This window comes from Bos grunniens, chromosome 15 (assembly GCF_055505025.1).
Source record: "Bos grunniens cultivar Pamir isolate PY7600 chromosome 15, Bosgru_T2T1.0, whole genome shotgun sequence".
NCBI lineage: Eukaryota > Metazoa > Chordata > Mammalia > Artiodactyla > Bovidae > Bos > Bos grunniens.
This window is the reverse complement of record NC_141179.1, coordinates 78981413-79053501: the sequence shown is the minus strand read 5'-3', so window position 1 is coordinate 79053501 and position 72089 is coordinate 78981413. Positions and strand designations below refer to the sequence as shown.

At 37.8% G+C, this 72089-nt stretch overlaps 4 protein-coding genes and 2 pseudogenes across 4 annotated transcripts; 2 read left to right on the top strand and 4 right to left on the bottom strand.

Annotated features, from left to right (window-relative positions):
• Positions 1-6818: 6818 nt before the first annotated feature.
• On the top strand, positions 6819-7751 carry LOC147358604 (olfactory receptor 4P4-like). Its single transcript, XM_086342074.1, has one exon. The coding sequence runs from the start codon at positions 6819-6821 to the stop codon at positions 7749-7751; it is 933 nt and encodes a 310-aa protein (XP_086198200.1).
• Positions 7752-17548: 9797 nt separating this feature from the next.
• LOC147358603 (olfactory receptor 4P4-like) lies at positions 17549-18627 on the top strand (annotated as a pseudogene).
• A 7715-nt stretch (positions 18628-26342) lies between these two features.
• LOC147358602 (olfactory receptor 4P4-like) lies at positions 26343-27281 on the bottom strand. Its single transcript, XM_086342073.1, has one exon. It carries the CDS (start codon positions 27279-27281, stop codon positions 26343-26345), a length of 939 nt encoding a protein of 312 aa, XP_086198199.1.
• A 12001-nt stretch (positions 27282-39282) lies between these two features.
• Positions 39283-40196, bottom strand: LOC147358601 (olfactory receptor 4C11-like; annotated as a pseudogene).
• Positions 40197-47775: 7579 nt separating this feature from the next.
• On the bottom strand, positions 47776-48815 carry LOC147358600 (olfactory receptor 4C15-like). The gene is given in 2 exon segments (XM_086342071.1): positions 47776-48599; positions 48602-48815. Coding segments are annotated over 2 exon segments (1038 nt in total).
• Positions 48816-65237: 16422 nt separating this feature from the next.
• On the bottom strand, positions 65238-66182 carry LOC147358599 (olfactory receptor 4C6-like). Its single transcript, XM_086342070.1, has one exon. It carries the CDS (start codon positions 66165-66167, stop codon positions 65238-65240), a length of 930 nt encoding a protein of 309 aa, XP_086198196.1. The 5' UTR covers positions 66168-66182.
• Positions 66183-72089: the final 5907 nt, after the last annotated feature.

The following is a 72089-nucleotide window of genomic DNA, read 5'->3' as shown; positions in this document are numbered from 1 at the left end:
CAGCTACTGGGGCTCAGCAGATAGCGCCTTTGGGACATGCTGAGGAGTAGCCTTTCCAGAGTCCCTCAATTGTGCCCCCTGCCACCTGCCTGTTCGCGGAAGGTTCGAGGAACCAAGAAACAAGAGATTGTAAAGGTCCCTCCAGCCACAAGAGCGAGGACCTCTTACCTTAACTGGAGGTCTTCTGGAATCTGACTGGGCCACGTGAGCTTTCTGCTGAGTTTGTTTTTCACTGTCCCAGTTTCCAGCACGATGGGCCTTCCCCTGCACTGGGTTTCTTTGCCTTCCGCTTCTAGCTCCAGAGCTTCACTGGGTTGGGCTCCTGCTGTGCTTGGCCTCTTCCCCTCGGAGGTTGTTTCAGCCAGGTTAAGCCCGAGTCATGGCACCATAAATGTCACTCGAGTGTGTGTTCCTTGGTTCTTTGTCTCGTCACAACAAAGATTTGGAGCAACGGACATTAAAGCCCTGGGCGCATCACAGCTCTCGTGTCTTGGACAAACCGTGTTATAGCTCTTAAGTAAATCAGTGTTACAGCTCTATTTTATTTAGAAGATAGCAGGAGAGAGAGAGTGAGAGTGAGAGAGAGAGAGAAAGAGCACATGCACGTGAGAGAGAGTCTGTGAGAAAGTGCTTTGGCTCCTCCTTTTATAGGTTTTTTTCCTCCACCTGGGCTTGCCCTATGCAAATTGGGCTTAGCCAGGAGTGCTGTTTGTTCTGCCTGAAGTCTTCACTCTGGTCCTCGGACCTTCCTTTGACCTTCCTTGTCTTTTAGCCACTGCCATTTTGGACTCCTTTTCCCTATTCTACCTACCTAACAGTTGGACTCAAGAAAGAGACTGTAAAAAAAAAAAAAAAGAATTTTGTGAGAAATCAAGATTAAATTGCAATGTAGAAAAAAAGGGATAGGGGACTTCCTTGTTGGTCCGGTGGTTAAGAATCCACCTTGCAACACAGGGAACACGGGTTCAATCCCTCATTGGTAACTAAGATCCCACCTCTGGAGGAGCAACTGACACCCCCCACTGCAGTGAAGAGCCCAGGGAACACAATGAGAGATTCCTGTGCCACAGCTGAGACCTGATACAGCCGAAGTAACTAAGTAATTTAAATAATAATAATAAGGATAGGAGAAACAAACATTGCATGATTTCACTTACATGAAATACAAGAAGAAGATTCACAGAGGCAGAGTATATTAAAGGATATCAGTGGCAGACGGAAAGGAGGATGAGGAGTTATTAATGGGTGCAAAGTTTCTGTTTGGAGTGATGAAAATGTTTTGGAAATATATAGCGATTATGCAATATTGTAAATACAAGCAATGCCACTGAGTTGTGCACTTAAAGTTGTTAAAGTGCCATTTTTTAAAAATGTAAACATTTGAGGAATATGGTCTCTGGAGCGTGAATAAAATGCTGTCAGAGAAGAGGAAATACTGTCTCAAAATGTTACTGAGAAATAAGAAAAACATAAGTAACCACAAAAAGACTTGGTATTAAACTTCCATTACAGGGATGAGGTATATAAGGGAGCTATTTGGGTGAACTGTGGACAGAAAAATCAACAGTGAAAGACATAGAGGACGAAGGGACAACAGACTGTGGTAACTTTTCAAAGTGGTTTTATTACTAATAGACTTATAGGAGATGCATGCTGGAATAGCCAGCACCCTCCACAAACTGAATTGAGGCAGCATCAATGTTTTCCTTTTACCTGCAACTCAGAGTTTCTTTCTCTTTCTTCGCCTCTTCTTTCTTAAGTGTGGGTATTATGAGATTTCTTTTCAGGTCATTAGAGTTTTCTCACAATTGTCCCCATAATAAAACAGAAGCTGATTTGTACTTAGTTTCCAAATACACAGAGGGAAAATATGACTTTGTCGATATAATTATTTTTAGGTCTCTGAATAATGTTCAGAAAAGTTCAGCTTCACTTCGGTCACATTATCCCAAAGGGAATTTCCAAACTGACAGAGATACTACAATAAATGTCTGCAGGTTAAATATCTCCCAGTTAAAGTTGCTTAGAAATCAGATAGGAACCTTGTGTTGTCTTTATTTTAATGTTCACCATAGAATATAATAAAAGTGTTATTTAAAGAGAAATAAAGAATAGTTGTCAACATAAATGATGGCACCATTTTGTTCTCTTAAATATTAAAATAAAACTGGGAAAAGCCTTTTGAATTTGCTTAAGAAAAAAGGTGGACACCTTACCTTAGAGACCAGGTAAGCTCTATTTTCAGATTTCTACAGAATTATTTGTATAATGACACATGTTACTACATAGGCATAGAATTTACTGGTTAATTTACATTATGGTACTGTGAAATATTACATGTAAGTGAGACTTAAGCCAAGTATCTGGTGAGTTGGACATGAGTTAACTTTACTTTAATCAATCCACAATTAATCACTGTTGCTAGATCAATATGTTTATAGAATTTGTTATTTAAATATAATGAACATTTGCCCCTTGGCTAATGTTTTTTAGAAAACTTTAACCACATTTTCATACAGTCAACATTTGAAACTATTGCTCTATCTACCTGGTAATACAGAGCATTTCTTTCATGATTACATATTTTTTGTACAATTCATGTGTGATAACTTACCCTTCCTATGTAAATTGCATTAAGTAATAAAAATGACAGTGATAAACATTTTTTCATAACTTGGGGAATGTTAAAGGGAAGCTAGTAAAGCAGAACTCGGTGACTTATATTTCAGTAAAGGATACAGAAAATCTGTTAAGGAAAAACTCAAGAAGTACAGAGTATGTTAAATCACTCTGCTCTTACTTTCTGTTAATTGCCTGAATGTGCCATATCTGTAGCTTGAGTTTCTCATTCCTGTATTTAAAAACACCACTTATTCTATTACAATTTGGCCAAGACAGGGCTATTAAAATAGGAGGTTAATGAAGATGATCTGAATAAATATTCAGAATAAATGAAAGAGTGGCTAATAGAGCGTGGTCAGATTTAGTTCTGTACATTTTGGAGACCACCCAGGTTGGAGACAACCAAGGTTTTAGGGCAAGTGACTGAGTTTTAATATATAAGACGACTCTTAAGCGTGTAGTCTCCACAGTAAGCCAAGGGAGTGAGAAGTGGGGAAAGGTTACAGGGATGAATTTAGATGACCTTCAAACGATTTTTTCTAATAGAATACTAGCAAAAATCAGAGAGCAATTCTAAGGTGATCTTTCTGAGTCTCTATCATTCTGAAGTAAATTTTGTTATAAACGTTCTGTGTTTTTATGTCTCTTAAATACATGACAAAATAATTATAATGATAATGACATGTAATTAAAATGATTTTTCATTTCATTCTATCAAATATTGAAATAAAATTTATTTATTTGACAAATACATACTGGAACTTAAAATAATCAAAGTATAGAGTGAGGATATAATGGGAAAGCTAACAGAACTAATAATTTAATTCATGATGAGACACAGTGCCATATAATTGATTAAATGAGGAATGTATTGTATAATCAAATCCTTCATAATTCATCATTATCCAGTCACAATCTTACTATGGGAGAACTAGGTAACTAACTTACTAAATGGGAATTTCAATAAAGCCTCCTAGATGATTTTAATCTTTTTTCCACCACAATTCCTGACACCTAGTAATTGATAACTGGTTAATAATTTTCCGCACATCCAAAAGAAATGAGTTTTATTTTCCTTTCCTTAGAGATTAAACAAGTAAGATGGCTCAGAAAGTTTATATAATCTGTTCCAAAGTCAAGTGTTCACTATTCAACATAGATTTGAATGGCATAAATTTTGTTTGGTTTTGTTTTTCATTATGTCCAGGTTAGGGAGAAAATGAGGCACTGGCCCTAACTCTCACCAAGATACGATTGTTTTAGAGAGATAAGCTAAAGCACTTAATAGCAAAAAATATGAAGCAAGGTAGATAGTTCTAAGAACCACAAGACATAGAGTATTTGAGTAACCATGGCATGGTGGGCTGTAGGTAGTGAACTCTACCTGGAAGTTGCAGATTTCACAGTTTAATACACCGTGATAGTACTGAGCAAAGATTGGTTTGAAACTGCTGGTCCAGGTTCACTACTTCAGGGAATCATTAGCGATTCCAGAGAAGAATACTTAAGTTTGAAGTACAGATGATGGAGCCTTCTATATACCTGGACTGGATAAAGGGAATTTAAAATATCAGGCTATAAAGGATCCAGGGAAAAGGAGAGCTGGAGGAGTTGTGTTTCTTTCTGAGACTGGATCAGTTAACCTTAAATGAAATGAGAGACAATAACCTGGAGGGAAGTTGTAAGTTTATTCTAATTTGTTTGGAAAATAATAGTCAGCAACATCCAGCCATTGATTCCTCAAAATTTACATCGGAACCATGGACAAAGAGTTAGGGTCTAGCAGAGATCCTTAAATATATAGTTTAACTCCCGTTGCTTATTGATGCTTAAACTGAAATACAAAAAAGGGATGTGGCATACTCATGCCAACAAGTTAGAAAATAGTACAATGAGATGAAGGAGACAATATTTTGCTTCATTTTCCTAATAGTCCAGTATTTTAAAGAATATCTTCTGTTGATATAATTATTAATTTAAAAAAATATGAATATGATGCTTGTAGACATATAAGTCACACTTTCTTATTTCCCATAGAAATAACTGAAAATAGGGAAAATGCTTTCAAGTTGTTCAGGAATATAGATTATAGTTTTGAGTCATGCATTATACAGCTTTTATATTTTAAAATGCAAATTAATTTATAGGTAATTTTCACATACTCCCTCTCTTTCTAATGGCCTAGACTGAGTGCATTTTCAAGATTAAATTTTTTTTAAATAATTTTCAATTTGCCTGAAATATTCAAGTATTGGTAAGACAAAAGAATCTGCATTTTAAAAGTTTTTGTTTATTTTCTTGGTAATTCATAATCATTTCATTGATTTTCCACTTTTAGTCTGCAAACACACTTACCAAAATGGCATTTACATTGTATTTTTCAAATATGATTTGACCTGCTATCTGATAAAGAATCTCAGAGGTAGGATTCTAGATAAATCATAAGGGAAAAAACACTGAGAAGATATGTTAATTGATCAATTCATGCAGTAAGTCAAATATTAAATAAAGAATAACCTGTGATTGAATATATAACTTATAGTGTTTCCCACCAAATCAGAAGAATATAATTTAGGGGAGAAGTTAGAACAGAGCCCTGCATTCTTTTAAATTATTGGGAATTATTTTAAAAGCCTAAAATGTAGCTGTTAGTTGAATGAGATGGCTTATTTCACTACAAATATTCTCTCTTCACTATTCAGTTGTTACATATTTAAGTGTCATTTTGTGGCCATTGGTGATGACTCTCATACACTAGATAGATTTGCAGATTTTCTCTCCCAAACCCTACTTTATGTACACAGATTCAAATGGCAATTTCACTGAAAATTAAGAATAAGGAGAGGAGCGTTACAGATTTGAAAATAAATTGGGAATATATTGGTTCTGAAGTTTGGAGTAAATGAAATAAAATATTTTAAATACTAAGGTCTTGTGTTTTATATAGTTGAAGTAGAGAATTTTGTTGTGATTTAGTGAAATGATTAATTCTCAGTAGTTCTCCCTAGTCTATGCTTCTTGAACTTCTGCCAATAGAAAGGTATTGGTTTGTTCAAAGGTGTAATAGTTATAAGCATATTATTAGAGCTGGTCTTACATTACTTTACGGCAGTGTTTAGGAGGAGGAGGTAAAAATAACAGGAATGGAAGAGAGAAAAGCCAGCCTGAGTTACTAAGACATGTGATGTAGAAACAGAAAGAAGCAAACATTTTCAGGATGACTGATTATTAGGAAGAGTTGAACAGCTTGAGTACATTGATTAGAAAGAAACCAATTTATGCAAGTGAGTAAGACACTGTATGAGACTAAAATTCTAACCTCAGTTCAACTGAACTTAAAAGCCAATGGGTACTGATAAGTATTATTTAAAAAAACAACAGTGTCACAGTAAGTTGAAAACTAATATTTTTAAACTTGGATAAATAAATTTATAAAATTCTGGTTTAAAAAAAAATAAAAATAAATAAAATTCAAGTGAAACCTACTATTAACCTCAAATGCCTTACTGAATGTAAAAGACAAATATTTTTAAAGTTTGTGATGATACCTTTTGAAAAAATAGAGGTAATTATACTTTGCTTGTTATCCTTTTGACTATAAAATATAATATTCTATCTGTAAATTAATCACATTGGTAAATTAGGTACAACAGATATATAGCTGGTTTTGGCCATGGCTATATACCTCATGATTCCAAATTGGTTGATTTTTTCTATTTATCACATTTCCACCTAGGATAGATGGAAGGAAATTTCTCATATATAACATCCACATATAAGTGCTTTTTATTTTCTCTCAAGGTTTCATTCTTGTGTCTATTTTCTCAATAACAAATAGTGAGAAAAAGAAAAGGATGACTGATTTTTTCTACAGCACCAGTTCTTGAATTCTACCAGGACATAATATCCAGTTATGTTCAATACTACATGCTAATAGAATGGTTGCATAAATATGCTGCATTCTACAGCATATTTATATCAGGTATCAAAGTTGTTTATCAGGAATTAATATTTTCCAGAAAGGGACAAAACGAATGCAAGGAAAGCCTTTCAAAATAAAAATCAAATCTTTTTCTTCAAGTTTTGAATGCTTTCCATTTTAAAATGCCCATGACAAGGAATAATACACATCATCATATTTACATATTTATAAAGATTGATAACTAATTTCAGGTGGCTACAAACTGCTCTGAGTCATGGAAAATAGGAATAACATCACAGAATTTATTCTCCTAGGACTTTCTCAGAAAAAGGAAATTGAAATTCTCTGTTTTTTCCTGTTCTTACTTTGTTATATTGCAATTCTGATTGGAAACCTACTTGTCACGATTTCCATCGCCTCCAGTCAACTTATGAAACAGCCCATGTATTTCTTTCTGAGTTACCTCTCCCTCGCAGACCTTTGTTACACCTCCACTGTGACCCCCAAGTTGATCACTGACTTGCTGGCAGCAAAGAAGACCATATCTTACAACGGCTGCATGACACAGCTCTTCACCATGCACTTGTTTGGGGGCATCGAGGTCTTCATCCTCACAGGAATGGCCTATGACCGCTATGTGGCCATCTGCAAGCCTTTGCACTACACTCTGATCATGACCAGACAGAAGTGTGGGGCCATGATCGCTGCTTCCTGCGCTGGGGCGTTCCTTCATTCCTTTGGTCAGTTCCTCCTGGCCATCTTTTTACCCTACTGTGGCCCCAACGAAATAGATCATTACTTCTGTGATGTGTATCCTTTGCTGAAGCTGGCCTGCACGGATACCACCAGAATTGGTCTCCTCGTCATCGCCAATTCGGGCCTCATGGGCCTGGTGACTTTTGTGGTCTTGTTGATATCCTATGCTGTGATCTTGTACACTGTCAGGTCCCACTCTGTAGAGAATCGCCACAAAGCTCTCTCCACCTGCAGTTCCCACATCACTGTGGTGGTCCTCTTTTTTGCTCCTTTATTCTTCATTTACATTCGACCAGCAACTACTTTACCAGAAGACAAAGTGTTTGCTCTTTTTTATACTATCATTGCTCCCATGCTCAATCCTCTAATCTACACGCTGAGAAACATGGAGATGAAGAATGCCATAAAGAAACTCTGGTGCCATATTGCAGTAAGAAAGGAAATGAACTAAAAGATACCTCTGATTTTCACCACTGAACTTGTCGAATATATGAATTTTCTACACTGAAGACTTTAAAATGTATAATAATTGCCTTATATGCTTTTTTGTTTCATTTTGTTTTAGCAATATATAGATTTAAGTATGAACAAAAGCTTACAACTCCCTGGATTTATCCAGACTCTCTGCTGTGTGCTCTTTTCTAGTTTTCTTGTTTTCTTATTTATATCTCCTCTTCCCCTTTGATCTTTTGGCTGTGTAATCAATTTAGATATTTAGCAGTAGACTATGAAAGGTATCATGTAATACAAATCAACACTGAGAACCCATAGAGCCCATTCTTGTATGTGACTCTATTCAATAAAGCCAATTCTGGGTAGCAATGATTTAAAAGATAATTCCAACATTTTACTTGCATCATTTAAAGAATATTCTAAAAGACCAAATTTGGGGCCTGCAACTATATTTCTTAAAAATATAGCTTTCTACTCTGATAATTTTGTAGCCAGTGGTAATCTGGAGCTTCTCATATGTACAACACCAGTACTCTTACCTAAGTCCCACATCAATCTCTTTTCTTTTGTTCAAAGGAACTGTCTCTCCCAACTCTGTCCATGTAAATGTGAACTGCAACTCTGGCTAATTCTAGCACCTGATAGTATATATTTGTTATGGGCATGTGTTCTGGACCCAGAATTGCTTACTAACTATGAGGACTAGGACATATGCTCAATAAACCATCCATCAAGTGATAATAATAGCCCAGCACACAGTCTAGTGAGGATATGTGCAGGACTGAAACACTGCTTGGTCACACAGTAAGTGCTCAACACATATGAGCTATTTTATTGCCCAGTCTCCTATTATGCTCAGAAATGTAACCATTCTGATAATAACTTTCTTTTGGAGCAGTGAGGGTGTGAGAATGGGGCTCATATTAATGTCATGCTCCTATTACTAGGCTTCCCTGGTGGCTCAGACAGTAAAGAATCCATCTGCAATGTGGGGGATCTGGGTTCAATCCCTGGGTTGGGAAGATCCCTTGGAGGAGCGCGTGACAATCTGTTCCAGTATTCTTGCCTGGAGAATCCCCATGGAGAGAGGTACCCAGCAGGCTACAGTCCAGGGGGTCACAAAGAGTAGGACATGACTGAGTGACTAAGGACAACACAGTGTGCAATGGGCACCTATTACTGGTGAAATTATTTTTTTCTTAGAGTGGGCAAGTGGAGAATATCACTTAAAGTCAATGGTCACATCTTTGGCACTGTTAAAGTTAATGGCAGTTTTTTCAGTAGGAATTGAAAGCCATCCTGGAGCACCTTTGCCCAATGTCAGAAATTACTAGGAGCAAGATCAAGCCACTAGATAAGTGATTAAGAATGGGTAGAATCTCAAAAGTCTTTTAAAAACTTCGTGGATATGATGTACTTGCATGAGAATTTATTTTCAAGTTGTAGAGAGAGCCATGTTAGATAAAAATGAGTTGTCAATGTTGAGGATTCTTAAAATGGGTTCATAATATAAAAAAGAAAAATACCATAGTTCTATTACTCAGTTTAAAATACCCAACAAATAAATCTAAAAATATTATGTGCTAGAAATTCTTATAGAAAGATCCTAACATATTTGCTTGTTGTTGTTTTAAACCTAGTTCTTGACAGCTCTCTGAAAACTCCTGGATAGGGCATGCACAGTATACATGTCAGAGAACATAACAGAGCAGGAAACTGAAAGATCACCTTCTGGTGTGATATAAGCAGGGTCTTTAATAAGAAGACCAGCCCGCCCTCAAAATTTCCCTCTGCTTCAGAAGCCCTATCCTCCAACCAACCAAACTTGTATTATTGAAAAATAAAACTTCAAAAATTAACACAAATGTTTCTGTTTTATATTTATTCTTGAAATAAAATTTGTGAATGTGGATTATTAAAATACTTGGAGTCTGCAGCAACATGAATGGACCAAGAAATTATCTTACTAAGTAAAATAAGTCAGACAGAGAAAAACAAATATCTGCAATCACTTTATGTGGATTCTAAAAGGAAAAAAAATTACACAGATGGACTTATTTACAAAACAGAAAAAGACTCACAGACACAGAAAACAAACTTATGATTACCAAAAGGAAAAGGGGAGGGGAGGGATAAATTGGGAGTTTGGGACTAACAGATACAGGCTACCAAATATAAAATAGATAAACAACAATGATCTATTGTACAGCACAGGAAACGATACTCAATATCTTGTAACAACCTATAATGAAAAGTAATCTGAGATGGAAAATATACATACATATGAACACACATATATATGAATTGAATCACATGACTATATACCCGAAACCAATACAACATTGTAAATAAACTATAGTTTAATAAGATAAGCAAGCAAACACTTCATTGTCAATATCAGTCATTAACCAGGGAATTATGATTTAACTCCTTCACTTTTGCACTGTGATCTCCTCCCTTCTCAGCTTTTCAAGAGCATCAGCCATATTTCTCTCTTCAGTTGGATCATTAATAGCACATATGATATCAAGAAAGAACAGTGAGATTCTTTGTAATTTAGTGAGTGACCTTACTAGTTCTTGCATTCAGGCTATTATCTACCTTTCATTATTTTTGGCTAAGATGTTTTACAACTCAAAATAGAGAAGTTGACTCACACAAAATAATATCAATGTCAACAATGTCTGGCCATAGAAATTCAAACTGTGTCAGGTGAAGTGCAAGTAATGACAGCCCTTTGGATACTTGGCTAGTTTTGCATCAACTTATAAATTCATTTTAGCACTCCTTACTGATGATAAAGATGTGGTGAACTGTTGCCTGAACTGGTGGTAACATCTTACTGGTTTGTACACTAAATATTAGTAATAAATTCAATAGAATCTTTGACGTGTCCATCATTTGCATAAAAATTCAATTATATTTTCTTTTAAAATGTATCCTTTGACAAATGGTAAACTTTAAAGAAACTATAGAAATAGATCCATTCACAGATACCCATTGACTGTTTAAAAAAATTCAATGGTACATGAAAAGATCTTAGAAGCTTTCAGACAAAAAAAAGATTAAGTAAATTTTTTAACGGAGAAGGCAATGGCACCCACTCCAGTACTCTTGCCTGGAAAATCCCATGGATGGAGGAGCCTGGTAGGCTGCAGTCCATGGGGTCGCCAAGAGTCGGACACGAATGAGCGACTTCACTTTCACTTTTCACTTTCATGCATTGGAGAAGGAAGTGGCAACCCACTCCATTATTCTTGCCTGGAGAATCCCAGGGGTGGGGGAGCCTGGTGGGCTGCCGTCTATGGGGTCGCACAGAGTCGGACATGACTGAAGCGACTTAGCAGCAGCAGCAAATTTTTTAAAAGATGAATTCAGTCGTATGATTTCAACTTTTCAACAAATATTATTACTACATTTTCAGGTAAAAAATGGATGAGAAAATACAATCGTCTTATGAAATTACATAAAGTAAAATTTAAGAGGCAACTCCATGGACTGCAGCCCACCATGCTCCTCCATCCATGGGATTTTCCAGGCAAGAGTACTGGAATGGGGTGCTATTGCCTTCTCTGAAGGAATAAATATCTGTATAACATAAAAATGTCCAAGATTTACACTTGACTAAAACTTCTATAGATTCTTGTTTATTTCATTGTCTGTCTCTTTCCTTAGTCTCCAGCCTCACTGAGGAAAAAGGCTGTTTTGTTCACCACTAAATACATTCTCTAGGGCTTCCCTGGTGGCTCTGTGGTAAAGAACCCACCTGCCAATGCAGGAGATGTGAGTTTGATCCCGGGGTCAAGAAGTTCCCCTGGAGAAGGAAACTGAAACCCACTTCAATATTCTTGCTGGAAAATTCCATGGACAGAGGAGTCTGGCAGGCTACATTCTGTGGATTTGCAAAAGAGTGGGACATAACTTAGCGACTAAACAACAAATGCATTCTCCGTAGTATGTTTTGTCCAAGTCAGATCTTTTAGAATTAAGAGATAGTAAATATTTTTATATGAATAAATTTATGAGACCATTTTATTTTTGTTATAGTTCTTTTAAAAATATTTTTTCTGTAATATACATATGGAAAATTCAATCAGAAAAAGTATATCTTTTTAGAAAGGAGTTTGCCTTACAAAGATAAATTGGGAAATTGTCTGCACATCTGCAAGAGAGTCCATGGGGGCATGTGAGCTTCCAAAAAAAAAGCATGGGGTAAAGCATAGGAATCTTTTCCAGGCATCAGCCAGAAATTATAATGCCCTAACAAGCTTTTTTTTGTTTTCTCCCCAGGAAAAATTAATTCTTAAATCCTGGGTCTACTCTCTAAACTTTTAATTCTAGTTGTAGGGTTCTCAATATTTCCCATGGCAGCTCACTTCAGTCTGCCTCAGCTAACTGATTCTGTCCTGTCCTGACAAATAAGTATTATATACTCCATGTCCATAGTCATTATATACTCATTTCCTCGTAGTCTCCATGTCCCAGGTCTGATCTCAGTGGTTTGGATGTTGATGCAATAGGGAAATGCAATTAAGAACTTTGGCATATTTATTTATTAGGTAGAAATTGAGAAATTGAAGCTACAATTTACATCTTTGGTGAAGTATACTGATGGGAAATTTCTATATCTTCAGAGACTGAGACCTTTTCTATATTACACATTTTGTCAGAATTCTCCTTAAATGCCAATTTAACATCAAGAAGAATATATCATGTATCAGATCAGATCAGATCAGATCACTCGCTCAGTCGTGTCCGACTCTTTGCGACCCCATGAATCGCAGCACGCCAGGCCTCCCTGTCCATCACCAACTCCCGGAGTTCACTCAGACTCATGTCCATCGAGTTAGTGATGCCATCCAGCCATTTCATCCTCTGTCATCCCCTTCTCCTCCTGCCCCCAATCCCTCCCAGAGCATCAGAGTCTTTTCCAATGAGTCAACTCTGCGCATGAAGTGGCCAAAGTACTGGAGTTTCAGCTTTAGCATCATTCCTTCCAAAGAAATCCCAGGGCTGATCTCCTTTAGGGGTATATATGTATACAAATCTATGTATATATGTAACTTTTTTATAGAGACAAAGGTAAAATATCACAGACACATTTATTTTTTAGAAATGGAAAAACTGCATGCTAAAAAATAATCTCAAAATTAGTTCAATTTACCAAGTATATCTGTAACAGTGGAACTCACGAGTTCTCTTGTAAAATTTTACGCAATTAGAGATGGATTACTGCATGGAAATGATAACTTTTAAAATTCTGACTTTATCTTAGGTGTGAAGCCTCATAAGAAATCTGTCTGATGAGTTAAGCAGCTGGTAAGTTAAATCCAGTTCCTAATTATAATAGTGACTTTCCTTAAAATGAATATTTAAATCATTCTGATTGTATTTATAATCTAAGCCTTCTAACTAACCTTTGAAAAATTCCAGAAACTTTAAAATGCTATTTTTACTGTTTTGGAAAACCTGGCTTCAACTATCATGAATTGTGATTTGCACATGAGCTCTTAAAATTATCAGTGCCATGTCTCACAGCTATCAAAATATTACTAGATTTACTTGTCTTTTCATATTTCACAAATTTAATCATATTATTAGTCCTTTGGATTCCATTATGGAAAAAAGTTTAATATGAAGAAGAATGCACTGCCCCAGCAGATAAGTGGACAGTATTGCAGTGAAGGAACTGAAGATATATTAAAAAAAAAATAAAATCAAAGCACCAGTATGCTTCTAAGATTATGCAGAAGAAAAAATGTATGATGAAATTTTCAAACAAGCTATTTGAATGGATAATATTTAAGTGGTAGGTTTCTTTTTCCTAAGTTTAGTTGAGATGAAGAAAAATTAGGAGAACATAAACATCTGTCTAGTTTGGATAAGGTTAATTAATTCAAAAGAAAGAAAGAAAAAGGAACTGGCTGAAATAAGCAGTACATTTATGTTCAGAAATGTGGGGAAGTCAGCTCAACCCAGACCAAAGAGAAAGATTTTGCTTAATGATAGGATGTTTCCCCAAAGTGAGAAACCCCAGCCTTCAGGTAAGAAAGAGCAGATTGTTTACGGCAGGGAAACTGTGCTATGTCTTATCCACATTTTATCCCATGTTACAATATTACACATTTTAAATAAGCTATTCAAAATGTATAGTAAGAATAATACAATATACCCATTGATATGACAAATATAATGTCAATGACAATGAATATTTACTAAATGTTTTATCTTAATATATACCAGTTTCTGTCCTAAGCTGTTATATAAGTGAACTCATCATATCTTTACAGCAGATCTCAGAGTTAATTACAGTATTATTCATTTTATAGATGAAGAAGCTGAGGTTATATATTTTATCTGTGATTATGCTCCAAGTGAATTTTGGAGCCAGTATCTCATTCTATGTAGGTCCAGAACTCATAACCTTAATTACTAGAATCTACTACCACTCGAACAGTGTGAGGACCTCCTAAATTTATAACACTATGGGGGTTCCAAGAGGAAGGAGGGGAAACTTACATGTTTTTGAGCATCAAGTTCTATATATGTAACCTTATTTACATTCCACAGTAATCCTGTAAATTAGGCTGCTGCTGCTGCTGGTAAGTCGCTTCAGTCATGTCCAACTCTGTGCGACCCCATAGATGGCAGCCCAGCAGGCTCCCCCGTCCCTGGGATTCTCCAGCAAGAATACTGGAGTAGGTTGCCATTTCCTTATTCAGTGCATGAAAGTGAAAAGTCAAAGTGAAGTCGTTCAGTCGTGCCCAACTCTTAGCGACCTCATGGACTGCAGTCCACCAGGCTCCTCCATCCATGGGATTTTCCAGGCGAGAGTACTGGAGTGGGGTACCATTGCCTTCTCCACTGCATGCTTATTTTAAGGAAGAAGGAAAAAGTATTTAAGGAGGTGAAGACTCTTGCATTTGAGTATCAGAGCTGTGTGCTGAACACGACACTATCTCTGAAGTTTCTGATATTATTATTAATAATATTTCCTATCTTGTTCAGGGAAGGATAGTACAAGATACAATTCCTGAGATGGTGTACTTACATTTTCTCTGGGGCCTTGATGTTATAGTTAGTAATCATGTGTGTGTTATTTGCTCAGTTGTATCTGACTCTTTGTGACCCCATGGACTGTAGCCTACCAGGCTCCTCTGTCCATGGAATTCACCAGGCAAAAATATTTACTGAAATGTGTAGCCATTCCCTTCTCTAGGAGATCTTCCCAACCCAGGGGTTGAACCCTGGTCTCCTTCATGGCAATCAGATTTTTACCATTGGAGCCACCAGGGAAGCTCTTAGTAATTGTTGAGGATAGCCAATAATTATTAAATATATAGTACTTTACAGATATTGTTTTAAGAAATTTCATATTTAGAAACTAATTATTCAAAAATTCACCATATAAAGAAATATTATCTTTACCTTGATTTTACAGAGAAGTAAACTGAGGCACAGGAATTGTAATGAAATTGCCTCTGTATTTGTTACTTTCTATAGTCTCAATATATCAAGCAGAGAAGGGAAGGCAGGACAGAGGTAAACAGATGTCCTCCCCAAATTAATGGAGAATCAGAAGTCACACATTATTGCAATCTGGGGAGATCTTCAGAGATTATCTAATCGCTTTTATTTTATGAATGGGAGCCTGGGATCCTAGGGAATGAACAATTAAGCAACAGAATGGGAGGAATAAACTAGGTATTTTGCCTACTTATATAGTGTATTTACCAGATGATTACCTGAATACAGGTATAACTGCTTCTATTTTAGAGAACTGAAGAGATTCTTTTATATAGTCATGCATATTGTGTGGGTGAATTCTCTAAGAAATTAAGGGAAGAAGTGCTACATCTTGTTTATTGTATTGTGTTGGGGGGAACTATTTTGGAATTAAAGGAGCCCACTTCTCAGTATATTATTTCCAAACTAGGCAACTATAATTACAGTCTGATAAGACGTAACTCAAATAACTTCTGAATGATAATTTATTTTGAAAGGGGAGATAATCTTGCAAGAGAAATGTAGACAAATAGAAAAAGCAGAGCTGTAGATATATTAACCTAGAGATGCTACAAATAAAGTTTAAGAAGTATGAAAGTTTCATGTAATATTTCACATGAAGGAATTATTTCCTCTTAAAAGTCAAAATGGGTTATATGAGTCCACTAATAAAAATGATTTGTTCTTCAGTTTTATTGTGAATTACCTGACTAAAGGATGATGTATTATTCCTTCAAAATTATACCACATTGTTCACTTTCCGTTTTTTTTACTTAATTGATATTTATTTAACATTGACTCTGTGCCAAGCACTGCAAAATCCACCCACACACCCCACGCCAATTTTGTGATTTCATTAGAAACCACTTAATCAAACAAATTTTGTAGTTACCTCTATTTTACATCCTAAATTGGCACATGTGTGGATCACAATAAACTGTGAAAAATTCTGAAAGAGATGGGAATACCAGACCACCTGATCTGCCTCTTGAGAAATTTGTATGCAGGTCAGGAAGCAACAGTTAGAACTGGACATGGAACAACAGACTGGTTCCAAATAGGAAAAGGAGTTCGACAAGGCTGTATATTGTCACCCTGCTTATTTAACTTCTATGCAGAGTACATCATGAGAAACGCTGGACTGGAAGAAACACAAGCTGGAATCAAGATTGCCGGGAGAAATATCAATAACCTCAGATATGCAGATGACACTATCCTTATGGCAGAAAGTGAAGAGGAACTAAAAAGCCTCGTGATGAAAGTGAAAGTAGAAAGTGAAAAAGTTGGATTAAAGCTCACCATTCAGAAAACTAAGATCATGGCATCTGGTCCCATCACTTCATGGGAAATAGATGGGGAAACAGTGGAAACAGTGTCAGACTTTATTTTTCTGGGCTCCAAAATCACTACAGATGGTGACTGTAGCCATGAAATTAAAAGATGCTTACTCCTTGGAAGGAAAGTTATGACCAACCTAGATAGCATATTCAAAAGCAGAGACATTCCTTTGCCAACAAAGGTTCGTCTAGTCAAGGCTATGGTTTTTCCTGTGGTCATGTATGGATGTGAGAGTTGGACTGTGAAGAAGACTGAACTCCAAAGAATTGATGCTTTTCAACTGTGGTGTTGGAGAAGACTCTTGAGAGTCCCTTGGACTGCAAGGAGATCCAACCAGTCCATTCTGAAGGAGATCAGCCCTGGGATTTCTTTGGAAGGAATGATGCTAAAGCTGAAACTCCAGTACTTTGGCCACCTCATGTGCAGAGTTGACTCATTGGAAAAGACTCTGATGCTGGGAGGGATTGGGGGCAAGAGGAGAAGGGGACGACAGAGGATGAGATGGCTGGATGGCATCACTGACTTGATGCACGTGAGTCTGAGTGAACTCCGGGAGTTGGTGATGGACAGGGAGGCCTGGCGTGCTGGGATTCATGGGGTCGCAAAGAGTCGGACACGACTGAGCAACTGATCTGACCTGATCTGATCTGATGTCACCCCACTTAACACTATTAAATTAACTCTTTTTTTTTATTCTTGATAAATATAATTCCTTGCTTCCTCACAAAATAATTCAAATTATGTAAAAACTAGAACTTTGTCTAATTTATCACTGTATTCTTAGCTCTTAGAAGAATATTCAAAAAGAGTTGTATGTATTAAATGAAAATGATTTCAGTGGATCTCAAAATAACTTGTCTTTAAAAGGCATTGGTGCCATTTTAAGTAGATATTAGGTTTCCATTTTCTCATCAGTGATCAGTTTCATTGCTTTTCATTTCAGGTAACTTTCTTGAACATCAGATCATGGAAGATAGAAATAATGTTACTGAATTTATTCTCTTGGGACTTTCTACAGATAAGAAAGTCCAGATCCTCTGCTTTTTATTTTTCTTATTCTGTTACCTGGCTATTTGTTTGGGGAATTTGATCATCGTGATTTCTATTACTTGCAGTCAGCTAATCACCCAGCCCATGTATTTCTTCCTTAACTGCCTTGCACTCTCAGATATCTTCTACACCTCCACTGTGACACCCAAACTCATGACTGACTTACTGATGGAGAAAAATGCCATTCCTACAAAAACTGCATGACACAGCTTTTCAGCACACACTTCTTTGGGGGATTGAGGTCTTCATCCTCACAGGGATGGCCTGTGACCGCTATGTGGCCATCTGCAAACCTCTCCACTACGCCATCACCATGAACAGGCAAAGACATCACTCAATTCTCATGGCATTGGGTGCGGGGGGACTTCTTCATTCTCTTGGTCTCTTTCTCCTTGTGATTGTTTTACCTTTCTGTGGCCCCAATGAAATAGATCACTATTACTGTGATGTATATCCTTTGTTGAAACTAGCCTGCACTGATACACACAAAATTGGCTTTTTTGTCATTGCCAATTCTGGCTTGATGGGACTGGTGCTCTCTGTGGCTCTGACGGCCTCCTACATTTTGATTCTGTATAACGTGCGCACATATTCTGCAGAAAGCCGCCAAAAGCACTTTCCACCTGTAGCTCCCACATCACAGTCATAATCCTCTTTTTTGCACCTGTCATCTTTCTTTACATTAGACCTGCTGCAACATTACCAGAAGGTAAGGTGTTTACGCTCTTCTACACAATTATTGTTGTCATGCTCAACCCGTTTATCTACACACTCAGAAACATGGAGATGAAAAATTCCATAAGAAGAGTTTGGTGCAATAAAAGGTTCTGGGAAGGGAGGCTAATGATTTGAAGGTCATTCATCTTTGACCCCGGAGAAGGCAATGCCACCCCACTCCAGTACTCTTGCCTGGAAAATCCCGTGGGCGGAGGAGCCTGGTGGGCTGCCGTCCATGGGGTCCCACAGAGTCCAACACGACTTAGCAGCAGCAGCAGCAGCATCTTTGAGGCCAGTCTTTGCATCACTCCCTCTGTTGCTGATTCTCTCCTGCTAATGGGAAAATCAATCAATCAGTCAGAATGTGTAAAAGCCAAACCTTCAACAACAGCTTGCCTTCAGTGGTTCCTTCTTTATTTTCCTCTCAATGTGTTTTCCTTGATTTCACTTTTCACTAATATCCCCTTTGTTTAAAAAAAAAAGAAAACAAAACAAAACTTTTTACAGAGTCAAAACACACTGAAAAATATGGAGGGAGAGTGATCCTGCCTGTATTGAAGGCTAAACCTGAGGGAGACTTAGCTCTCAAAATACTTGGCCTCAAAGTATAAAAGGTAATAATATGTTAAAAGGTAAAAGACAGTTAAAGAATCCACCTACTAATGCAGGAGACACGGGTTCCATCCTTGGGCCAGGAAGATCCCCTGGAGAAGGAAATGGCTACCCACTCCAGTGTTTTTGCCTGGGAAAGTGCATGGAGAGAGGAACCTGGTGGGCTACAGCCCATGGGGATGCAAAACAGCTGGGCATGACTCAGCGACTACACAAAAACAAAAAGGTAGTTATAGGAAAACAGGAGCAGTCACATACTGCAAACTCCTTTCAGAACTATATACCTAGCCTCTTACCCTACAACTTTAGGTTTCTTTTAATCAAATACCTAGAGATTTTTTGTGTATTTGTGAACCACTATTTTTTTACTTAAGTGAAGAGAATATATAGATCTAAGTAGAACATAGTGTAAAGTCGAGTCTTATAGTCTACATGGTAAGTCTTATAGTCTGAAAAGCAAGTCACTGTGTGATCTGTTTGTGAAGTGACATTGTAAGTATTGAGGAAAATATACATTTTTACAAACTCATGCTATTTTAACTGGGTTTGACATTAAGTATAAAGGAATATACATTAAGGAATATACATTAAGGAATAAATAAACCACAATTGACTTTGCTGCAAAAAAGAAGAAAATGTGCTTAGATATATCTGACTCTGTGACCACATGGACTGTAGCCCACCAGGCTTCTCTGTTCATGGGGATTCTCCAGGCACAAATATTGGGGTGGGTTGCCATGTTCTCCTCCAGGGGACCTTCCCAACCCAGGGACTGAACCCACATTGCAGTCAGATTCTTTACTGACTGAGCCATCAGGGAAGCCCAAGAATACTGGAGTGGGTAGCCTATCCCTTCTCCAGGGGATCTTCCTGACCCAGGAATCAACCAGGTGTCTCCTGCCTTGCAGGTGGATTCTTTACCAGCTGAGCTACCAGGGAAGTCTAAACTATATATATAGGGTAGAGAGAGAAAAATGGAATTTTTGAACAATTATCTGATGGAATTTAATGGAGTTAAAACTATCTTTGAAGAAGTAAGATTCATTTACCCAACTATCTAATTTGCTGAAGAACTAAACCAGGTGTTCCTCAGTTTTATCTAGTCTGATAATCCCATTCCACTCTATTTTCTGCTTTGTCTACTATAAATGCATGCTGCAGTCCATGGTGTCACAAAGAGTCAGACACAACTGAGCAATTGAACTGAACTCAACTGCTATACATGACATTATTGAGGATGAAATATTTGATCCCCATATTTATGATGATTTCCTCCTTGCTGAAAAGCTTTAAATAAAACTTTGAGTGTTGCCATCAATTTTATGGGTTTTGGTTTACCTTACCTGACTATTTAGGGAGCTTCCCAGGTGGTGCTAGTGGTAAAGACCCCAACTACCAATGCAGAAGACATAAGAGGCATGAGTTCAATCCCTGAGTCTGGGAGATACTCTGGAGGAGCTTAGAGCAACCCCCTCCACTATTCTTACCTGGATAATCTCATGGACAGAGGAGCCTGGTGGGCTATAGTTCCTAGGGTCACAAAAAGACACTAACGAAGCAATTTAGCGTGCACACACACACAAACCTGATTACTTAACTCTCTTAACTGTACTCTGCCATTTGATGCTTAGAAAGAATTTTATCTGCTGAGTTTCAATTTACACCTCTGTAACATAACATAGATAATTGGAATAATGTTTCAGAACTAGAATTTATAGGGCTTTATAAGAAAAAATTATCACACATATCTTGTGAAGATTGAAATCATATTGTATTATAATGCTACTTAAACATGAATGGACATAGGCCACAGAAATCTTCTGCTTATGTTTCTAATATAATGAAAAAAGTAAAAGTAAAATATTTATTATAAAATTCTTGTTTCACAGAAATTAATTTGTAGAAATTATTTGAATTGTATTCTAGTGTTATTATTAGAAATAAAATATATATTTCTAATAATATTAGAAATAAGAACAAAGGCAAAACAATTTTGAGCAGTTTCCACTCGAAGAACAATATTATACATTTCCTTTAAGCATCACAATTAGCTTATAAGCTATTTACTAATATCTCTAAACGACAGTTCAGTCAGTTCAGTCACTCAGTCATGTTGGACTCTTTCTGAACCCATGAACTGCAGCATGCCAGTCCTCCCTGTCCATCACCAACTCCCAGAGTTAACCCAAACCCATGTCCATCAAGTTGGTGATGCCATCCAGCCATCTCATCCTCTGTTGTCCCCTTCTCCTCCTGCCCTCAAACTTTCCCAGCATCAGGGTCTTTTCAAATGAGTCAACTCTTCGCATCAGGTGAGCAAAGTTTGAAGTTTGACCTTCAACATCAGTCCTTGCAAAGAACACCCAGGACTGATCTCCTTCAGAATGGACTCGTTGGATCTCCTTGCAGTCCAAGGGACTCTCAAGAGTCTTCTCCAACACCACAGTTCAAAAGCATCAATTCTTCAGCACTCAGCTGTCTTCACAGTCCAACTCTCACATCAATACATGACCATTGGAAACTATAGCCTTTACTACATACCTTTGTTGGCAAAGTAATGTCTCTGCTTTTGAATATGCTGTCCAGGTTGGTCATAATTTTCCTTCCAAGGAGTAAGTGTCTTTTAATTTTATGGCTGCAATCACCATCTGCAGTGATTTTGGAGCTCCAAAAAATAAAGTCAGTCACTGTTTCCACTGTTTCCCCATCTATTCCCCATCTATTTGTTATGAAGTTATGGGACCAGATGCCATAATCTTAGTTTTCTGAATGTTGAGATTTAAGCCAACTTTTTCACTCTCCTCTTTCACTTCCATCAAGAGGCTCTTTAGTTCTTCATCACTTTCTGCCATATGGGTGGTGTCATCTGCGTATCTGAGGTTATTGATATTTCTCTCAGCAATCTTGATTCCAGCTTGTGCTTCCTCCAGCCCAGCGTTTGTCATGATTCACTCTGCATATAAGTCAAATAAGCAGGCTGACAATATACAGACTTGATGTACTCCTTTTCCTATTTGGAACCAGTCTGTTGTTCCACGTCCAGTTCTAACTGTTGCTTCCTGACCTACATAGATGCTTCTCAAGAGGCAGGTCAGGTGGTCTGGTATTCCCATATATTTCAGAATTTTCCACAGTTTATTGTGATCCACACAGTCAAACGCTTTGGCATAGTTAATAAAGCAGAAATAGATGTTTTTCTGGAACTCTTTTGCTTTTTCAATGATCCAGCGGATGTTGGTAATTTGATCTCTGGTTCCTCTGCCTTTTCTAAAACCAGCTTGAACATCTGGAAGTTCATGGCTCAAGTATTGCTGAAGCCTGGCTTGGAGCATTTTAAGCATTACTTTACTAGCGTGTGAGATAAGTGCAATTGTGCAGTAGTTTGAGCATTCTTTGGCATTGCCTTTCTTTGGGATTGTCATGAAAACTGACCTTTTCCAATCCTGTGGCCACTGTTGTTTTCCAAATTTGCTGGCATATTGAGTGCAGCACTTTCACAGGGTCATCTTTCAGGATTTGAAATAGCTCAACTGGAACTCCATCACCTCCACTAGCTTTGTTCATAGTGATGCTTCCTGAGGCCCACTTGACTAAACTACAGAGGAAAAGAAAAAAGAGAACAAGGTCTTTTCAGGGCCCCTCACTTAGTAAGATATTATTTATCTGTATGCTTTCTGTTGATTTGTTACTAAATTCATATTTTAATAAATCACTTGAATCATAATTGCCATCTTTATTATTAGTACAATTCTACAGTAACTCAACTTTTTTTTCTGTTTTTATTTATTTTTTGTGAAATATGTTTTTATTTATTTGTTTATTTTACTTTACAATGTTGTATTGGTTTTGCCATACATCGACATGAATCTGCCACAGGTATACATGTGTTCCCCATCCTGAACCTCCCTTCCACTTCCCTCCCCATCCCATCCCTCTAGGTCATCCCAGTGCACCAGACCCAAGCATCCAGTATCATGCATCGAACCTGGACTGGCGATTCATTTCATATATGATATTATACATGTTTCAATGCCGTTCTCCCAAATCATCCCACCCTCTCCCTCTCCCACAGAGTCCAAAAGATTGTTCTGTACATCTGTGTCTCTTTTGCTGTCTCGCATACAGGGTTATTGTTACCATCTTTCTAAATTCCATACATATGCGTTAGTATACTGCATTGGTGTTTTTCTTTCTGGCTTAGTTCACTCTGTATAATAGGCTCCAGTTTCAACCACCTCATTAGAACTGATTCAAATGTATTCTTTTAAAAAAAAATTAAAAACAAAAACAAATGTATTCTTTTTAATGGCTGAGTAGTACTCCATTGTGTATATGTACCACAGCTTTCTTATCCATTCATCTGCTGATGGACATCTAGGTTGCCTCCATGTCTTGGCTATTACAAACAGTGCTGTGATGAACATTGGGGTACACATGTCTCTCTCAATTCTGGTTTCCTTAATGTGTATGCCCAGCAGTGGGATTGCTGGGTCATAAGGCAGTTCTATTTCCAGGTTTTTAAGGAATCTCCACACTGTTCTCCATAGTGGCTGTACTAGTTTGCATTCCCACCAACAGTGTAAGAGGGTTCCCTTTTCTCCACACCCTCTCCAGCATTTATTGCTTGTAGACTTTTGGATCACAGCCATTCTGACTGGTGTGAAATTGTACCTCATTGTGGTTTTGATTTGCGTTTCTCTGATAATGAGTGATGTTGAGCATCTTTTCATGTGTTTGTTAGCCATCTATATGTCTTCTTTGGAGAACTGTCTATTTAGTTCTTTGGCCCATTTTTTGATTGGGTCGTTTATTTTTCTGGACTTGAGCTGCAGGAGTTGCTTGTATATTTTTGAGATTAGCTGTTTGTCAGTTGCTTCATTTGCTATTATTTTCTCCCATTCTGAAGGCTGTCTTTTCACCTTGCTTATAGTTTCCTTTGATGTGCAGAAGCTTTTAAGTTTAATTAGGTCCCATTTGTTTATTTTTGCTTTTATTTCCAATATTCTGGGAGGTGGGTCTTTGAGGATCCTGCTGTGATGTATGTCGGAGAGTGTTTTGCCTATGTTCTCCTCTAGGAGTTTTATAGTTTCTGGTCTTCGTTTTGATCTTTAATCCATAATAATTGTGTTGGAAAACACAATGGAGTATTACTCAGCCATTAAAAAGAATACATTTGAATCAGTTCTAATGAGGTGGTTGAAACTGGAGCCAATTTTACGGAGTGAAGCCAGAAAGAAAAACACCAATACAGTATACTAATGCATATATATGCAATTTAGAAAGATGGTAATGATAACCCTGTATGCGAGACAGCAAAAGAGACACAGATGTATAGAACAGTCTTTTGGACTCTGTGGGAGAGGGAGGTGGGGGGTCATTTGGGAGAATGGCATTGAAACATGTAGAATATCATATATGAAACGAATCACCAGTCCAGGTTTGATGCAGGATACAGAATGCTTAGGTCTGGTGCACAGGGATGACCCAGAGGGATGGTATGGGGAGGATGGCAGGAGGGGCTTCAGGATTCATGTTGATGTATGGAAAACAAAGTCTTTTAACCTAAGGTAATGTATTAAAAAATAAAACACTTGTTAATAATTTTCTCATTGCTTCAAGATATCTTTAATGAACTAATGCAAACTAGCATGCATCATGATGTAGACTTCATAATAATTCATAGAATTAGCTAGGTTATCAATTGCTTTAATAATATTTTTTTAATTTTATTACCTATATGAACATTCCCCTTACTTCCCCATTTGAACTCTGAAATTTTTCATCATCCACTGTGCTATGACGTTATTTTGTCTTTCTCTATATGGATTCATTTACATATTCAGTCTATCTGTAACTTTTTTACCTTCACACTTGCTGCTGCTGCTGCTGCTAAGTTGCTTCAGTCGTGTCCGACTCTTTGCAACCCTATGAACCATAGCCCGCCAGGCTCCTCTATCCACAGGATTCCCCAGGCAAGAATACTGGAATGGGATGCCATGCCCTCCTCTAGATCCTCTCCACCCTGGGACTGAGCCCACATTCCCTTTCCTGCATTCGCAGGTGGGTTCTTTACCACTAGCTCCACCTAGGAAGCCCCTATACACGTGCAATATAATACATTATTCTTCCCCTTCGAGTTATTTTCATGATGTCCAATGAATCTTATTTTGTTAAAGAATTAGGAAAATAAAATAAAATTCAATTATTTGAAAAGAGATACTTCTTAAGTCTATATATATATCTAGGGATATCAAAGTGTATAAAAATTCTATGGAAATTGAAAATATGTACCCTTTGTTTTGGGCTTCCCAGATGGCACTAGTAAACAATGTGCCTGCAATGTAGGAGATGCAGGAGGCCTGGGTTGAATCCCTGGGTGGGGAAGATCCCCTGGAAGAGGGCACAGCAACGTGATGGTAATGGAAAACCAAAAGTTTGCACTAATTAAATAGTTTCTAATAGTTTCAGTACCATTATTTACTTCTGTTTTTACAACCCCATTGACTTCAACTAAGATAACATGCAGATTCTGCAATGTTCTTGCCACTGACCTTTTCACTAGAAGAGTATCCATACATCTCAGACATTGAAAAGTGGGCAGACATCCTACTTGCTTGATAGAATCCCATGTTATGTCCATTATTTCAGCATAATTATTAGCAGAACTCCTCTTTTTACACTCAAATTATCTCAATTTGAGCAATAAATCAAATAGCTACCCTTTCTATGTCCAAACTAATTTTTCAGTATATATGAAAATATTGTTATGGTAAAAGGTTATATAATTATTAATTTTTGACATTTTTAAAATGATTTCATTAAAATCACTTTAGATACGTCTTCCAATTTTTATATAGTGATTCTCACATAGATCATATTTTTGTTGTTCAGTTCCTACATAACTAATTTTTGCTTTTCAAATAGTTGCAATGAATATGGGAAGTCATCAGCTGAGCAGAAAATAAAACTTTAAATTTCTGATACTCCTTTTTTATGAGTATGCAGGGAATATAGCAAGGTTCTATGGACTTTCTGTCTGGGATGATCAACATGACTGTAGCTTATGTACATTTGGAGATTCGTTTCATGGAACTAAAGTATGGGGAGATTAGAATGGTAACCTTCATTTAGCGACTTACGGAAAGAGAAAAAAAAATCAAAGCAAAATGTAGCTTCAACAAGGAAATGATGACTCCTGTTACTAAGGGAAGATGTTAATAAGAAGCATGGATTGAAAGAAGAAAGGATTTCAACTGATGATAGTGTTTATGCTTAGTTTTCCTAGAGCAAAGTCCATTGTTTATTAAACTAAAGTAAGCAAATATCACTTGAATAATAAGGTGTGTAATGAGGAAGCAAAGGGACTTCAGATGATTTGCCTTGCAATCAAAGATAGCTTCTGGCACCACACCTTCCTCAAGGCATTCTTCATTTCTGCATTTCTGAGAGTGTAAATCAGAGGGTTGAACATGGGAGCAATGATGGTGTAGAAGAGAGCAAAGACCTTGTCTTCTGGAAACGTTGTGGCTGGTCTAATGTAAATGAAGAGAATAGGCACAAAGAACAGAACCACAACTGTGATGTGGGAACTACAAGTGGAAAGAGCTTTGTACCGGCTTTCTGCAGGGTAAGCCTTGATGGTGTATAATATCAAAATGTAGGACAGCATCACGACCACAAAGATCACCAGCCCCATCATGCCTGCATTGGCCACCACTAGGATTCCAACTCTGTAGGTGTCCGTGCAGGCCAGTTTCAGCAAAGGATACACGTCACAGAAATAGTGATCTATTTCACTGGGGCCACAGAATGGTAAGTGAATGGTGAGGAGACCCTGGACAAAGGAGTGCAGAAATGCCCCAGCACAAGAAGCGCTGACCATGGCATAGCGTCTGTGCCTGCTCATGATGATGGTGTAGTACAGGGGCCTGCAGATGGCCACATAGCGGTCATAGGCCATCACAGTGAGGATACAGATTTCAATCCCCCCAAAGAAGTGCATGGCAAAAAGCTGTGCCATGCAGTCAGTGTATGAAATTGTGCTACTTTCTGCCAGCAAGTCAGTGACTAACTTGGGTGTCACTGTTGAGGTATAACACAGACCTGATAGAGCAAGGTAATTAAGGAAGAAATACATAGGTTGATCATTTAGCTGACTGCACGTGATAGAAATCATGATGAGCAAGTTTCCCATCCAAATAGCTATGTAACAAAATAAGAATAGTAGGAAGCACACATGTTTGATTTTCATGTTCTGGGAAAGTCCCAAGAGAATGAATTCAGTGATGTTATTGGTATATTTCATGGTCTAATACAGTGAAGACTCAGTGAGTTTGCCTAAAAAAAAAAAAAAAAATTACAGGTTAGCATGAGAAATATTGTCTAAGCATGGTATTAATCAGAGTGAGTGTTGGAGAAATACATTCATTTAGTAAATCAGCTTCCTACACTATACTTTTAAACAGTTAATTCAAAACTGCATATAATTAGCTTGCCATATAATATGCCAGATCTGTTTACTTTCTAGAGTGAAAGAGAATAGTATTAATAAGTACACTTGCTCAAGTATAAACAAACATTCACAGTCATCTTATGTATGGGATTAAAAGTGAGCTTAGGAAAGATACATTTCTTTTCCAGAAGCAGCTTGTTTCTTTAGGAGATTCAAACAACCAGACTTAAAGTGAAGGGAGTAAGGTAAGTTGTGCAATTGCAGGATAGAACCCTGTCTTTGTTTAAAATGTTTGTAATTTTCTTGTGGAACATGATTTTTTTTTAATATTGCACTAAATTATTATTATCTTTATCAGTGAGTTGCTTGCACACAGGGCAAGTGACTCATTTCCCTCACTGAAGAAAAGCTATAACAAACCTAGACAGCATAAGAGATATCACCTTGCCAATACAGGTCCATATAGTCAAAGCTTTGGTTTTTCCAGTAGTCATGTACGGATGTGAGAGTTGGAGCACAGAGAAGGCTGAGTGCCAAAGAATGGAGGCTTTCAAACTGTGATGTTGGAGAAGACTCTTGAGAGTCCAAACAGCAAGGAAAACAAACAAGTCAATCCTAAAGGAAATCAACCCTGAATATTAATTGGAAGGACTGATGCTGACACTGAAGTTCCAATATTTTGGCCATCTAATGTGAAGACCTGACTCACTGAAAAAGACCCTGATGCTAGGGAAGATGGAGGGCAGAGGGAAATGGGGGTGACAGAGGATGAGATGGTTGGACGGCATCACCGACTCAATGGACATGAATCTGAGCAAACTCCAGGAGACAATGAAAGACAGGGAAGCCTGGCATGCTACATGTAGTCCATGGGGTCACAAAGAGTTGGACATACTTAATGACTGAACAAGAAGTGCTGATTCTGGGGAAAAGTATGATATATTTACAAACATTGTGGAGAAAAATAAATAAATACTGTATCAGGTGAAGCAAAAGTAACTGTGGCATTTCTTTTTAATTTAAATTAGTAAAAGGTAATAGTAATTATATGTAAAATTGAGAAACAAAGGTTGCCTAAAAGACTAATAACAATAATAAGGAAGTGGATGGCACTTGCTTGATACAGATTAGGTTTCAATAATCTCTATAATAGAATATTTTACAATTTGACTAATTATAATCTCCCTGCTGTGTTATCTTTTAGGTGACAATGATTTCTTTTAGAAATAATGAAAATTTCATGAATAATATATCCTAAGAAATATTTTTCAAAATATCACATATATTATTAGTATTTCTATAATCAGAAAAATGTGTAAAAGTTACTTCCTTAAATAGCTTTAGTTTAGGTTGTAGATCTACCTGGTGGCTCAGAGGTTAAAGTGTCTGCCTGCAATGTGGGAGGCCTGGGTTCAATCCCTGGGTAGGGAAGACCCCTGGAGAAGGAAATGGCAACCCACTCCAGTATTCCTGCCTGGAGAATCCCATGGATGGAGGAGCCTGGTGGGCTACAGTCCACGGGGTCACAAAGAGTCAGACATGACTGAGCGACTTCACTTTAGGTTGTAGATGCTTTTATTTCCAATTAATTTTCCATTATGCTTCTATAGTTTATAAGCATATTTTTAGTTCAAAAATGTAACATCATTTTGATACTTTGCTCATAAGATTCTTGGAGGAAAGGATATCCTAACAGAAAAAAAAAGTAGAAACATTCCATTAACTCCTAGGCAGGATAGGTTGAAAGTTTGTCTCTCTCATGTTAAATAGATGCCATACTAACAAAATGGGAAAATAATTAGAAAACTTAACTGGTTCCCTTTTTTTTCTCTTAAATGTTTCTCCTTGACAGCCCCCAACTTAATATCAGAGACTTCATATTCATGTTATTTAAATTACAACTTACATTTCCAAAACTCCCATGTTATTTCCAGTTTCCTTTGTTAATATTTGAGTTACTGATTTTATATATACAAGATCTTCACTTTCGTATTTAAGTGATTTAAAGAGAACATTTCTTATCATAAACTATAAGGACTAACATTGCTGCTAACACAAATTCATTATATATGACAACAAATTTCTCCTTTAAAATATGAGAATTTCTAATATAAATATAAACATTTCATGGTAGTGCAGGTAGAATTAACAGGTGCATACTATGAAATGGGCACTGATTATTTTCTCTTTCACTTTGTTTCTCTTCATATCATAAAGATTGAGTATCCCATACACCATGATAAAAAATAAACAAAAATGTGCTGAAAGATTAACAGCTAAAAATGAAGCTATTACAACTCATATCAAATTGATTGTTATTGAAGGTCTTTCACAAACATAAAAGATATGTAATGATAATGATAATAATACCTAATATTTCCTGGAAGCAGGTTTAAACATTTCACATTTATTGAACCATTAATCCTAATAAAGACCAGTGATCATTTTGTTATCTCTCTTTTGCAAAAAAAGGAAGCCAAACAGTTAACAATTTGGATAAATACTGATGAATATTGAAGACTGTTTTTAGGTTTATTTTAAATTTTTTTCACTATTTGGATGTTGCTAATTTGGTTGTCAGATACAAACTATGATTCTAGGGAAAATGTTGCTTTTTCTTTTGTTGTTATTTCTTTCATAACCATGTTGTCTCACATGACAAAAAGTCATGAATAAGCTAAATTTTTCCCAACAGCTTCAAAGTTTTCTCTTAACACCTGTACCAATTCTTGGCTAAACTAATTATATTTGCTCTCTGTGTAACTGTTCATCCTGTTCTCATTCTTCCTTATTGAGTTTGCTCTACCTTGACATTCTGGATCCTCTGATATTAAGGTTTTATATACTATAGCCTTCCGCTTTTTCAATTAATCAGTATATACATATTTTACAGAGAAGCAAAGGAGGCAGAAGAGTGATAAATCTCTATACTAGTACATTCCCTTTTTTAACTGTAACCCTTTTTCTCTTTAATATTTTTTTTCTCTTCTGTCTGAAACATAACAAGTCTTTTTTTTTTTTTTGCTTTTCTCTTATATAGCCCCTATGTAACACAAATGCTATCGTTTCTTCATGAATTTCTCAAAATCATAATAAAAAAGTCTGTTTAACTTTGGCATCTTCTGTGGCATATGACAAGGGGAATGAACATATGGAATCAGCATGTTTATAAATAAAATTTAATTTAAATTATATATGCAAAATTTATTTTTCTTATTTGAAAGTTATTATTATTTACTATAGTTTGATTGAAATTTTACTTACCAGATGATTATCTCATTAGATAAAATCTTTTATCTCTGAGTAAATGGTGGCAATGTTCTGAATGCAGTCAGAATCTTAACTGCATTGCTAAAGATTCATCAGTTTTATCATATAATCAGCTCACATGAATCCTGGTTCTAGGACTTTCCTGCTGTCCTTATAGAAATAGGAAATGCTCTTCTGATTTTTGAAATTAAAATAAAGTGAAATCATTGCTAGCATTTATGCTGAATAGTGCTTTTTTTTTTCCCCCCCTACAGGAATATTGTATCTCCTCTGTGGTTCTGGGAATGGAAATGTACACATAAGCCTTCTGATTTCCAAAGATGTTTAAATTAGGTGACCTGGGAGATTATAACCCCCAACCTCCCTGTCACCTTTTCTAAGGATGAGACAGTTCCCCAAAGAAGAGCTGGCCAAGTCCTTAAAAAACAGTTATGCCACAGCTAATAATTCCTTATACTCTGAGGAGTTTGAGTACTAACTGAAACCCCACTTTTGTTCAATACTGATACTCTAAATCATGGCCTTTATGTTGAAACAAAATTTGAGGAAACCAAAGGCCAAGATAATCAGAAATAAGCTTTTTTTTTTTTTTTTTTTTTTTAACATGGACCATTTTTAAAGTCTTTACTGAATTTGTTACAATATTGCTTCTTCTTTATGTTTGGGTATTAGTCATGTGGGATCTGAACTCCCCAATCCAGGGATCTAACCCACACTTTCTACACTGTAAGGCAAAGTCTACTGAACTGTCAGGGAAGCCCCAGAACCAAGTTTTGAAGTTTGGTTTATTATAAAATAAACGGTTTGAAAAGAGAATGAAAAAATCTTGTGTGTTACTTCAAGTCTAAAGGACCCTCCCAACCTCACTAGTCACTTTATTGAATAGTTTTAAATTTCAATTTGTTTAAAATATGTGCTTATTGCAGTAGATACTTAACTGAATTGTCATCAGACAGGGTGGTCAAAGTAATGAGGATTTGAAGAAAATTAATTTATAGCACAACATATGATATTTTAAAAAGTAATAACTGTGTGCTTAAGTTAAATGCATATTCCAGAGTCTCTGGCTTAAGTGAGCTGTAGCTGTCCATGAGATCTCATTATATATATAAACTTCTATTTCCATAGAATTTTTATAGTTTCCTGGTGCAATGAAATGTCATTAACACTATTGACATAATTTCTTCTGTTAATTTTTTCTTCTGACTCTAATACGAATACTGTCTTTCTTTTCATTAGTACTTACCCACTCAATATTCTTCCTTTACTTTTAACCACTTGGCATCTTTATTGTTTAGGTTAATGTTTTTAAAATATATGGCTATATTTAAAAGTCTAGTCTGATACTTATTGTCTTTTCGCTCAATAATTTAAATCAAGCAGTCTGACATATTTTCATGGATTCATTTCAATAGTTCTATATCTGTTTTCTATTTTGAATATGTTTTTGTTTTTAATCTGTCCTCTTTTCTTGTCTTTTAAGAAGATTTTTGTTTGTTTGTTTTGCCCTCCCGAAATTTTGGAAATTTTCATTTCTGTCATTGCTACAGAAATTTGTCGCATGTGAATCTTATTTATTATTTAAAAGAAGATTTTTGTTTGTTTGTTTCTGTCATAGTCCATAAAGTTTAAGGGGCATAACCTTCACTGATGAAGCCACTGGTTTAGATCTTTGCAGTGGTAGCAGATATTGTAACAAGAAGTTTATAGAATATAGTAAAGAGGGATTCAATTACTGTGAACAACAATTTATGATAGATCAGCAAGTTCCAAAAAATAGACTTCTTTTTTCCAATAAGAATCTTGGAATTTTGACATGGTTGACCTCAAGTGAAAGCACTTCACTGCTCAAGATAAGGTAGTCCCAGGCCATCTTATATTGGTCTCCATGGGAACAAAGATAAGATTCACACTATGTTTATCTCCACAGTCCCTAAATGCATAGCTAAAATAGACATTTTTGATAACAGAAGCCTTTCATTTTTTTTTTTTTTTTTTTTTTGATTCTTGTATACCCAAATGTAAGCCCATGGAATATAGTTTCCCTACCAATGGCAACCCACTCCAGTACTCTTGCCTGGAAAATCCCATGGGCAGAGGAGCCTGGTAGTCTGCAGTCCACGGGATCGTGAACAGTCGGACACAACTGAGCGACTTCACTTTCGCTTTTCACTTTCATGCATTGGGGAAGGAAATGGCAACCCACTCCAGTGTTCTTGCCTGAAGAATCCCAAGGATGGGGGAGCCTGGTGGGCTGCCGTCTATGGTGTCACACAGAGCCAGACACAACTGAAGCGAATTAGCAGCAACCAGTACAGTGTAACCAAAATAACACCGTATCTCTGATAGACATGCATATATTAAGGCCACCATAACAATAGCAACAACAAAAAATAAACAATCAGTTCAGTTCAGTCGCTCAGTCGTGTCCGACTCTTTGCAACCCCATGAATCGAAGCATGCCAGGCCTCCCTGTCCATCACCAACTCCCGGAGTTCACCCAGACTCACGTCCATCAAGTCAGTGATGCCATCCAGCCATCTCATCCTCTGTCGTCCCCTTCTCCTCCTGCCCCCAACCCCTCCCAGCATCACAGTCTTTTCCAATGAGTCAACTCTTCACGTTAGGTGGCCAAACTTTGGCCACCTCAAGCTATCCCACGTTGAAGGTCAGAAAAGGCGGCAGTGAGGAGATACCCCTAGTCCAAGGTAAGGAGCAGCTGCTGCGCTGTGCTGGAGCAGCCATGATACCCCATGCCCAAGGTAAGAGAAACCCAAGGAAGACGGTAGGTATTGCAAGAGGGCATTAGAAGGCAGACACACTGAAATCATACTCACAGAAAACTAGTCAATCTAATCACACTAGGACCACAGTCTTGTCTAACTCAGTGAAACTAAGCCATGCCCGTGGGGCAACCCAAGATGGGCGGGTCATGGTGGAGAGATCTGACAGAATGTTGTCCACTGGAGAAGGGAATGGCAAACCACTTCAGTATTCTTGCCTTGAGAACCCCATGAACAGTGTGAAAAGGCAAAATGATAGGATACTGAAAGAGAAACTCCCCAGGTCAGTAGGTACCCAATATGCTACTGGAGATCAGTGGAGAAATAACTCCAGAAAGAATGAAGGGATGGAGCCAAAGCAAAAACAATACCCAGCTGTGGATGTGACTGGTGATAGAAGGAAGGTCCAATGCTGTAAAGGGCAATATTGCATAGGAACCTGGAATGTCAGGTCCATGAATCAAGGCAAATTGGAAGTGGTCAAACAAGAGATGGCAAGAGTGAATGTCGACATTCTAGGAATCAGCGAACTGAAATGGACTGGAATGGGTGAATTTAACTCAGATGACCATTATATCTACTACTGCGGGCAAGAATCCCTCAGAAGAAATGTAGTAGCCATCATGGTCAACAAAAGAGTCCAAACTGCAGTACTTTGATGCAATCTGAAAAATGACAGAATGATCTCTGTTCGATTCCAAAGCAAACCATTCAATATTACAGTAATCCAAGTCTATGCCCCAACCAGTAACGCTGAAGAAGCTGAAGTTGAATGGTTCTATGAAGACCTACAAGACCTGTGGTGGATTCATTTCGATATTTGGCAAAACTAATACAATATTGTAAAGTTTAAAAATAAAATAAAATTAAAAAACAAAAAAAGAACTAACACCTAAAAAAAGACGTCCTTTTCATTATTAGGGACTGGAATGCAAAAGTAGGAAGTCAAGAAACACTTGGAGTAACAGGCAAATTTGGCCTTGGAATATGGAATGAAGCAGGGCAAAGACTAATAGAGTTTTGCCAACAAAATGCACTGGTCATAGCAAACACCCTCTTCCAACAACACAAGAGAAGACTCTACACATGGACAGCACCAGAGGTTCAACACCGAAATAAGATTGATTATATTCTTTGCAGCCAAAGATGGAGAAGCTCTATACAGTCAGCAAAAACAAGACCAGGAGCTGACCATGGCTCAGACCATGAACTCCTTATTGCCAAATTCAGACTTAAATTGAAGAACGTAGGGAAAACCACTAGACCATTCAGCTATGACCTAAATCAAATCCCTTATGATTATACAGTGGACGCGAGAAATAGATTTAAGGGTCTAGATCTGATAGATAGAGTGCCTGATGAACTATGGACTGAGGTTCATGACATTGTGCAGGAGACAGGGATCAAGACCATCCCCATGGAAAAGAAATGAAAAAAAGCAAAACAGCTGTCTGAGGAGGCCTTACAAATAGCTGTGAAAAGAAGAGAAGCGAAAAGCAAAGGAGAAAAGGAAAGATATAAGCATCTGAATGCAGAGTTCCAAAGAATAGCAAGAAGAGATAAGAAAGCCTTCCTCAGTGATCAATGCAAAGAAATAGAGGAAAACAACAGAATGGGAAAGACTAGAGATCTCTTCAAGAAAATTAGAGATACAAAGGGAACATTTCTTGCAAAGATGAGCTTGATAAAGGACAGAAATGGTATGGAACTATCAGAAGCAGAAGATAATAAAAAGAGGTGGCAAGAATACACAGAAGAACTGTACAAAAAAAGATCTTCACGACCAAGATAATCATGATGGTGTGATCACTGACCTAGAGCCAGACATCCTGGAATGTGAAGTCAAGTGGGCCTTAGAAAGCATCACTATGAACAAAGCTAGTGGAGGTGATGGAATTCCAGTTAAGCTCTTTCAAATCCTGAAAGATGATGCTGTGAAAGTGTTGCACTCAATATGCCAGCAAATTTGGAAAACTCAGCAGTGGCCACAGGACTGGAAAAGGTCAGTTTCATTCCAATCCCAAAGAAAGGCAATGCCAAAGAATGCTCAAACTACTGCACAATTGCACTCATCTCACACGCTAGTAAAGTAATGCTCAAAAACTAAACAATAGAAGGCATTAATTTCTATTGCACATTCTTCTCAATTTACTTGTTTAGCCTGGGGATAGATATACCTTGGACACTGGCAACAGATGTTTATAAATTACTTAGATGATGACTTCAACTGTACTCCTGTTTCAGATTCAGTAACTTGACCAAAAGCTCATGTTAATGTCTGAGGATCCATTCCGGTCTCTGAGGCAGAGTATATACCCTCCCAAGTCAAAAACAAGGTGGTAAATTTACCACTGTGAAGAAACTCAGCAATTGCCAGCAATATACCATTAAGTCAGAATGACATCTAAGAGGTTAGGTTTGAACAAATCTCATTGGCTTAAGAAATGTTCATGAAACTCTTGCCAAATTGTCTCTTTTCCCTCAGTCAATAGCTGTGTTCTTATGGGGGGGTTGGCAGAGGAGGAAACACATGATTGCATCTGTTTGCATTTAGTTCTAAAAGAAAATTCGGCACTGACTTAACATGGAATGTTATAGCATTACAGCCTCAAACATGAATGTTTCCAAAAGGGTAGAAGTGAAAAAATTCTTCTTAGTAGTCAAACCTCAGCCAATGTATTTGATTGTCTAGTTTGTATAGGCCACAAGATGTCTAGATGTGTAGGTCTATTCCAGTTCATGACATTTGCTAATGGTTTCACTGGATGTTTAACTTTAGAAAGCATAGAATAGAAGGTGTGAAAGAAAAAAACAATTTTTTTTCAGCTTCCATATTGTACATAAACCCAAACTAGTCCATTGAAAACCCACACATACAAGACAGATACAGATTTTTATGACCAACAGCTCAGCTGAGGTCCTAGCTCACAGCCAGGATCAACTTCCAGGCATGTAATTCAAGGTGCTAAACAACTTCAGCTGCCAGTTAATGAACTTTTGAATTTTCTAAGCTGCAACCCTAGACATCATAGAGCAAAGATAAGCCATCTTCACTACATCTAAATTCCTGATCCCAATCACAGAACCAAGGGCTAATTCAGTATTGCATAATTTTCATACATTTAATTACATACTTTTTTCTTTTTTAAATTTCGAGTATTAATTTTACAATCTACTCTTAGTGTTACATTTTATTCAATAAATATTGCAACCTGAACTAGAAAAGAAACTAGCATTGTCCAGAATGTTCAGGATTTGCATTTCCTTTTTGGGAGGGAAAGAGGGAGACTATCTTAAGCATCTTGTTTGGCAAAAGTATAGAGATGTTATTGTTTTTTGTAAGGAGATTCAAATTTAATGTAGAAGAGTGTTTATAAACAGTAGCAAAAGGAGTTAAATGTCACACTCATTTACTTATTAGCCTCAGCTCAATAATCCAACTTCAAATGCTCTCCTCTGAGATGCTGGGAGTAAAATTTCACAATATTTTCCCTTTAGCAGATGGCTTCCTGTTAGTTTATGTCATTAAGAGCACTCTAGAGTGAGATTGGGAATCCAAAAGAGAGAATTAGAAAGTTAGCTATAAGATACTAGAGAAGTTATGTTTCAGTAATAAAGGATGCTTATTTAATATTGGTCTGATATTTTAAGAGGGCTCCCCTGGTAGCTCAGATGGTAAAGAATCTGCCTGCAATACTGGAGACCTAGTTTCGATCCCTGAGTCAAGAAGACCCCCTGGAGAAGGGAACGGCTACCCACTCCAGTATTCTGGTATGGAGAATTCCATGGGCAGAAGGGCATAGTGGGCTATAGTCTATGGGATCACAAAGAGTCAGACACAACTGAATGACTAACACTTTCACTTTCATTTTAAGAATTGACAAAATTATTTTACTCAAATTTAGTAAACATCCACTTCCCACTACCTACCACCTACCCATTTCCTATAAAATAAAGCATTTCAAAATATATATATATATATGAAATTTCATATATATGTGAAATTCTTTAATTTGACATTGTGCTATATTGTGCTATAACATAGTCAAAATACAATGCCAAATTAAGGAATTCTTGAGAAAGGTATGAGAAGAAAAAAGGGGTAAAATAAACATGAAAGAATCAAATTTCCCAAGCAAGAGAGATCTAAGAAAATGCTTAAGATTCTTGAGCCAGCTTTTGCAATCACTGTAAACTCTATCCAAACACTGTTTTCTCATCAATTTTATTAAATACTTTGCCCTATATAGCAAATATTTTTAATACGGAGCTCAGTAAATAGAATTGATTTTCTCCCCTTCCCTATGATTTGTGAACATTGCTCACCACTTAAAAACACATTGTATATATTTATAGATTTAATATACTACTACAAAAATTCAGAATACAATGAATAAGGTAAGAAATAATTTGAAATACCCCAGGGTCATACATGGGTGTGGCGTGCTAGTTTACTTTTCCTTATTATATTTTTTGAGTGAGCAGTTTCTGAAATTGCCATATACGCATTTAATTCAAAAATCCAATAAAGACAAAAGAAATATCACAGCACAGATTTATGAAGATAATCAGGAAAAGTTTTAATTTTGATAACCTGTTAATAAAAATAAACAAAATTACTCTAAGATATTGGTTATCTTCTGCTGCTGCTGCTAAGTCACTTCAGTCGTGTCCAACTCTGTGCGACCCCATAGACGGCAGCCCACAAGGCTCCGCCGTCCCTGGGATTCTCCAGGCAAGAACACTGGAGTGGGTTGCCATTTCCTTCTCCAATGCATGAAAGTGAAAAGTCAAAGCGAAGTCGCTTAGTCATGTCTGACTCTTTGCAACCCCATGGACTGCAGCCTACCACGCTCCTCTGTCCATGGGATTTTCCAGGCAAGAGTACTGGAGTGAGGTGCCATTGCCTTCTCCGTTGGTTATCTTAGGGAATTTCTTAACACTAATTATTAAGTTGCAATTTTCTCTGCACTAAAATAATATAGTTAAATTTTTTTTTTCCTTAGTAGCATTTCAAAAAATTCAGCATTCTTTTTTCATTTTGCTGGTTAAATTATAAGAATAGTTGTTATCATAGTTAAGGTAAAATTTCTGCCCTAAGTCCAAATTTTCTCTTAGGTGTATCAGAATATGGTCTGCTATAAAAGTACCTTAATTGAATTGAATAACTCTAGTCCATTTCAGGATGGCAAGGATTTTGACGGTAGGAAATTATTAGTCAGTGGAGATATGCAAGCATAAACTGCGCTATTCTTTTATAAAAATATGAAGGAAAATACAAAAGAACCAAAATAGGACTGGGAAATAGATGGGGAAACAGTGGAAACAGTGTCAGACTTTATTTTTCTCGGCTCTGAAATCACTGCGGATGGTGACTGCAGCCATGAAATTAAAAGACACTTACTCCTTGGAAGAAAAGTTATGACCAATTAACTTGGTCATAACCATTAAACTTGGATAAGAAAAATAAATAAATAAATAATGTACAAAACCAGAAGTTAAACCTACAGAAAGAACAGGATGTGCCTCACAAGCAGAAACATCAAAGCAGGCAGCAGACATGAGGAATGGACTTGTGCCCCACAAAATGATAGAACTTCATGTTGTCTCTCTGAGACATTGGTTAAAATAATACAGATTTTGCCAGGTGGTCATTCTGCCTATTCCCCTAAATGCCCCACTGGAACACATTTCTACTGTCCACAATAGAATGAGAACACTTTCTCTTTTCCATCAGTCCAATTATACTTAAACTCTGACAGAATTAGTAGTTGGCATCTTCTGATCTTTGCCATCTCGAGTCAGACTTTGTTGCACCATAACTTTCTCACGGCCTGTTTGACTTCTGCATTCCTCAGAGTGTAAATCAGAGGGTTGAGTAAGGGTGTCAAAATAGTGTAAAATACAGCCACCATCTTGTCCACTGGAAATACAGTTAGAGGACGAGCATATATGTGTATACATGGTACAAGAATAAGATAATAACAATAATGTGGGAGGTGCATGTGGAAAGGGCTTTCCTTCTTCCTTCTGCACTACAGTTACTCAGAGAATGTAAGATGAAAACATAGGAGATGAGCAGCAACAGGAAACTCACCATGCACATGGTCCCACTGTTAAACACTATGAGTAGGTTGATGACATAAGTATCCACACAGGCAAGTTTCAACAAAGGCTGCATATCACAGAAATAGTGATCAATAACATCGGGGCCACAGAAGGGTAATTTCAAAACCAACAGAATCTGTGCTGAAGAATGAATACAAGATCCCATCCAAGCCAGTTTCACCAGTGCACCACAGACACGCTGGCTCATGATGGCTGTGTACCTCAGGGGTTTGCAAATGGCCACATAGCAATCAAAGGACATGAGGACAAGTACCAAGATCCCCATGCACCCAAAGAAGTGAAATGCAAAAATCTGGGTCATGCACTCATTGTAGGAGATGATTTTCTTCTCAGATATAGAATCTATAATTAGCCTAGGGGCAGTGGTTGTTGAAAGACAGGCATCAACAAAGGATAAGTAGAAAAGGAAAAAGTACATAGGGCTCCCAAGTGTCTGGCTATATCGTATGGTCATCACAATTAGGAAGTTTGCCAACAGAGTCCCAAGGTATAGAAATAAGAAGATAACAAATACTACTTTCTCCTTTAGTAGATCCTGTGTTAACCCAAGCAGAATGAACTCATTCACACTGCTGTTCTCCTCCATGGTTATGGTGAATATAGAACAGACACAGCTGAAAAATGGTTCATCTGCAAAAAAAAGCATTAGAGAAATGATGACTTGGCAATAGCAGTTTATTTGGATCCAGAATTGCAACTTTCAGAGTTATAAATTCATCAAAAGTATAATTTAGAGTTTCTCAAAGTTTTCATAGACTATACTCACTCAGGAATTTTTTTTTTTTTAATGTTGACATGCTTTAAACATTGGCATTGATTCAAGGTCTTCTTATGGGTTGCCAAAACTTTTTTTGTGGGGGGAAAAGCCCTCAAGTGTTTGTGCATTCTGCCATAGTCTGAGAGCTAGTGAATTTGCTTTATGATCTTGATAAGATCATTTTAATGTCTTGAGGCTTTTTTTTTTTTTCGCTGAGAAAACCAGAACTTTTGTACATTTATTGCTGATGACATTGAGAACGTCAGCTGGCTACACCGGGCAGAACTTAGAACACACATTCTTTGGAGAACTCAGTCAATGTACATAAAGGAAAGTATGGGATATAATGACATTTAAACAGCATTGTCTATAGGAACAAAGAGAAAAAGCAATCTGAATGTAAACAGAGGGACGGTTAAATACATTATAATATATCCATACAATGGACTGTAATGCCCAAATACAGGTAAGGCCTGTCCATGTTGAAATGAATTGCTAAGTATACAAAATGATCCCATTTTTAATACATCCCATAATACTACATACACAGGTCTATACACATATTCATGTGTATAGGCTCTTTTTTATATGATAGAGAATCGAACAGATACATTATTAAACATATGCATATGATACATATATGTGCATATAATGTGTATGCACATCAATTACTGATAATAATATCCTTATATAATTTAGAAATAATATACTTGGAGATTCTCTCCTGAGTGAATACATTTGTTTATTTGAACAACAGTTTGTACTCATTATTCCTCATCTCTTCAGTATCTTTGTTGGGTTATACTTAAGAAAAAAACTTATTTTTCCATCTTTAGGTTCATTGCAGCTATAACTTTACCTTCATTGCCGTGAGATATTTGAACAAATCATTGAGGCTAGCAATAATTTTGAAATTGCTATATATTTGATATAAACCATTACATATGTTAGATGCATGCTAGTAAATTTCAAATTCTGTGGATCCAACCTGTTATTTCACTTCCTATATTTCTGTAACCTGTGTACTATCCTCCTTCATATCTGATTCTCCTATCACTGTTGTCTAGAAGATTGCATTCTTTCAATTTTTATCTCTTTAAAATGTAAGTTTAAAATGTATTTCAGAAATTCAAGATAAAAATACATCTTCTTGCTCTCCTTTACTTTTTACTTATATGCACATATCTATATAATTTCAATCATCTTATTATATTTTCTGATTTTCCTGTTTTAATTTAAAAGCCTTTTCTATGTGGTTAAACTGTATTTGTAGTGTAATTATCTACTTATCAGTTATAAATAAACATGATGTTAATCATTCAGTCATGCTTGACTCTTTGTGACACCATGGACTCCACCAGGCTCCTCTCTCCATGGGATTCTCCAGGCGAGAATACTGGAGTGGGCTGCCATTCCCTTCTCCAGGGGATCTTCCCAACCCAGATACCAAACCCAGGTCTCCTTCATTGCAGGCAGATTCTTTACCAGCTGAGCCACCAAGGGAGCCCAAAATTAACATATCAAAATCTTAAAAATTTTTTAAATATAAATTCTACCATTTAATTTTTATTTTTCCGAATTTTCATCTTATTTAAAATATTTTTAATAAACTCTTCTCATATAGCTTGTGCTTATTTTAATAGTTTCATCAAATATATGCCCAGGGGATTCATAATATAAATATCACTATTGAGAGTCCCTTGGACTGCAAGGAGATCCAACCAGTCCATTCTGAAGGAGATCAGCCCTTGGATTTCTTTGGCAAGACTGATGCTAAAGCTGAAACTCCAGTACTTTGGCCACCTCATGTGAAGAGTTGACTCATTGGAAAAGACTCTGATGCTGGGAGGGATTGGGGGCAGGAGGAGAAGGGGACGACAGAGGATGAGATGGCTGAATGGCATCACTGACTCAATGGACGTGAGTCTGAGTGAACTCCGGGAGATGGAGATGGACAGGGAGGCCTGGCATTCTGCGATTCATGGGGTCGCAGAGTCGGACACGACTGAGCAACTGAACTAACTGATTTTAAGTCAATGTCCAACTCTTATTCATGTGGACTGTAGCCCACCAGGCACCTCTGTCCATGGGATTTTCCAGGCAAGAATGCTGGAATGGGTGGCCATTTCCTTCTCCAGGGGATCTTTCTGACCCAGGAATCTAGCCCACATCTCCTGCATTGCAAGCATATTCTACCACTGAGCCACCAGGGAAGCCCATAATTATTGACACTATTCTCAAATAATCTTTCAATTTGATTGATTCAATATTTATTAGAAAATTAATTATTGTATGGCTATATCTGTATAATAAAATGTCTGGAGCTTTCACTGTATTATAGGGTGAGAAAAGTGCCCTTCAAAAATTCATACTTAACCAATCCCATGATAGTGTTAGTCACTAGTCCTGCCAGACTCTTTGTGACCCCATGAACTCCACCAGGTTCCTCTGTCCATGGGATTCTCCAGGCAAGAATATTGGAGTGGGCTGCCATTCCTTTCTCCAGGGTGTCTTTCCAACCCAGGGGTCAAACCCAGGTCTCCTGCATTGCAGGCAGATTCTTTACCATCTGAGACAGCAGAGGAGCCCATAAACCAGAAGTAAAAGTTAGTTCCCTACATATTCTCCTGGGTTTTCAGATATGTATGTATGTATATACATTCAAATGTATAATGTGAAATATTTTATATACAAATTAGATCATTTTCCATTGTTTCTAAAACTATAACAATATGACACAAATTATAAATAAAAATTTAACTTGAGGCACTATTATATTTGCTTAGCTGACAGAATTAACATTATGAAATATATATTTTGATTAGCAATACAGTATAACATTTTTGTATATTTTAATTTCTTATATTTCATTTGTTTTGAATTTTATATGTTTTCTCTTTTTAATATTTTGTATCTTTAAGTTTTGAGCTCTTTTTTTTTCAACATTATGCAATATACTCTATCAATTTTACACTCATGTTTCCATCTTAGTCAATCATGCCTTTAAATTTTAATGTCAAATGAAACAAATTTTAACATGAATTTTGATGTACACTTCCTCTTTCTGATTAATCATTAGTTCTTTAGTGATTCAATAACACCATAAACTCAGTCATCAAATGTGTACTGAGAACCTACTCATGTCTGGAGTCAACTTATAGAGCATGAAAAGATGTCCTCAACCTCCTCACAACCCCATTGGAGGGATAACATATCTCTATGTAAGATTCTTAATCATTGAAAACTACACACAACTCTGTGATAAAACCAAGTGAATTTTAACTCCATATCAGAAAAATCCTAGAAAATAAAAATTGATTGGTCATTAAAGGTTTAAACATGGGAAATAAGTGAAATTATGGCTTTAATTGAGTTAAACTGCAATTTCCAACAAGGTTCTCTGAAAATTAAATATTCAAAAAGTTTACAAAGGGTTTCCCTAAGTAAAATAAATATATTAATATCAGTAAATCAAACTATTTAACTCTAGTAAAGTTACACATCTAAATACAATTAGGTTTTCCTTGCAGTTGAGCTCAAATAATATTAGTTCACTGTGAGAAATTAGAAATATCACAGTAATTGCAAACTCTGATTGGAAGTTTAAGTTTTCTCTGATTATTAAAAAAAATAAAATAAATCAATGATTATTTAATTTTAATACATTAGGTTTCCAGTAAGGGATAAAAGCAAAAAAGAGGGAACCCTTTGCTGTGAGAAGAGGAGGAGTTAGGGTAGAAGAGTGATTAAATACTTTGAGAAAAGGGAACATGCATTACTTCAGGAAAAAACAGATGCTCCCTTCATTAAAAGCTACACTCTCATTAAATCCAAAAGTTTTAAGAGATAAATATTGGGTAGGTAACAGACAACCATGAAATCCAGTTCAAGTAATTCTATTTTATTTTAAGTAAGCAAAAAGATTTGGAGACACAAAAACAGGAAAGCATCATTGACAAGATGTATGCATTAGGTCAAATCAATACTACCTGAGGACTTTATTATTGAATTCAGCCATTATCTCCAAACTTTTCTGGACTACCATGCCTCTTTGATTTGGGAGGGCATCATGGTGATGGAAGGTCTTTTTTACTTCCTCGATCCTTAAATTTTCCTTTTACCTCCTGAAATGTTAACCAGTTCAAGTGTATTTGGTGCCAAAATTCTTCCATTCTTCCTAAATTAAATAAACATCTGCCTCTATCTCCTTTGTTCCATATATATATTCAATCATATATGTATATATGATTGAATAAGGCAATTCAGGATAAAATATTCTTGTTCCATAATCTTACCATTCAAACAAGTTTTTGCTTGTGTTATTTCACTTGACCTACAGTTTTGTTTTTTTTGTTGTTGTTTTTTGCAAGGTAATAGGCCATGTGATTCATCCATTTCTATTTACAAAGCATGACCTGTGATACAGAGTGTTCTAATTAAGGCACTTAGGCTAGAACTAGAAAGGGATGTTACTAGGTATCCTCTCTCTCAGCATTCACCCTACATGTCATATAAAATATCAAATCCTAATCATCATGTAGACTGCATCTTAGAAAAGAGAAATGATGAGTAATTAGAGAAGGATGATATCTTAAATTTCTGTCCTGGCTCCAAAAGCAAGTTCATTAAACTGCATGCTGAGTCTAATATCAAAGCAAAATAAAATAAAAATCTAACTGGATAATAGTGAAGAGGAGGAAAGAAGCAAACTAATGTAGTCAGAACAGGAGAGAGGAGTGAGTGGGTACCAGGGAAAGAAGAGTCGGGGATGGGATGTAGAAAGGCATAGAGTGGGAAGGACAGCAAACATCTTAGAGAAAGTAGATTTAGCCAAGAGTTCATTCCACAGTTCAGCTTCTTTCTTCCTGAACAACCACACCATCACTTACCCCAATTAAAGAGAGATTGTTGTTGTGTGTTGTAGCAAGTATTGTCAAGGATCTTGAAAACCCAGGTATGTAAAAAGGGGAGCCCAATTTCACACTCTGTCCCAGAAATATCAGCACTGACCATAAACTTTGAACCAGGAGCTCCCCAAGAGAGAAACTTCCGCCAAGCTGGCCTTCATTCAGCCTGGCCTTCATTAGTTTGTGTTGCAGCCTCTGTGAGCAGAGATGCATTTGAGAGGTAGCTCAGCTATGTACTAAGTCCAGGGAAGGCCTAGGAAGCCTGAACCACCATAATTCTTCATTGGTAGAAACACTCCCTAGGAGCTCTGTCACTTGTTAGAAGGCACACTGAGTATAGATTCCAAGAGATCAGTGTTTAGGGCTCAGATGGTAGAGAAAGTGAGGAAAAGAAAGTGAAGTCACTCAGTCGTGTCCAACTCTTTGTGACCCCATGGCTGTAGCCTACCAGGCTCCTCAGTCCATGGAATTTTCCAGGCAAGAGGACTGGAGTGGGTCGCCATTTCCTTCTCCAGAGGATCTTCCCATCCCAGGGATCGAACCCAGGTCTCCCGCATTGCAGGCAGACACTTTACCGTCTGAGTCACCAGGGAAGCATAAGGTAAAGAATCTGCCTGCAATATAGGAGACATGGGTTCAATCCCTGGGTTGGGAAGATCCCTTGGAAGAGTGCAACCCACCCCAGTATTGTCGCCTAGAGAATCTCAAGTACAGAGGAGCCTGGAAGGCTACAGTCCATGAGGTCACAAAGAGTCAGACATGACTGAGAGACTAAGCACAGCACAGAAGAAAATATTTCAGACAGACTGAGAAACTTACCTCTTTTCTTACAACCAAACAGATGACTTCCAATAGAGCGCATTTTTCATATCTTCAACTTTAATTTACTTAGAAGGTGGATTATATGAAGCTTGAATAAAACACACAAACTATACTTCATTGAGATTTATCATTGCCTTCTATCACAAGTGATGATGGGATGTAAAGAGTTTATGGAGAAAGGGAACTCTTCATGTAGCCATAATTCACACAGCTCCTTCCTGGAAACACTGGGTCAGACAGAACAGCAAGGTCTGTATTGGAGCAGAGAGAAGGCTCTGAAAATGGAGTGAATTTCTTAATTTGGTTCTTGGAAACTTAACTGGTGTAAACTATTCCTACAGTCTGAGAAATAAATGCCTCTGTGGCCAGCTTCCTTCCTGCTGTATGTGTGTGTGTGTGTGTGTGTGTGTGTGTGTGTGTGTGTGAAAAATCATGAGGCTAAGTGTTTTATTTTTACTGTACTGGATATTTATAGAAATTCACACAAAAGTTTGCAAATGCTTAAGGTAGGCTTTAAGCCTCAGGAGCTCCAAGGAAACTATTTCTTCCAAACTAGTCCCATGTGATATGCAATGAGCTACCTAGCTCAAACAGTCCAAGGGCAAAATCAAGCCTTGGGGACAATTGGTTAACTTCAACTCATATGACTTGATATGAGGCAACTCTGTTCTCTTCCCCATAAACTTACCTTAAGTCCATCTCTTCTAGAGGCCTGGAAGTCTCTGAAGGCAGTTGAAAGCTCATAGATGAAATATGTGTGGCTAACTACTCTTGTTTGTGTTATATCAAAGTGTGAACAGGTTTCCCTGGTGGCTCAGATGGTAAAGCATCTGCCTGCAATGCAGGAGAGCAGGGTTCTATCCCTGGGTTGGGAAGATCCCCTGGAGAAGGAAATGGCAAGCCACTCCAGTACCCTTGCCTGGAAAATCCCATGGACAGAGTAGCCTGGTAGGCTACAGTCCATGGGGTCACAAAAGATTTGGACATGACTGAGTGACATCACTTTCACTTTCAAAGTGTGAATTATGTTTATCATCAATATCAAAGGGCTAATGTCAGCAATAATTACAGTTCTTTGGCAAATCTGAAACATTAATATGTTAATGTTTTTCTTTCTATTGTTTATTTATTTTTTTTAGATAGAGTTGATTTACAATCAACTCTGTTTTGTTATTCTCAGTTGTACAGCAGATACACTAGGTTGGGCAAAAAGTTCATTGATATATATATATATATATATATTTATATATGTAAAACCTAATCTCTAAGACAATTTTGTCTTCCCTCCAGAAATATTTTCCAAAATATCAAATGAGTAGCAAGAAGCAAACTAATGTAGTCAGAACAGGAGAAAGGAGTGAGCAGGTGCCAGGGAAAGAAGAGTCGGGGTTGGGATATAGAAAGGCATAGAGTGGGAAGGAGAGCAAACATCTTAGAGAAAGTAGATTTAGCCAAGATTAAGTAAGCATAAAATTCAAGTTTTCTTAATTTTCATTTGAGGACATTGAATTTCCAAATCAGAGTTCATAAGTGATCTAAGAATGAAAACTAAATTAGTTCCTGAAACTTATATATCTTTTATAATATTACCTTACTTTATCCCTGGTCAAACAATGTTCATCCATAAAAAATTTTTGTCTGATTAGAAAATTTGAATTTTTTACTCAACTTTAAATGTTTTATTTTTCCTTAGAAACCATAATCATCCTGTCCCACACTTTCCTCATGGCACTTTTCACTTCTTTATTCCTGAAAGTGTAAATCAAAGGATTGAATAAGGGAGTTAGGATGGTGTAAAATATGGCTACCATTTTGTCAAAGGAGAAAGAATATGGAGGTCGTACATACATAAATATGCATGGGATAAAGAACAAAATCACAACAGCAATGTGAGATCCGCAGGTGGAGAGGGCTTTCTGCTGCCCTTCAGAGCTATGGGTTCTCAGAGACAGCAGGATGACCCCATAGGAGATAAGCAACAAGGAGAAGATTAAGATGCCAAAAAACCCACTGTTGATGACTACCAAGAGGCCAAAGATGTGAGTATCAGTGCAGGCAAGCTCCAGCAGTGGGTACAAGTCACACATGAAATGATCAGTGATGTTGGAGCCACAGAAGGGCAGCTGGAAAATGAAGAGAATCTGTATCATGGAATGAATGAAGCCTCCTGTCCAGGCAACTGCCATCAGAAGGACACAGAGTCTATGGTTCATGATAGAAGAATAATGCAAGGGTTTACAGATGGCCACATAGCGGTCGTAGGCCATGGCACTGAGGACAATCACCTCCACCCCAGCAAAGAAGTGCTCAGCAAAGAGCTGGGTCATGCAGCCTTCAAAAGAAATGGTTTTCCTCCAAAGGAGAGAGTCTACAATCATCTTTGGGACAATGACAGAGGAGAAGCATGCATCCAGGAAGGACAGAAAAGCCAAGAAGAAGTACATGGGGGAGCCCCAGAGTGCTGGGCTGCTACTGATGGTCACCACAATTAGCAAGTTGCCCCGACGGTTGCAATGTAAATGAACAAAAATACAACAAATATTATTTTCTGCATGGTTGGATTCTGTGATAGCCCCAGGAGGACAAACTCAGTAATAAGGCTTTGGTTTTGCATAATTTCCAAGGAAAAGGTAAACGGTACCACAGTGAGCATGTAGAATCTACAGTTAGAAGAAAGACAAATGTGTCTCAGACCAGTTTTGAGAGTCATTATAGTCATCAACAAATCGGTGCCTCCATGTGAAAAATTGACTTATGGTCTTGTGCTTGCTTCTTCATTGATAACACAAAGCTAGAAATTTGTTGAATGTGGTAGGGGGATACCAGGAAGAATTGAAGTTTAGATAAATTGTTAAATGTTTTAAGATAGAGCTTCAATGTTGAAGAAGGGTAGGTATCCACCTGGGGTGGGGATAAGAAATAGTTGTTATCTCAACTGCCAACTCTGGTCATATGTTAATAGTACTGGTTTCCTGGAGGGAATTGTGAGAAGAGTTCTGAAGCCACATACATGATCTGAGGAAGGAAAAGAGCAGTTTATTGGTTATGCCTGCCATGTGCATCGGTGGGAGAAGGGAGGGGTTGCATGTCATCCGTGATCAGGTGACTTCCTTATCTCCAGATAGAAGGAGAAATAAGACAAAACTGAAGAAGTGCTTGGCTCATGGCTATACTCCTAGTTATTTCTTTAAAATTTAAAAAAAAATTGAGACTTCAAAATCAACTAATTCATTCTTCAAAAAAAAAAAGAAGAAAGAATGATCATTGCGAACACACCTTGCTGTAGACTAATGCATAATAAATAACCGTGTGTTAAGTTGGCTTTCTTTTCATTCATTTTTTAACAAGAATAGAAGCTGACAAAAATAAGCAATACTTACTAATATGTACTGTTATGATGACTAAGTTAAATAATGCAAGGAAGCAATGTTCAGAGTTAAGTGACTAGGAAACAGTCCATGTCAGATCGTATTACCCAGTTTTACTGGTAGGAAGCCCATGCTTAAAGAAATAACAGATGCTGGCTCTGGAGTTTTAACCCAGAACCTCTGACTCCAGCATGCAAGTGACTGACTCTATGGGGAAAGAAGCAAAAATTTTTCTAGCAAGAGCTTCAGAGCAGGAGGGGCTTCTCTAGAGCCTCCATTCACTGTAGAGGTTATAACCTGATTCCTGTGTTCATGTTTGACTGATGCTTCCTGATGAAGGACACAGAGCCAATGATGTAGAATCAGAAGGTAATGGCCGAATTATTTACAGATACAAACTGACAGTAACCACATGGGTAAGGAATACAAACAGAATGTTGACTATAGCCAGAGCCTGAGGCTTTATTCATTAAGTATTTATTCAAGCTGGCCCAATCAGATCAAGCAGTACTCACAAGTGTGTGTCTGTTTCAAATGTATATGACTTACTGTAATGTAGGGAGATTCACACATAACTTCCCTACTGATTTCATACAATTATAATGAGGGTCAAATTGGAAAATGTGAAATTGCTGGCTTATGATAAAATGCCCTTACTGATTCTAGTGACTCTTCTGTCACTTAAAAAGCCGAACAGCTTACCCACAGAAAGCTTTTCCATTAGTCATCCAGATATTACTCCAGCTTTTGACTTCATTTCTTATAGCAAGACACAGCTTTGAAGAATGACTGTGTCCTCTGTTGTTGTTTAGTCGCTCAGTCATATCTGACTCTTTGTGACCCCATGGACTGTAGCCTGTCAGGCTCCTCCGTTCATAGGATTTCCCAGACAAGAACCCTGGAGTGGGTTGTCATTTCCTTCTCCAGGGGATCTTCCTGATGCAGGGATTGAACCCGTGTCTCCTGCATTAGCAGGTGGATTCTTTACTGCTAAACAACCATGGAAATATGATTGTGTCCTTCCTTGTACATATGAGAAGTTAATCAGTCAAGTGCCAAGTGAGTGTGTGTGTGTGTGTGTGTGTGTGTACATATACATACTATCTATGCTTGTTAAATAAGGAAGTAGAAGAATAATTGGGCTTTCTGAAAGAATTAAAAATGAGTTGATTTTTATGAATGACACTGACAGCTAACAAAAATGATTGAAAATATGAATAAAACTAGCAAATGTACAGATGTGTATACAACACATCTTTTTACTTACTTTAAAACAAATTGTTTCTGGGGTACTGCCGCCGCCGCTAAGTCGCTTCAGTTGTGTCCGACTCTGTGCGACCCCATAGACGGTAGCCCACCAGGTTCCGCCGTCCCTGGGATTCTCCAGGCAAGAACGCTGGAGTGGGTTGCCATTTCCTTCTCCAGTGCATGAAAGTGAAAAGTGAAAGTGAAGTCACTCAGTCATTGTCCAACTCTTAGTGACCCCATGGACTGCAGCCCTCCAGGCTCCTCCGTCCATGGGATTTTCCAGGCAAGAGTACTGGAGTAGGGTGCCATTGCCTTCTCCGTTCCAGGGTACAAGACATTCCTAAACAGGGCCTGTACTCTGAACTCCATATTCAGCTGTGTCATCAAGCAAACAGGAACATGAAACAAACCTTATAAGATCATTGGATCAGTTAATGACTGTATACTAAAGAGTTGCTGCTGCTAAGTCACTTCAGTCGTGTTCGACTCTGTGCGACCCCATAGACGGCAGCCCACCAGGCTCCCCCATCCCTGGGGTTCTCCAGGCAAGACACTGGAGTGGGTTGCCATTTCCTTCTCCAATGCATGAAAGTGAAAAGTGAAAGGGAAGTCGCTCAGTCATGTCCGACTCTTCGCGACCCCATGGACTTGCAGCCCACCAGGTTCCTCCGTCCATGGGATTTTCCAGGCAAGAGTACTGGAGTGGGGTGCCATTTCCTTCTCCGATATTAAAGAGTAAAGATTATCAATATATGCAGAGACAATGAAATGAAATAAAGACATCAGGTTCAGATTCATAGAGACCTAGGTTCAAATCCAAGCTCTTGTACTAAGGTATATTATGTGATGAGAAAAGTTACTTAAAAATCTCAAGAGCTCAGATTCTATTCTGTAATTGTGTATAACAACAATACTTATTGATAAGGTTCTTGGAAGAATCAGATAAGGCGATATTGATATTGATAAAACCATTAATGCAGTTAGATGCACTGGAGAAAAGTGCCGTAAGTGCGAACAAGCTCCCAGAGCCTTTGACACAGAGCCAAAGTGACAGTCCTTTTACTCCTAATTCCTGCTTTACCATGATCTAGGCTTACAAATATCTTTACTCATCCTTTCACATATTCACAAATATAAAATTGTTGTATTGGTTACCACAATGAAGATATGTTATCATTTACATTTGCAACACTTTTAAGTCTTTAATAATCCCTGAATACAATTTTATAGTCTTCAGACCCTCATGCGTGCGTGTGTGGGTGTTAAGTTGCTTCAGCTGTGTCCAGCTCTTTGTGACCTTATGGACTGTAGCCTGCCAGGGCCCTCTGTCCATGGGATTCTCCAGGCAAGAATACTGGAATGGATTACCTGCCCTTCTCCAGGGGATCTTCCTGATCCAGGGATCAAACATGCATCTCGTCTGTCTCCTGGATTGGCAGGCAGGTATCTTTACCATTAGCATCACCTAAGAAGCCCAGATCCTCAGGTGTCCAATTCTTTTTCAGGTACTGTCATTGTACAAAGAAAATCAAATAATACGAACAGTGGAGAGAAAGAGCAAGGCTCTGTATTAATCTAACAAGTAATTCTTAGGCTCTGTACTTCCCTAATTTGGGAAGTTTCTAAGAAATACTGTTTTAGAATCAAATGCTCACTAAATATGAACAAATCAAACTGCTCTTTTTTTTAGATAAAAGGAATTTCCAAAACTACTGTTAATACTTAGGCAATGGAGAGGACAGTGTCCTCAGAGTTTATGATCACAAGGCTTACGATTATAAATTATTTAAAAGGTAATTAAACGCACTGTGTTGTCCTGGATTGACCCCTAGAACAGAAAAGTGATCCAAGTGGAAAAGTTAGTGAAACATGATTAAAATCTTGTGCTTCTTTAAGAGTAATACAATCAGTGTTCATTCCACAGTTTTGACAAATATACTACTAGTAATGTTAGATGATAATTAAGGGAAAATAATTGAGGAGTAGACAGAAACTCTGTATTATCTTGGCAACTTTTCTATTAATCTAAAATTATCCCAAAATGAAAAGTTAATTACAATAATATAATAATTGTTCAGTTTCCAATATAAAAAATCTAGAAGCTACAGATTTATAGTCATGTGTCACTGAAGAAACCACGAAGCTTCTGAGTCCGCTCTGATAAAATACAGTACCATTTGTTCAAGCTGTTGACCTGTGAGAGTCAAATAAGACAGCTACTATGAACTGCTTTGTAATGTATAATTCAACAGGAAGATGTAGAATATTGATATAAGCTTTATTTTTTAATAGTGCTTACACATACAAAGTGCACTGAAGAATCTATCATAAGAATAAAATAGGTTTCTAAGTCAGGTTTTTAAAAAATGATGACTTCTAAATTGCAATGAAACAGCTTCATTCATTTTATCTAATTGGAAAATGTTTTAGCAAATAGTTTTAGAGTCATAAAAATAGCTATATTTTTTATACACGTAACCCCAACCCTAAAAATTATTCTAAGAGTGAAATAAAGTGATGTAAGTTTTATGGAAGATGATATTTCATTTATAAAAAAATCAGATATCTAAAATGTTGAATAAAATGCTTATGCAACTCAGTCTACTATAAATTAATAACAAGACATGCTATGAATAAAATGCTAATTAATAACATAAGGACATACTTGGTGAAGAATTTTTATAGCATGTTAAAAGAAAAATTGTAGCAACCTTATTCATTAATAATGTATGAAGATAGTGGAGACTTTATTTTCAACATGCATTTTGATATAATAAAGAAAAATTAACATTAAAAATCAATTTTAAACACAACATCGTATTATTTATTATCTAAATATTTGTTCAGGAAAAGATGATGTTTGAGGATAATTTTATTACTTATCCAGTGTAATTAATTGTACTGGTTGAACCAACATGCTAACATAACATAGAATCTTGTACTGTAAGTATTTTCCTGGTGTAAAGAATCTACAGATAGCCAAATCATAGGCCTAGCCCTCCCTATCAATTTTCCTTTCATACGTTTTTCTTGGAAACAGCTTGTTCTGTTCATATTTCTGAGAAAATACCTCACGGATTTCCCTTCCCTGAGAGCCATATTCTTCAGACGCTGGAGATGCACAGAAGATTGCTGAGGGCCATTCCCACCATGAACTGAGGGCTCTGAACCATCTTTTAGACCTGCTGCTGCTGCTGCTAAGTCATTTCAGTCGTGTCCGACTCTGCGACCCCATAAACGGCAGCCCACCAGGCTCCCCCGTCCCTGCGATTCTCCAGGCAACTCCAGTGGGTTGCCATTTCCTTCTCCAATGCATGAAAGTGGAAAGTGAAAGTGAAGTCGCTCAGTCGTGTCTGACTCTTAGCGACCCCATGGACTGCAGCCTACCAGGCTCCTCCATCCATGGGATTTTCCAGGCAAGAGTACTGGAGTGGGTGCCACTGCCTTCTCTGACCTGGACCCTGGAAATTTTGCCTCCTGACTCTTACGATTACTCACTGTTTTCTTCCCATTCATTTTGGCAGCAACATTATTCTAGCATTGATCATTCTGAAAATAATATAGAAATTTCTATGTCTAATTTAAAGCTGATATTACTATTTTATAATAGTTTATATAATAGCATTATGAAATAAATGCAATATTCAAAATTATATGAGAAATTAGTAATAAGGATGTCATTGTATGCCATGTTTTCTAATTATAGTTTAACATTAAAATAATAGATTAAAAACCCATTCTAATTACCTTCCCAGTTAAATTCCTTGAATCCGCTGCATTTTTATCCAGCATTGTTATTTACTCTAACAATAATAGTTTAGTTTTTCATCTATTTAAGCATATTCTTTTCCTTTATGGCCTGAGAAATGTGTTCTCTTCAGATTTCAGATCTTTTACTCTCCCCTCAATATTGCTCTGCTGATTTCTCTAAAAGTCTCAACTTGTATACTCTTACTATTTTGGGAATTTAGAAAAATAACCTTTCACTGTTCCTACCTGTGTCCTTCCTGACGGATGCCTGAGCCTTTTTCTTTCTGTTTTCTTAGTTATTTAGTTCATATTAAGAGAGAGAAAAAGCCACAACTACCAGCACTAAGGCAGTTAGTAACTTCAGCCATTTAAATATTCTTGAACAATTCTGCAGCAGGAATTTAATGCTATTTATGACATCAAGTGTACATAGAGAAAATTAAATGAGCAAATTTAAAATCAGAAGGCTCTGCTTTAAAAAAAAAAAAAAAAAGACTCTGCTCTATCAGTTCAATAAGACACTATTACCCTTCATGTCCTTTCTTGGGCCATTCTTTAGTGCTTTTTGTAGGAGATTAACTACTGTACTACATATCAATAGTTCTCTAAATAAATCACCTTCGTTCTACATAGGCATTATGTAGTCCACTTTTTTTTTAATCTAAAACACTAGGATGAGGGGTAAATGAATGATAAATATAACATATAAAGAAAGAATAATTAAATGATAACAAATTAAGAAACAATAATGATAAATGATAACATATCAAGAAACAGTAAATAAAATGCTATCGACTAGCTCTAACAAAAATACTCAGATGTTGCATTGTATAGTTATTTGGATTTAACTTGAAGATAAAAAACTGATGATAGCTCTAATTTCATTAGACTTGAATAGGAACACATAACCCTCCAAAAATGTTTGTATTCAAACAGCTGCTATATATTCAACACTTAATTTATTTCAACTCCTATTTAATTAATTCCACATGTATTATTTTATTTGTTTCCAAATCCTTTGGCCTTGTAAACATATAATTTCCATTAAAAATAAACATTCTGAGGGCAAAAAGATTTATAGAACTGGCCCAAATGTACACAAGCAAGTGATAGACCACAGCTTGCTTAAACTAGCCTGCATCACAACACCCATGATTTTACATACACATCACAATTTTAAATCACCTGTGAATATGCAAAAATGTGAATTATAAATCTCGCCATGTGTCAGTCTCTTGAAAATTCTGGTAATGGTAATATCCTTCTCTCTATGGAGAGAAATTCATTCAACAGCCGGTCAAAATGTGAAATATAAAATTTCTAAGTCTTACTTCTATATCTAAGAAAGAGAGATGTTGCAATTCTGGTAGATGTGGTAAAGAAATTTCCCTATGGATTCTCAAACACTGTCTTCACCATGGAATCAATGAAAACATAAAGAAGCAAAAGTTTCATCCTTGACCTGTAAGTGGAATTTAAAGAGGTTTCCCTGAGAGGTCATGAACCTTAGAATTGAATCTCAGTTTCCCTCAGGGTATGGAAATTTCCCATCATTATAATTTTCTAGGACACAGTTATTTATAGTTTGACTTGCTCAAGTGTTTGTAAAAATTGTCTGACCCCAATCAGTTAGTTTTTTTTTTTTTTTTTAGCTTCTCCTGGGCTTCTATTTGTAGGTGCTTTCAATTCCCTTCATATTCAGAAAGAGAAAACTGTGTAAATTAAGACAGAACATAGTCCCTTTGCAGACTGTGGTGAAATGTCTCTTTATTTACTAAATGCAAAAGATGAGTTCTGGGATAAGGCATAGCATCAGTCCACAAAGGCAGGTACAGTGTGGGGGACTAGAGCAACAGTCATGCTTACTGAAGAGTAACAACTTTCATGTATGATTGTTTTTCATGCAAAAATCTATACATTAACCCAGAATCTGCTTTTCTTCTCTCAGTACGTGGTCTTGATATGCCATAATTTTAAAATTAAAAGTACAATTTCCAGACCTTAAAGAAAAATTTCTCTTTTCTTTCTTTCTTTCTTTCTTTTTTTTTTTTTTAAAGAAAGATTGACAGTTTGTTTACTCTGATGGAATGTTGCATTGCAATTGAAGCTGGAGGGAAAAATCAGGGCTTAGCTCATGAGGTCCCTGCAGAGAGTCTATACCAATGAATGTGCCCCTCTATACACTCTTGTATTCTACCTATTTTTAATGTTTAGTCATCCTCCCCAGAAAGTAACAGTATTGAAGTGATTCATCAGAAAGGTAAATATTTGTAATTGCCTTGACTTCATTTGCACATGGTATTAAGGGACAAGCGTTATTATACTTTCAATGAAATTTTAGATGCTTTTCCTGACATGGAATAGCCATCTGACATGGACCACACTCCTAGAGGGGATATTTTAAAATTATGGCTCAACAGCTGGACTCCAGCAATTAATCCTGGAACCCTGGTTCCTACTTCAAAACACATGTAGCATCTTCTATTTTATTCCAAGTCCTGATTTACTTAATCCTTTATTATTTGCTTCAGCTAGAGGGAGTGAGTGGGATAAGAAATATTGTGATGATGGGGTAAGGCAGATAATGTAACAGGTATGTTATAGAAACAGTAAATTCAGAGAAACCTTACAAATCAGAAAAGAGGGAAGGACACAAGGAGCAAAAAGAACAAAGAGTGTGTGAAATGAGAGGATGATGTGGAGGTGAGTTAAGTGACAATATGGCTCTTTCACAAGCGCAGGCGGCTGCAACGGCACACAAGCGCAGCCGAGAGGAGCTACCCCACGTCCGAGGTCAGGGGCAGCGGCCGAGAGCGCCAGGCTGCAACGGCGCAGGAACGTCGGAGAGGAGCTACCGCCTGCCCGAGGCCCCGGGTGGCGGCCAGGAGGAGCTACCCCAGGTCCAAGGAGCAGTGGCTGCACGGGCGCAGAAGGGCCTAGAGGAGCTACTCCACGTTCAAGGTCAGGAGGGGCGGTGGTGAGGAGATACCCCTTGTCCAAGGTAAGGAGCACTGGCGGCACTTTGCTGGGGCATTAGTGAAGAGATACCCCATGTCCAAGGTAGGAGAAACCCAAGTAAGATGGTAGGTGTTGCAAGAGGGCATCAGAGGGCAGACACACTGAAACCATACTCACGGAAAACTAGTCAATCTAATGACATGGACCACAGCCTTGTCTAACTCAATGAAGCTAAGCCATGCCCTGTGGGGCCATCCAAGATGGGCGGGTCATGGTGGAGAGATCTGACAGAATGTATTCCACTGGAGAAGGGAATGGCAAACCATTTCAGTATTCTTGCCTTGAGAACCCCATGAACAGTATGAAAAGGCAAAATGATAGGATACTGAAAGACGAACTTCCTAGATCAGTAGGTGCCCAATATGCTACTGAAGATCAGTGGAAAAATATCTCCAGAAAGAATGAAGGGATGGAGCCAAAGCAAAAACAATACCCAGTTGTGGGTGTGACTGGTGATAGAAGCAAGGTCCAGTGCTGTAAAGAGCAATATTGCATTGGAATCTAGAATGTCAGGTCCATGAATCAAGGCAAATTGGAAGTGGTCAAAAAGGAGATGGCAAGAGTGAACGTCAACATTCTAGGAATCAGCGAACTAAAATGGACTGGAATGGGTGAATTTAACTCAGATGACCATTATATCTACTACTGCAAGCAGGAATCCCTTAGAAGAAATGGAGTAGCCATCATGGTCAACAAGAGTCCAAAATGCAGTACTTGGATGCAATCTCAAAAACGACAAAATGATCTCTGTTCGTTTCCAAGGCAAACCATTCAATATCACAGTAATCCAAGTCTATGCCCCAACCAGTAACGCTGAAGAAGCTGAAGTTGAATGGTTCTATGAAGACCTACAAGAACTTTTAGATTAACACCCAAAAAAGATGTCCTTTTCGTTATAGGGGACTGGAATGCAAAAGTAGGAAGTCAAGAAACACCTGAAGTAACAGGCAAATTTGGCCTTGGAATACAGAATGAAGCAGGGCAAGGGCTAAAAGAGTTTTGCCAAGAGAACTCACTGGTCATAGCAAACACCCTCTTCCAACAACACAAGTCAAGACTCTACACATGAACAGCACCAGAGGTTCAACACCGATCTCAGATTGATTATATTCTTTGCAGGCAAAGATGGAGAAGCTCTATACAGTCAGCAAAAACAAGACCGGGAGCTGACTCTGGCTCAGACCATGAACTCCAAATTCAGACTGAAATCGAAGAAAGTAGGGAAAACCACTAGACCATTCAAGTATGACCTAAATCAAATCCCTTATGATTATACAGTGGAAGTGAGAAATAGATTTAAGGGACTAGATCTGATAGATGGACTGCCTGATGGACTATGGACGGAGCTTCATGACATTGTACAGGAGACAGGAATCAAGACCATCCCCATGGAAAAGAAATGCAAAAAAAGCAAGATGGCTGTCTAAGGAGGCCTTACAAATAGCTGTGAAAAGAAGAGAAGTGAAAAGCAAAGGAGAAAAGGAAAGACATAAGTATCTGAATTCAGAGTTCCAAAGAATAGCAAGGAGAGATAAGAAAGCCTTCCTCAGCGATCAATGCAAAGAAATAGAGGAAAACAAGAGAATAGGAAAGACTAGAGATCTCTTCAATAAAATTAGAGATACCAAGGGAACATTTCATGCAAAGATGGGCTCTATAAAAGACAGAAATGGTATGGACCTAACAGCAGCAGAAGATATTAAGAAGAGATGGCAAGAATACAAAGAAGAACTGTACAAAAAAGATCTTCATGACCAAGATAATCATGATGGTGTGATCATTGATCTAGAGCCAGACATCCTGGAATGTGAAGTCAAGTGGGCCTTAGAAAGCATCGCTACGAACAAAGCTAGTGGAGGTGATGGAATTCCAGTGGAGCTATTTCAAATCCTGAAACATGATGCTGTGAAAGGGCTGCAGTCAATATGCCAGCAAATTTGAAAAACTCAGCAGTGGCCACAGGACAGGAAAAGGTCAGTTTCCATTCCAATCCCAAAGAAAGGCAATGCCAAAGAATGCTCAAACTACCAAATGATTGCACTCATCTCAGACGCTAGTAAAGTAATGCTCAAAATTCTCCAAGCCAGGCTTCAGCAGTACATGAACCATGAACTTCCTGATGTTCAAGCTGGTTTTAGAAAAGGCAGATGAACCAGATCTCAAATTGCCAACATCCACTGGATCATGGAAAAAGCAAGAGAGTTCCAGAAAAACATCTATTTCTGCTTTATTGACTATGCCAAAGCCTTTGACTGTGTAGATCACAATAAACTGTGGAAAATTCTGAAAGAAATGGGAGTACCAGACCACCTGACCTGCCTCTTGAGAAACCTATATGCAGATCAGGAAGCAACAGTTAGAACTGGACATGGAACAACAGACTGGTTCCAAATAGGAAAAGGAGTATGTGAAGGCTGTATATTGTCACCCTGCTTATTTAACTTATATGCAGAGTATATCATGAGAAATGCTGGGCTGGAGGAAGCACAAGCTGGAATCAAGATTGCCGGGAGAAATATCAACAACGTCAGATATGCAGATGTCACCACCCTTATGGCAGAAAGTGAAGAGGAACTAAAAAGCCTTTTGATGAAGGTGAAAGAGGAGAGTGAAAAAGTTGGCTTAAAGCTCAACATTCAGAAAACGAAGATCATGGAATCCAGTCCCATCACTTCATGGGAAATAGATGGGGAAACAGTGGAAACAGTGTCAGACTTTATTTTTCTGGACTCCAAAATCACTGCATTACTGCACCCATGAAATTAAAAGACACTTACTCCTTGGAAGAAAAGTTATGACCAACCTAGATAGCATATTCAAAAGCAGAGACATTACTTTGCCAACAAAGGTCCGTCTAGTCAAGGCTATGGTTTTTCCTGTGATCATGTATGGATGTGAGAGTTGGACTGTGAAGAAAGCTGAGCGCTGAAGAATTGATGCTTTTGAAGTGTGGTGTTGGAGAAGACTCTTGAGAGTCCCTTGGACTGCAAGGAGATGCAACCAGTCCATTCTGAAGGAGATCAGCCCTGGGATTTCTTTGGAAGGAATGATGCTAAAGCTGAAACTCCAGTACTTTGGCCACCTCATGCGAAGAGTTGACTCATTGGAAAAGACACTTATGCTGGGAGGGATTGGGGGCAGGAGGAGAAGGGGATGACAGAGGATGAGATGGCTGGATGGCATCACTTACTCGATGGACGTGAGTTTGAGTGAACTCCGGGAGTTGGTGATGGACAGGGAGGCCTGGCGTGCTGCAATTCATGGGGTCGCAAAGAGTCAGACATGACTGAGCAACTGAACTGAACTGATGAGTCTTTCAGAATTTGTCCAGTAGTCCATGCTTCCTGACAGATTAAAATTTCATCCTGATCAGTAATTAATTAAATTATAGCATTTATTTTAAATCTACAAATATAGAGAACTCAAGTCTGAATCATTTCTTCTGTTCTTTAGGATTGTTTATTCATGGGAATATAGCAACTAATTTACCAACTAAAGCTTTGTGATATGTTCTAACAACTAGTAAATCTAGTTTCCTATCTAGTTTTCCTATTCTTCTCTTCTTCTGTCACCAAGCTTATTTAAAGACAGGCACATATGCATATTAAGTTTAGAATTGTTATATCAATTTCCATGAAAATATGCTTTGTCATTGGGGCCAGTTTAAGGAATCTATTAGTCATTCAGGTGGAAATACCATGGAGGAATTTGGATTTCCAGGTCTCAACCTCAAAGAATCATTGCTCAAAGAAAGTGTGCCAAGAAAGATGGGATGAAACACTGCTGGTGGATTTTATAAGATGAGAAGTGAGTGATGAGAGTTATGTTGAATAACATAGAGGGCACTGGTGACCCAGAAAAGACAAATTTAACTGAAGTGTGGCTGAAAGGGTTTAAACAGAACAGAAGGAAGGAAATGGGAGAGAAGTGTTCAATAAGTGTTTTGTAAGAAAGGGGAGAGAATCAAATGAAAGAGTAACTGATGAAGGAAAAGGAATCAATAGAAGATTTTACGTGAAAGATGAAGAGTGTAACAGATTTGCTTCCTTGCTGATGTAAAATTATCAAGTAGATAGTGAAATGTCGATAAAATAGATATAGAAGCTATTTTTAGACCAATTCCCTCATGCAAACAAGAAAGAAAGAACGTCTAGAGTACAATAAAGAGGTTGATTGCTTTGCATAAGAGCACAGATAATGAATGCATTTTTAAGAGTAAGTTCAGTTCAGTCCCTCAGTCGTGTCCAACTCTTTGCGACCCCATGAATTGCAGCACGCCAGGCCTCCCTGTTCATCACCAGTTCCAGAGGTTCACTCAAACTAACATGCATCAAGTCAGTGATGCCATCCAGCCATCACATCTTCTGTCGTCCCCTTCTCCTCCTGCCCCCAATCCCTCCCAGCATAAGAGTCTTCCAATGAGTCAACTCTTCGCATGAGGTGGCCAAAGTACTGGAGTTTCAGCTTTAGCATCATTCCTTCCAAAGAAATCCCAGGGCTGATCTCCTTCAGAATGGACTGGTTGCATCTCCTTGCAGTCCAAGGGACTCTCAAGAGTCTTCTCCAACACCACACTTCAAAAGCATCAATTCTTCAGCGCTCAGCTTTCTTCACAGTCCAACTCTCACATCCATACATGATCACAGGAAAAACCATAGCCTTGACTAGACGGACCTTTGTTGGCAAAGTAATGTCTCTGCTTTTGAATATGCTATCTAGGTTGGTCATAACTTTTCTTCTAAGGAGTAAGTGTCTTTTAATTTCATGGCTGCAGTCACCATCTGCAGTGATTTTGGAGCCCAGAAAAATAAAGTCTGACACTGTTTCCACTGTTTCCCCATCTATTTCCCATGAAGTGATGGGACTGGATGCCATGATCTTCATTTTCTGAATGTTGAGCTTTAAGCCAACTTTTTCACTCTCCACTTTCACTTTAGCAAAAATCAAATGGATACTCTGTGCAAAGATGCGTGCGTGCATACAAAGTTGCTTCAGTCATGTCCTACTCTTTACGACCTTGTGGAGCCCACCAGGCAAGAACACTGGAGTAGGTTGCCTTGCCTTCCACCAGGGGATCTTCCCAAACCAGGGTTCGAACTAGCGTCTCTTATATCTTCTGCATTGGCAGGCGTGTTTTTCACCACTAGCACCATCTGGGAAGCCTGTGTGCAAAGATGCTTGATGCCAAATTGCTGAAATATCCATAAACACATGAAGGATTTGATTTTTAATTATTCTTCTAATCAAAATTATTCTGATGCCGATAATTATTTTTGAACTTAGAAGTCAAAAAATAACAGATTTCATCAGAAGAAATCTGTTTAATTTTCACATCTCACCTTGCATCACATTCCCTCCTGTCAACTGATTATCTTCAGTTCAGTTCAGTCGCCAAGTCATGTCCGACTCTTTGCAACCCCATGAACAACAGCATGCCAGGCCTCCCTGTCCATCACCAATTCCTGGAGTTCACCCAAACTTATGTCCATTGAATTGGTGATGCCATCCAAACATCTTATCCTCTATTGTCCCCTTCTCCTCCTGCCCTCAATCTTTCCCAGCGTCAGGGTCTTTTCAAATGAGTCAGCTCTTCATATCAGGTGGCCAAAATATTGGAGTTTCAGCTTCAACATCAGCCCTTCCAATGAACACCCAGGAATGATCTCCTTTAGGATGGACTGGTTGGATCGCCTTGCAGTCCAAGGGACTCTCAAGAGTCTTCTCCAACACCACACTTCAAAAGTGTCAATTCTTTGGTGCTCAGCTTTGTTTACAGTCCAACTCTCACATCCATACATGACTACTAGTAAAACCAGAGCCTTGATTAGATAGACCTTTGTTGACAAAGTAATGTATCTGTTTTTAATATGCTGTCTAATGTGGTCATAGCTTTCCTACCAAGAAGTAAGTGTCTTTTAATTTCATGGCTGCAGTCACCATCTGCAGTGATTTTGGAGCCCAAGTAAATAAAGTCAGCCACTGTTTCCACTGTTTACCCATCTATTTGCCATGAAGTGATGGGACCAGATGCCATGATCTTCGTTTTCTGATTGTTGAGCTTTAAGTCAAGTTTTTCACTCTCCTCTTTCACTTTCATCAAGAGGCTCTTTAGCTCTTCTTCACTTTCTGCCATAACAGTGGTGTCATGTGCATATCTGAGGTTATTGATATTTCTCCCCACAATCTTGATTCCAGCTTGTGCTTCCTCTAGCCCAGCGTTTCTCATGATGTACTCTGCATATAAGTCAAATAAGCAGGCTGACAATATACAGCCTTGACGTACTCCTTTTCCTATTTGGAACCAGTCTGCTGTTCCATGTCCAGTTCTAACCATTGCTTCCTGACCTGCATACAGGTTTAGATTTCCCATATGCTAGGTGAGGGAGGCAGTTTAAAAAGGATCAGTATCTCTCTGCTGCTGCTGCTATTGCTGCTAAATCGCTTCAGTCATGTCCAACTCTGTGCGACCCCAGAGATGGCAGCCCACCAGACTCCCCCATCCCTGGAATTCTCCAGGCAAGAACACTGGAGTGGGTTGCCATTTCCTTCTCCAATGTATGAAAGTGAAAAGTGAGAGTGAAGTCACTCAGTCGTGTCGCACTCCTAGCAACCCGATGGACTGCAGCCTACTAGGCTCCTCTGTCCATGGGATTTTCCAGGCAAGAGTACTGGAGTGGGGTGCCATTGCCTTCTCCCAGTATCTCTCTAGTGACAGGCAAAGCAAAATCTGGAGGAAAATAAATGTCATTTGGATTTTCAAATCCAACTCTATGATGTAACAGCAAGAAAAAATTTCCCATAGTTAAAGAAAAATTAGGTCTCTATGGAGTTACTTTTTTCTCATAAACGGCATAGCTAGAGGCACTAGATTCTGAAGTATGTTGACTCCCGGTGTAAGTGATTCTTATTCTGCCTCTTTAAAGGAGAAATAACAGTAGCAGAGAATTTTGGCAGTGCTGTAGTCCTTATTAAATAATAAACTACTAAGTATAGTATGAATCTGAGATTGTACTTGCTTCCAACCATCTCTGGAAAAGACACTTGGAAACATGAAATCAGATAATTCTAACTCCTATATTTCATATATATATATATACATACATACATACATACATACATACATATATATACACCCTTACTTTTTGGTATTAATTTGTATTAAGAAAAAATAAGTTACTTTTAGACTTAAATTCACTCAACAATATTTATTAAGCACAGCATGAAGTAATAAATACAATCTCTGACCTTATAGGGATTACAAATTTGTTGGAGGGCAAAGAGAAAACAAAAGCCAAGAAATAATTGCTGAAGTTTGTTTCTGACATTGATACTAAGGATATCATCAGATGAAGAGTTAAAGAGTTACCTAGAAGAAAGTCATCAGGGAAAACATCTAAGGAGATGACAGTTCATCTGAAAGAAGAAGAAGAAAAAAAAAAAAAGTGCCAGAGAAGAACTCTGGGCAAGAGAATTTCAAGAGTAAGCAGTGTAAGAAAAGCAAAAGCCATAAACTAGAAAAGGCTTGAATTATTTAAAAGGCAGGAGAAAAATGTAGAGAGAGAAAGAGAAAGTGGGTGGAACCTTGTGAGAAAAGGAATGGAGCACGCACTGCACTGGGAAGGGGGGAGTAACAGGATTACAGCCTAATTTGCACAATTAAATGACGCCAGCGACTACTGTATCCTCAATAGATCTGAATGAATGGGAAGGTAAAAGCACATTGTCCTTGTAAGAAAGAATTCCTCTTAGCATGTAAGCTAATGACCACACAAGGCCCTTTGTTTCATCCACAGTTTCCTCATGGCATTTTTCACCTCCATGTTCCTCAAGGTGTAGATCAGGGGATTTAACATGGGTGCAACGATGGTAAAGGACACAGCCATCGCCTTGTCTATGGGATAGGTGACCACAGGCCTCAAGTACAAGAAAATACAAGGCACAAAGAACATGAAGACCACCATGAGGTGGGAGCCACAGGTGGAGAGGGCTTTACGCTGCCCTTCAGAGCTACAGGACTTCAGGGAGCAGAGGATGACCACATAGGAGGTGACGAGGATTAAGAAGATGGCCATACACATCACCCCACTGTTGAGGATAACTAAAAGACCCAGGATGCGGGTGTCCATGCAGGCCAGTTTCAGCAACGGAAACAAATCACACATAAAATGATCAATGACGTTAGGGCCACAGAAGGGAATTTGATACATGAAGAGAAGCTGTACTGTCGCATGGGTAAATGCCCCCACCCATGACCCTCCCAGTAGTAAGCAGCACATCCGAGGCCTCATGATGGTCATGTAGTGCAGGGGCTTACAGATGGCCACGTAGTGGTCATAGGCCATCACGATGAGAAGCATGATGCCCACTCCACCGAAGAAGTGGTCAATGACGAGCTGGGCCATGCAGGCTTTGAGGGAGATGGCAGTGTTCTCAGAGAGGGAGTCCACAATCATCTTGGGGGCAATGACAGAAGAGTAGGTGACATCCGTGAGAGAGAAGGACATAAGGAAAAAATACATGGGTGATCTCAGACTCTGACTTGTGACCACAGTTACCACAATGAGGAGGTTTCCCAAAATGGTGGACACATACATGATTAGAAACACCGCAGAGAGTATTTTCCGCAGCTCTGGATTCTTTGCAATGCCCAAAAGAATGAATTCCATCACATTGTTGGGATTCCCCATTTACTATGGGCTGATATAAGCTTATCTCTCTGAGCTGGAAAATCTACAAAAGAATATGATTCCAAATTAACAATTATTATGAATTTGGGGTTTTTTTTTTTTTTTTTTTTTGGACTCTCTCTCACACCCTCTTGACTTACCTTTTCCTTCAGCCATCAGTACAGCAACTAGCTACAAACAATCGGATCCTGATAACACCTTGATCCTTGTCATTCCCTGTATAACACCTCTCACCAGTGTATCTCTTGCTTTTCTGACACTTGCTGCTTGAGACACTTAGAAGACCCTGCTTCATCACCCTGGGACATCAACCATGTGGTGATATGGAGAACTAACATATCTTTAGAAATCCTAGATCACCAGTCAATAGAAGCCAGTGGATAAATGGTAACCAGCCTAGCACAATCTAAGATTCAGATTTGCTCCTCCCCTGTTTCACTCTCCCCCATTCACTGCCTTCATTTTCTTTTCCACAATGAACTACCAACACACAAGTCCTCTCAGCTGCTGCCTTTTAGGAAGCTAAAGCTAGGAAGCTGACCTTAATGTATCACTGGACATATCTAGTAACCTCAGAACATTCTATTTCAGCCCATTTGTTTCATATGCTTATTGATTACTAGAATGTTCTAGTTGAAGAGCCTGCAAAGCAGGTAGGTCATATCCCAAAGGCTCTCCACTTATTAAGAACTATACTCTTTGTATCTGCATTTCTTCCTATCAGATTGGATTATTATTGCATACCATGACTATTCGATAAATCTTTCTTGTGTATCGGGCACTAGACTATCCCATGAAGCATTTTCTTCATTTTAGAGATAAGATGCTGAGGCAGAAATGGGTGAAAAAATGACAGAAAGTTCCCAAAGATAATAAACATTGAAGCCAAGTTCAAGTCCAGGTTTTCCTGCATCAAAATCAATACCAACAACAACCTATATTGCTCCTTTTAGTATAATGTTGAGTGCTCAATATGAAAGAGATACTGAAAATTCAATAATTTCCACATCATGACAATACAGAGAGGCAAATTTATACTTCCCGTGCTTATCTTATTCAATAATTCTACAGTAAAATTCAATGATTAATTAATAATGAGACTACAATGAAGAATATGTTTTTATTATAAATATAATCCTGAAACCATGATTTATAACCTTTACTTACCTCCCAAGATTCTAATTATTTTCCAAAAATGCTTATTAAAGAAAACAAAAGCTTAAATCTTTCTTTGCTCCAGGAAGACCCAGATTCAACTTGGGCAGCCTAATCCCAGCAGACAAGCCCAAGTGAACATAAATCCTTTCTTCCGTTTTTTTCTTCTGAAGGGGTGCACCCAGATAAAGCCAAAGATTCTAAAGAATAATACAAATATTAACAAAGCAACTAATCTATTTTGCACTCACTATGTGACAGCAAGGTGTTTTTTCTGCTATTTGCATTATTACATTTATTTTCGTATCACTTGGGACAAGGTACTGTCACAGATCTCATCTTGAGGATGAGGAAATGGAGCTTTAGACACATTGAGCATCTCAGTTAAACACAGCGGAAATTACAAATCCATGTCATCTCATTTAAAAACACAAAGTCATAGTCTTTGCCTTATACCACTAAAGAAATGAATAGTGGCCTCCATTCACTAAATGCAGTTGTTACCACTGTTGAATGATGAGATGGTATGACAAGTGCTTCATTAGCCAAGGTCTCTTTGCAAGGCATACTTAAGCAGAGGCTGTCTTGGGGGACCTCTGTTAGAGATGATTCCTTTAAATGGGGATGCAAACTACAAAGTCTCTGAGACTCCTGTAAGCACCTAAGACCCACTCTTAGAATTACCCTCTTACTAAACAAAATTATACAACTTTCAGGACAATCTTTGCAAATATACAATGTAGATTAGCTTCAGTCACTCTCATCTCCAGTCTAAGAACTTCAAAAAATTTTAATAGCACAAATGAAGTAGAAAGGACCTGTTCTTGGAAATCAGGAAAGCTGGTTTTATTCCAGGTTGTCCCTCTCACTCCTAGGTTATGTTGTTACATTGTTCACTATCTGGGCCTCAGTTTTCTCATCTAGAGAATGAGGTAGCTCTGGCAGGTTATTAGAGAACTGGGGTTCAGAGGAGCCAGCATAGAGACTCTGTTCCCTTCAAACACAGCAGCTCGCCTCCTATCTACATTAAATGTTTACACTTCTAAGCAATATTTCCTCTGAACTATCTCATGGCTTCAAATATTCCAAAACAAAATATACTATACTAAGATAACAATGCCCTTCTATTTTAATATATATTGACTACTAGTTTACATATCAGCTTCCTATTTTGAAATTCAAGACCCTCAACCAAAGTAGTCAACCTCATCTTTTTCTACAATTCCCTCTCACTGCCATAAAGCCCATACCTAACTGTCAGAACACATTTGATTGTGTTTTGTACAGTGCATTAAATCCATGGGGTCAAGAATGAACAACACAATTGTCCACTGCAGTCAAGACATTTACTGACTACACGACCTATAAATCCTGTAAAAATAAAACAATGAAACAACAGTTCAAGTCATTAAGTGTTCAGATCAGATCAGTCGCTCAGTTGTGTCCGACTCTTTGCAACCCCATGAATCACAGCACGCCAGGCCTCCCTGTCCATCACCAACTCCCGGAGTTCACTCAGACTCACCTCCATCGAGCCAGTGATGCCATCCAGCCATCTCATCCTCTGTCATCCCCTTCTCCTCTTGCCCGCAATCCCTCCCAGCATCAGAGTCTTTTCCAATGAATCAACTCTTCGCATGAGGTGGCCAAAGTACTGGAGTTTCAGCTTTAGCATCATTCCTTCCAAAGAAATCCCAGGGCTGATCTCCTTCAGAATGGACTGGTTGGATCTCCCTTCAGTCTAAGGGACTCTCAAGAGTCTTCTCCAACACCACAGTTCAAAAGCATCAATTCTTCAGCACTCAGCCTTCTTCAGAGTCCAACTCTCACATCCATACATGACCACAGGAAAAACCATAGCCTTGACTAGACGGACCTTTGTTGGCAAAGTAATGTCTCTGCTTTTGAATATGCTATCTAGGTTGGTCATAACTTTCCTTCCAAGGAGTAAGCGTCTTTTAATTTCATGGCTGCAGTCACAATCTGCAGTGACTTTGGAGCCCAGAAAAATAAAGTCAGCCACTGTTTCCACTATTTCCCCATCTATTTGCCATGAAGTGATGGGACCAGATGCCATGATCTTAGTTTTCTGAATGTTGAGCTTTAAGCCGACTTTTTCACTCTTCTCTTTCACTTTCATTGAGAGGCTCTTTAGTTCTTCTTCACTTTCTGCTATAAGGGTGGTTTCATCTGCATATCTGAGGTTATTGATATATTTTCTGGCAATCTTGATTCAAGCTTGTGCTTCATCTAGCCGAGTATTTCTCATGACGTACTTTGCATATAAGTTAAATAAGTAGGGTGACAATATACAGCCTTGACATACTCTTTTCCCTATTTGGAACCAGTCTATTGTTCCATGTCCCGTTCTAACTGTTGCTTCTTGACCTGCATAAAGATTTCTCAGAGGCAGGTGAGGTGGTCTGGCATTCCCATCTCTTTCAGAATTTTCCACAGTTTGTTGTGATCCACACAGTCAAAGAGTCTGGTATAGTCAAAAGAATAAGTAGATGTTTTTCTGGAACTCTCTTGCTTTTTTGATGATCCAGTGGATGTTGGCAATTTGATCTCTGGTCCTCTGCCTTTTTTAAATCCAGCTTGAACATCTGGAAGTTCACAGTTCACATATTATTGAAGCCTGGCTTGGAGAATTTTGAGCATTACTTTACTAGCATGTGAGATGAGAGCAACTGTGCAGTAGTTTGAACATTCTTTGGCATCGCCTTTCTTTGGGATTGGAATGAAAACTGACCTTTGGTCCAGTCCTGTGGCCACTGCTGAGTTTTCCAAATTTGCTGACATATTGAGTGCATCACTTTCACAGCATCATCTTTTAGGATTTGAAATAGTTCAACTGGAATTAGTGTATATAACTTGCTCAAAGCGTCTTTTTTTAATATAAATTTATTTTAATTGGAGGTTAGTTACTTTACAATATTGTATTGGTTTCGCCATACATCAATATGAATCTGCCACAGGTATACACGTGTTCCCCATCCTGAACCCCCCTCCCTCCTCCCTCCCAGTACCATCCCTCTAGGTCGTCCCAGTGCACCAGCTCAAAGCCTCTTGATGCCTATGTGATTAAGTTGATACCTCAGCTCACTGACCACAGCCCTTCCACAAATTTTACACCCTGTCTCACAAAACTGTCATGAAACTCAGAGGAAGTAAGAGACATGAGAATGTTTGGAGAGCACTATCCAAATATTCATTATGATTATCTTCCATTCCTATAAGCCCCTGGCCTCCCCTTCCCATGTTCATGTCATTTGTTAAACTAATCTCTTACACTCATCTTTCAGACTCACATCATCTCCCAAATCTCCCTCACCTGTTATTCTGGATATTTGTTACATGTTTCTGTATAGCTTGCATATCAGAAGTAATTCATTTATCTCCTTATTTAGCTAAATTAAAAAAAGATTAATGTTTATGAAATAAATAAAAAATGATGCAGCAAAAATTGAAGGTCTTTCTTAATAAACATTTAACCAGTTCCATCATATTTTTAAAAAGATAAATTTTAAAGAAATATCAAAATTTCCAAATCAATTTATTTATAATAAAAGAAAATATACAGTCCATGGAATTATATAGGCCAGGATACTGGATTGGGTAGCCATTCCCTTCTCCAGGAGATCTTCCCAACCCAGGGATCGAAGCTGCATCTCTTAGGTCTCCTTCACTGGCAAGCTGATTCTTTACAACTAACATCACCTGGGTCTCTTAAATACTAAATTGACTAAAAGGGTATCAGTTACTCCTGAACACTTAATAAGATATGTTTCTGAACTGACTTTAAAAGAAACCTTCAAAAGCAACTTGTTTTCTAAAACACTTTTTTAGCCAAAAGTAGAATATTTGTAATTAAATAATTTATTTTCATAAATTGTAAAAGCAAGACATGCCCCATGAGGGATAGCTTAAATAGATAGATAGATAGAAAGGTTAAAGTAAAAAACCCTCTCCCAACCATAAGCACTCACTCATTTGATCCTCTATTAACAGTTTAGTAAATGCTCCTAAGATATGCATTTGTATTTGGTATATATATCATCATTGATGTGTTTTACTCTATATGAACATATATAAAATAAAATAATTCACTTGAAATACTAGTTACAGCTTGTGTGAGCATTATCTGTCAATATAGATGAATTTTCCTTGATTTTAGTTGTTACATATTATTCCATTTCATTGTTACAATATAATTCCTTTAGTCCATTTTTGCTTGAAATTTATTTCAGTTTTAATATTTTACCTTACATGTAGATACACAATGAACACCACTCACAGACATCTTCACTTATTTCTGTTGGAGAAATCTATGTCATCATCAAAACAAAAAATACACATACATTTACATTTGACAGATTCTGTAGCATTGCTCTCAAAATCCTGAAGTTTCTTTTATTCCCCCAAAATAGTGTATTAAAAACTAATTTTCCCCACAGCTTTGCCATCACTAAATATTAGGAACCTTGAATATATTAAAATTAATGATGCAGAAAATCATCTCATTTTGATTTGAATTTGCTTAATCATTCAGTCTTAGAATCTCATTGGTGATATAAACAACAAATGTTAGTTCCCAGAGTTAAAGCTGTGCTGTGTGCCTGTGAACTAATTCATTCATTCGTGTTCAACTCTTTTGTGACCCCAAAGACTTATAGCCCACCAGGCTCCTCTATCCATGGAATTTGCCAGGCAAGAATACTGTAGTGGGTTGCCATTTCCTCCTGCAAGGGATTGCCCCAACCCAGG

Bases quoted from the DNA above. Each gene is read 5' to 3' on its own strand.
- LOC147358604 (XM_086342074.1), top strand. From the start codon at position 6,819: ATGGAAAATAGGAATAACATCACAGAATTTATTCTCCTAGGACTTTCT.
- LOC147358602 (XM_086342073.1), bottom strand. From the start codon at position 27,281: ATGAAATATACCAATAACATCACTGAATTCATTCTCTTGGGACTTTCC.
- LOC147358599 (XM_086342070.1), bottom strand. From the start codon at position 66,167: ATGGGGAATCCCAACAATGTGATGGAATTCATTCTTTTGGGCATTGCA.